The sequence below is a fragment of the Kogia breviceps genome, chromosome 2, assembly GCF_026419965.1.
Source record: "Kogia breviceps isolate mKogBre1 chromosome 2, mKogBre1 haplotype 1, whole genome shotgun sequence".
NCBI lineage: Eukaryota > Metazoa > Chordata > Mammalia > Artiodactyla > Physeteridae > Kogia > Kogia breviceps.
The window spans coordinates 68,135,914-68,208,002 of NC_081311.1; positions in this window are offsets into that span (position 1 = coordinate 68,135,914).

Here is a 72,089-nt window from a genome sequence, read left to right on the forward strand (position 1 = left end):
CTTATTCCATTAATATGGTATATTATGTGAATTGGTTTTTGATTGTTCAACTTATGTGTCATTTCTGAAATATATCCCACTTGGCCGTGGTTGTGTAATGGTTGTGTAATCCTTTTTTTTTTTTTCTGAATTGGACTTGCTAGTATTTTTTGAAGGATCATGCATCTATGTTCATGAGTTTGTAGGTCTGTAAGTTCACTGGCTTTGTTATCAGGGTAACACTGACCTCATAGCATAAGTTGGAAAGTATTCCCTGATCCTATAGATTCTGAAAGAGTTTGTGTAGGACTGGTATTGCTTGTTCTTTAAATATTTGATAGAGCTGACTAGTGACATCGTGTGGGGCTGTTTTTTCTTACATTAAAAATGTGTATGAATTCCAATTCAATGCATTTTGTTTTTATAAGTCTATTATGATTCTTTCATTAATGTTGTCATTCTTGCTAATTTGTATCTTTCCTGGACTTTATCCATTTCATTTCAGTTGTATCATTTGTTAGCGAAATGTTGTTCATATCATTATATCATAATCTCTAATATATGTAGAGTTGCTTGTGATGTGCTCTCTTCTACTTCTGATTTTTGTAAATTTGCATACCCTGTTTCTCTCTCTCTTTTGTTTTTCTTTTTCTTTTTGGTTAGTCTAGCTAAAGATTTATCAAAGTCTTTGTTCTTTTTAAAGAGCCAACCTTAGATTTTATTGATTTTTCTATATTTTTTTTGTTTCTTTTCTAGCCTATTGATTTCTGCTTTGATACTTATTATTCTCTTCTTTCCTTCTGCTTGCTTTGGGTTTCATTTGTTCTTCTTTTTCTAGTTTTATTAGCAAATGCTTACATTATATATTTTAAAATGTTCTTATTTTCCAATACATTTATTTTTCTAAAATATGTATTTTAAGCCAAATTTTCCCTCAGTGGTTGACTATAGCTGTATCCCATACATTTTGATATATTGTGTTTTCATTTCATTTCATTCAATTAAAATATTTTCTAATTTCCATTAGGATTTCTTCTTTGGAGGATGATATATTTAGAGATGAGTTATTTTAATCTTCAAATATCTGAAGTAGCAAGAATTTCTGCAAGCAGTTAAATTTTAATTTATATCCATTGGTATATATGAGACTGATTTCAGTCTTTTTTTTTTGAGTATTGTTATATAGCCTAGTATATGTTTTATCCTCATAAATATTCTAAGCATTCTTCTCTTGATAGATGGAATGTTCTATAAATATCAGTTTTGTCAAGTTGTTTGATAATATCATTCAAGTATTTCTGTACAAAATAAAATAAAAAATTAACATATGAATACATATGTTAAAAATGTGTACAGAAGGATTATAGTAACTTTGTTCATAACAGCCATAACTTGAACATAATTCAAATGTTCATCACCAAAAGAATGGACAAAATTGTTAGTATATTTATAAAATGGAATGCTGCTCAGCACTAAAAATAATGAATACTGTCTGACTCATTCAGCCACATGGATGAATCTTCAAAACATTATGCTGAACAAAGGAAGTCATACACAAGAGTGCACACTGTATTATAACATTTATATGGTAATTCTAGACCAGACAATCTAATCTATAGTGGTAGAAATCAGAGCAGTGCTTGATATGAAGGTCAGACTGACTGCAAGTGGCACACACAATTTTCTTTGGTCATGAAAAAGTAATATACAGTGTTTGGAGTATTGGTTAATGAGAAGTATATATTTGTCAAAGCTAATCAAATTGTATAAAGATACGTGCATCTCAACTAGAGTGTGTACTTTCATTACACACACATATATACGCATAATTGTACAGAATATTGCTTGCTTTTTGTTAGATAAAAATTTGTCACACTTTGCCCCAAACTCTACTGAACACCTATAATGATCTGAATATAAATTTCAATATGCTAACATAGTAAGTATAAGAATTTAAATTAGATGAAGAGATGCATAAAGGGAGGAGTAAAGAGAACAAACATGAAAAGAGAAATTAGGAGCCAAAATAGATTCACTTGCTTACTTCTCTAGGAATTTAGTTTTTTCAAAAAGCAATTCTTTTGAGGATATGAACATAGGCTATAGTAGGGTAGCTTCCATTTCTGACAAACAGCAGTCTCTCATACTGTATTCTATTCTACAGGCAATATTGATCAAAGAACTGCTTTATTTTATCCTAATATATTTACTTCTTCATTGCCCTACTTAAAATGATTAAAATAGAGGAAGTCTTCTGTGGAAAAAATGGAGATGAGTTTGAGTATAACACTTTCTTTTAGTGTGGTTGACAGACCTTTTAGCTTCCTGAACATTTATCAGTGCTTTGAATTTTGACTTCACACAGCATGTCAAGGTGAGATAACTAGCAGTTTGCTTGATTTTATCTAATAGAAAAAAATAAGACATATCAACATTTTTCAAATGCTCTACACTAAAATGTAATTCTGTAAGCAGCCCTAGGGTAACATTCGAGTGGAAAAAGTAAAGAATGCATTTTCAATTATTGAGGACCCCAACACATAAAATTTAAGGGGAAAAATCAAATTTCTCACAAAGTAGTAAGTCAATATATAAATAATATAACAATAAGATGTTTTCATTAAATCAACAAATATTTATTGGTTAACTACCCTTTTCCAGTTTCCATTCTGAGGATATAAGAAGTTAAAATAAAATGCACAAAGCATCTTCCTTGCACTTGGAGAGTTTATTCTTCGCAATGTCATAATATCCACTATGTGCGACTATAGGTTCTGTTACAAAAATATCTGCAATATGAGGCAGTATATAAAATGATGCATATATGAAGTAGCAAATGCTATGTTCTATGAGAAAGGAGAGGCAAAGCACTTCCTGCTTTTGTGATGAGAGTAGATTTTACAGAGCTGATAGAATGTGTTTCTTTGTCAAGTAGGGATGCTCTCCAGACGAAACATGCTCACAAAGCTCTATCCAATGTCAAAATATTCAGGTTACATTTGCCAAATAGTTGTTACCCCAATATCTCTTATTTCACCCTATACCTGACACCCAGCTGCCCTAGTTCTACCTTTGGAACTAAAAATTCCCAAGTTCTGTAAATGAAAATGTTAATGCATGGAAAGCAGGAACTTCTGTGACATGGCTCCAGTACTCTGGTCTTTGTCCATTTTTATTAGAGCATATCTTTCAACTACCACTTGTTAAATATTTTGAATGTAACTTCTGCATTATAATCCAAGTAGTTGAAATAATGGAATTAATTAATTAATCCAAGTAGTTGAAATAATGGAATTCACATTAATCCAAGTAGTTGAAATAATGGAATTCCAAGAAAAGTGATAATATGACTAAATGCCTGGGTGTCATTTCATATTGGAGAGACATAGTAAGGGAAATTATTCACAGATTTACCTGTTGTAAAAGTAAATTGGTGTCAGACTGCAGAGGGAAAAATACAAGGCCAAGGAATTTGGATAAACTAGCCCTCATACTGAAGGTAAATTTATTTTCTAGCTTTGAAGAAAGATGATAATAGTAATACTACAGGAAGATCAATTTCATGAAGGCAAAATAATTTATTGAAAAGTGTTCATTGCAACTTGATGTAATTCTCCTATCTATCTATCTAGGCTAAGAATTGCTTTGTTTTAAAGCTTCAGCAAAACATATTCAAGGATACACTCATGTAGGTGAATATATCTTTGTATATGTTGTAAAGGTGAAGAAATAGTGGATGAATACATATTTGTGTATGTAGGTGTATTTGAGTGAAATCACTGCCATTTTCTCAGAGAGCAGACTAACACTCGGTATGGGTGTTTTATGGTAGAAAGTATACATACATATATACATATACATATATACATATACATAATATGAAAGAAATTGTCAAACGAACTTACTAGATTTGTAGGTAGTAGTATTGGTGTTGCAAGTTTTAAATTTTATAAATTTCAACTTCTTCTTTTTCTTTTCTTTATAAATTTAGCCTATTGGCATTGTATATAAGGCTTGTAACCCAACAGAAGGTCACAAAGATTTTCTCCCAAGATTTTTTTTCCTAATTGTTTATTTTTAAATTATATATTGTATATCAAAGTCTACATCCATTTTAAGTTAAATTTTATATTAGTGTGAGATATAAATCGAGGTTCATGTTTTACCTATGGTGGTCAGTTATTTCAGCACCATATATTAAAGGACTATTCTTTGTCCATTCCTTTTTCTGTGCATATTTGTCAAAATTATTGGTCATACTCATGGAGATCTATTTCTTTTTTTTTCTTAATTAATTAATTTATTTATTTTTGGCTGCATTGGGTCTTCATTGCTGCGTGCGGGCTTTCTCTAGTTGCGGCAAGCAGGAGCTCTTCACTGCAGTGGCTTCTCTTGTTGTGGAGCACGGGCTCTAGGCATGTGGACTTCAGAAGTTGTGGCAGGTGGGCTCAGTAGTGGTGGCTCGCGGGCTCTAGAGCACAGGCTCAGTAGCTGTGGCGCATGGGCTTAGCTGTTCCACAGCATGTGGATCTTCCTGGACCAGAGTTCAAACCCGTGTCCCCTTCATTGGCAGGTGGATTCTGAGCCAATGCTCCACCAGGGAAGTCCCTTAGGTCTGTTTCTCGATGTTCTATTCTGTTCCATGGGTTTATATGGCTATCAGTACCAAACTATACCTTTTTATATAGTAATGTAATATATTGGTCACTCCCCAAAGCCTTCAAAATGATGTATTTTACATATTTTATCTACAATTTATCATTGCTATCAGGTAGGAGGGTTAGTCCAACCAAGCTAATCACTGACTACATGCCAAACCATCAATAGACTTAATTTTACTTAATGTTCAGTGAAAACTATTAAAGGATATTCAGTGATGACATGATATGTTATGGTGCCATTTAAAAGTTATTGAGATATGAGAAACATGTCCTTAAGCTTCCAAATGTATGCTTTAATGAAAGTTTAAATGGTATTTAGTAGTTAAATAGTATTCAGTAGTTAAGTAGTATTCAGTAGTAAGCCTTAAAGGCATGAATAAACCACTTTGCAAAAAAAAAAGTCCTTGATTTTATAAATTATTCAAGTTATAAGTACGTATAAATTAAAATGTGTTATCTTAGTAATTTCAACAAAGTGGAAATTTTAGCCCTTGTTGTTTTGGATTCTTGTGTTCTGTTTTGGATTTTGGAGATATACACTGTATTCTACTTAAAGAAGACTTTGCATCTGTTAGGTGTTCTATACTAATAGTGTTCTCACTTATGGGGATTTTCACATACATAAATCAACAGAAAGTACCCATTTTAGTTAAGTCTATAAAGAAGGAATAAAATATCTAACTGTGGCTCTAAAATTTCACACACAAAAGAGCCATTCATTTTAAATCAGTTTTTGTTGTTTCCACAGCATATTCTAATATGCATTTAGATGTTATTTTATTCTGAGATTTTTTTGGATTTGGTAGTTAAGGTAATCTACATTTTGAATAGTGTACTAGTTTGAAATATATAAAGTAAGCTTAACAATAGGATATAACATAAAAAATAAATGCATTTTGTTGTAGCAAAATTATCCCCAAATGTCTCTTTTCATTATCTGCAATCATAAAATCTTCCTTATTCAAAATATACTATATATTAGAAACCATTTCAAATGATAGTACTATAGTACTACCATTTCTTGTAATATCCATTTTAAACTCATTATAAATACATATAGATGAAAGGAGAGTCTTTTCAACAAATGATGCTGAAAAAACTGGATATCCATACACAGAAGAATAGAGATGGAATGGACCCTTACACCATATACAAGAATATATTTAACTCAAAAATAAATGAAATCAAAAACAGATTAAACCTAAGTGTAAGACCTAAAACTCTTTGATCTTGATAGGGGAAAAAAGCTTCATGACATTGGAATTGTCAATGATTTATTAAATGTGACATCAAAAACACAGACATCAGAAGGAAAAATAGGTATATTGGACTCTTTAAAATTTTTTTTAAAACCTTTTGTGCATCAAAGAATTCTATGAACCTAGTGAAGAGTCAACCCACAAAATGGAAGAAAATATTTGTGAATTATATACCTGAAAAGGGGTTAATATCCCAAATATATTAATATAAGGAATTCCTACAACTCAACAACATAAAAGCAAACAACTTGGCTAAAAAATGGGCAAAGGACTTGCATAGATATTTCTCCAAAGATATACAAATGGCCGATGAGCACATGAAAAGATATTCAACATCACTAATCATTAGGGAAATGAAAATCAAATCCCCAATGAGATACCACTTCACGTCCATTGGGATGGCTATTATAAAACAAACAACAAAAACAAAAAGCCAAAAATTATCAAGTGTTGGTAAGATGTGGAGAAATTGGAACCTTTGTGCTTTGCTTGTGGGAATGTAAAATAGTGCAACCACTATGAAAATGTTTGGCAGTTTCTGAAAATATTTAAAACAGAATTGCCATATGATCCAACAATTCCAGTTCTTGGTATATATCCAACAGTACCAAAAGGAGAAACGTAAAAAGTTACTTGTACACCTATCTTTATAGCAGCATAATTCACAATAGCCAAAGGTGGAAATAATCCATGTCCATTGATGTGTGAATAGATAAAGTGTGATATATACAAATAGTGGAGTATTATTCAACCTTAAAAAAGAAGAAAATTCTGACATATGTTACGACATTGTTGGACATTAAGAACATTATTCTAAGTGAAATAAGCCAGTCATAAAGGACAAATACTGTATGAATCCGTTTATATAAAGTACCCATAGTAGTCGGATTCATAGAGATAGAAGAATAGTTGGCAGGGGCTGGGAAGAGGAAGGAATAGGGAGTTATTGTTTAATGGATATGGAGTTTCAATTTGGGAAGATAAAGAAAGTTCTAGAGATGGATGTGGTGATGGTAACCCAATAATATAAATATACTCAATATTGATGAACTGTACACTTAAAAATAGTTAAAATAATATTTTTGTTATATGTTTTGCCACAATAAAATATACACATAGAAATACTAAACCAGCAAAATCCCAGATATCATTCAGCCCCCACCACTTTCTTGAACTCCTCTCACACAAATTTTTTTAAAAGACTTAAAATCAGTTTAAACCTATATTTCAATATAAAAATCAAGGATGACAATTGTGAGAGGATAAATATCCAGAAATTCTGACTCCGTCAGCCATTAAGTTTGAATTCTTTTCTGTTCTTATTACAAAAAGAAAAAAAGTCAAGTTCAAATTCTACCGAATTTTTACCTTAGGGAAACCGATCTTTAAGGTTTATCACTCCTACCCACTTTTTAATGTTTTTCTAGTAATCCCTAGTGGATTAACATACTTCTACAAATCCACCCTCAGCCAGCCTTATAGTTTTATTCTTTATTAAGTCAAGTTGACCTAGACCTTTTTATAGATGTCTTCCTTCAGGTTGTTGCCATTGTACTCAACAATAAATTACCACATGGGACAAAACTTACTTCTTAATACATTACACTAGTAGAGAAACCAAACTGTGAATGTACACAATGACATAAGATTTTACATGTAAAGCTGCGACTTTACACAAGATTTCACCAAATATTCAATGATGATGGACGAGAAGGAAAGGAGAGCAAAGATATTTTACTGCTCTGGCTAGATTTGGCCACTTACTGAACCTACAAGCCCAACTTATCCTGTGGTTATAGGCAAGGGCCAGATTACCTCATTTTGCTTTCTCACACAAACATATACACTTGGGTATTCTAATAATTTCCATGGCATGGGGTCCACCTCAAACTGCTAAAGGACTCTAGGGAAAGAATAAATATGTTGAGCAATTAGTTTTATATAGCACCATTCTTAGAAAACAAATAGCCTAGTTCCCAACAGCTATACCATTTCTCAAGGGGAAGGAAACAAGGCTCTCATGACTTAGTTCTTATATATATGTAACTGAGTTTACCCGAGACTGAAAGTTTGAAACTGGGCTTTCTTTAATTGACAATTTTAAGTTCCTTTCAAAAAGAGAGAATCTCAAGGGTACAATGAGGTCAGTTACAGGAATAAAGAAAAACTCCTTGGTGATCTGCATGTGTAAATTTAGTGACTGTATTTCAATACTATCAGAAAACAAATGTAAAAATAAATAAGGGTTCATTTTTAGGAAATCCCCCCCCCAAAAAAAGGTTTTGTGATATAAACAATTGCAGAAGAGATATAATTAAGGTAGCGTGGTCAAAGAGGTCCTCTCTGAGAATGAGCTTTCCCACCCTGAATGACGAGGTCTGATTGCTCTCTACAGTGTGTCCTAGTACAGAGAAGCTCATATTTTTATCTTGCACTTCTCACCATTTCTAATTAATGTATTCTGGACAATAAACACAGTACGAAGATAAAAGAAACACAGCATACATACTCAAAGAGAGGAAAATAGGGGACAAAATTACAAACCCTCTTCAAATAAGAATTATTAGTCAAGTATAATAATATATTTGATAAATCTAAGTCCAATTAGAAATGTGGCATTTCTCCTCAAAAAAGCCACAACATGTATGGAAGCCTAGTTCAAATAAACACAATCTAATTTTGCAAAATGATCCCATATTATGTCAGCTGTTACTCAAGTTATTTTGCTGCATATGAATCTACTCCAAGGATGTTTAAGCACTTGTTCTACATTAGTATGACTGAAAAAATATATATCAGCAGCACTTTTTCCCAGAATTAAATAGTATGTCCTCAAAGGTAAATTTAAACCTTCATTCTTTATAAAGAAAACATTGTTTGAAATGTTAAAATATAAATATTTCTAGTTTCTACTCAACAAAATTTTTCTAGAATCCTGAGGTTCCCTCAATCATCACCATGATGATTATTCATGGTGAAATTTTGTTATACATTTTATTCACTGACTGATGAATAGTGGGGCTTATTTAGGAATTTGTGGGGTTTTCTTTCATTAAAATTTTAATAAAAAGAAAACGTAATTTACATAAATACCTGAGTGAACAAACTGACATTTTCTATATTGAACCAGCAGGCCTATTATACAAACCAAGTGAACAATGCAGTAATTTGAACTGAATTTATTATTGCAGTTGGAAGAGGGAAAAAATATAGCTGGCAGTGAAAGATACTACTAATTTTATGCTTTTTAGAACCTGTGATATTTATGTCTAAAAGGTAGCTGCAGACATATCCAGCGGTGTTGCTGCAAATATGCAATAGTTTACTGGCCATTACAATTAAGGGACACTGGCCAAGTTGCCTAATAGAGTGCTCTGGATTTTATTTTGATTTTTCATCATCAAAATGCAAGTCCTAGGTGACCATGAACATATTATCATTATTACAGTTTTTGCTCTTTTCCTGATTGTTTGGGAGCTTTGGGTTGGTTCTACAAAGTAATTAAGTAGATCTTATTCTAGAAAAATGTATGATTTGATCTTTTACCATCACCCTGCCCCTTGCCACTATACTCAACAAAAAGATGCTCTGTAGCACACATTTTTAAAAATTAAATTAAAAAATCAAGCCTAGAAAATATTTCAGTTCACTTAAAAATTCTGTTGATTTCTGAGACTAGGATTTTGTACATACTTCTCAATTCCCATCAATTTTCATTTATTATTTTATTATCCATCCTCAGATAATTGTGCTTATATATATTTTGTTAGATTCATATCTAAGTATTCCATTTTTTAATTGCTATCATACATAGTATTTTGCTTTTAATTTCAAATTTCAGTTGTTCATTGTTGATATAAAAGGCAGTTGATTTTGTATTTTAAACTTTTATCCTGCAACCTTGGTATAGTCACTTATTAGTTCCAGGAGGGTTTTTTTTTTTAATGTTGTTAAACTTACATGTCACTTTACAGTTTACTCAGGTTTGTCACATATTTCATCATGGTAACTACACTCTGATGAAGGCAGAGTTGGTATTATTATATGCATTCTATAAACAGAATCTATTAAGGGTCTCATTAAAATGTCATAAAGCTAGTTTATTTCAGAATTTGGAAGAAAAATCACATATTATGACCTCTGAGCCTATGTTCTGTCTATTATCCTTAAGAAAATTATTTTAAATAATTAAGTTGGTCACTCGCTGAAATACCAGGACCTCTACCAACTACCAGAATTAGTGGTGCTCAATAGGGTTAAAGAAGACTGGGTTCAAGGATGAGATGTGGGTCATTGAGTGGATCACAGCTGGACTGAATTATAGGAATGATGTGAAGGAATATATAATGTTCAGAATCAAGGATGGACTGAGATTCAAGGATGAATTGGAGGTGTGAACTACTCAAAACTCAAGAATGGGATGGCCACAATAGTCAAAGATAATAAAGATATAATTGCACACATTAATATTTCTGGTGTCAGAATATTCCTGTGGCCAAGTCATAAAGTTTACTTGGTCATCCATTCAGCAAACACCATTGAATACAAATTATGTGTCAAAGCACATTGTAATATAAGTGTGAGCAAGACACAGTTGTGCCTTCATAGAAATTTTATGCTTGTAGAACCAGGCTAACTTATACAACAATATCTGACAACTAGACAGGTCTCTTTCTAAAATATATGGTAAAAAGGTAAATATTTCATCAGAAATTTAGACATAATTTAATATTTTTAATCTAGTGTGAATATGAAAGTATTAGTATAAACATATTTAAGATTTAAATAATAATATTTTTTAAATTTAATGCTTAAAATGATATATCGATTCAGTTCTGGTATATATCATATAATTTAGTTTTCTCACATAAGATTACCAAAGAATGGTGGTGATAGAGAAGGACTTACTTCTGGAAATGAATGCATAATCCAGATAAATATAGAATGATGGTGAGCTTAATGAATCTTTACAAATGTAAAGAATACTGAAGAGAAAATAAACTTGTGAGCTGTCTTTCTGCCACTGATAAACCCTGAATAATAAAGCAGACAAAAGTCTTAAAAATATCAATTATCTGTTTTTTCAAGCAAGGTATATGTAGAGACATCATTGGGTTTATCAGAGCCATATTTGTCTGATTTCTTAGATTTGCTTGTCCAGACCTTCCTTTACTCTCTAGTCAGAAAATAACCAATCAGAAAATGATTTATATGAGGCTACACTTGAAGCAGTAATGAAATTTCTCAACCATGACAATTATGACTGTCACTTTTCACTTATTAAAGAATTCATATTGAAAATAATTTTGGAAGGGACATTTTGTCCCCTTTCAACTAGGAAAACAAAATTGATAAGCTGATATTAGCTTACAAGTCTTAGATAATTAGTAAAAGTGCCTTATCCAATTGCTTTTTAATTTTCCTCTAAGCCAAACTCATAATGATCCCAGGAGTGAATGAATATATTTTAAATCAATAAGCTAAATAAACTAGAATATACAGCCCTGAGGAACTTCCTACTAGTGAAACTTAATCAGACCTGGATTAGTCCATACAATCAGTCATTCATTCCTCAATATATTTTTTTTAAGCATTGTGCTTGTGCTTGACATTGTGCTAGATCCTGAGGAAGATAAAATGAATCAGACTAGTTTCTTTTCTTTTTTTTTTTTTTTGTTTTTTAAATTTTTTCTCAAAAGGCTTATAGTTTAATGGCACACATAAGCACACAAAAAGCAAAAAGTGTCTGTGATACAGAATATTTAATACTATGTACATAATACAGAGTTTTTATTACTACGTAAATACAGAGTAGGACTTCCTACTCATACTAGAAGAAAATGATAATATTCAGCATAGAATGATATAACATTGCTCAGTTTTGCAATAAAAATAAGAATAAGCTAGGAGAGAGTACAGAGTATGCTGTGGATATTCTAGGCACAGGGGAAGCATGAAGATAAAAGAATTTACAGTTGTTTGTTTTCTTAAAATTATTCTGTGGCTGGTTCACAGAATTTATAAAACAAAACACTGGCTGGAGATGCAAACAAAGATGATGCCATGGAAGAACTTACACAGGCTGTAGAGCTAGGAGTTTGTCCTGGTCACTGATATAAGGAGTTTCAACGAAATTCACTGCCCCATGAAATACATGTTTTCACTAAGAAATTTTAAAAGTAGCAAGAGCATTTATTGCATATTTCTAGTGACCCTGTACAGGTTTCAACATGGCATTTGGGTTGCCTTCTCCACCTTTAGCTTTTCAATATTCTGATTAAATTTTTCTTAAAAAATAGTGAAATGGAAAAAATTATCTTGGTATTAGATAATAGGTAGAGAGGCTTGCAACTCTGGGGTTTATCCAAGGGATACAACAATTGTTCTTAATACAACAATCACTCAATGTAATTCACCATATCAACAGATTAAGAAGAAAAAACATATTATGTGAAAAATTGAATTCTTGCCCCCTAATGTCAGGAACAAGGCAAAAAAGTCACTTTCATGGATCCTATGAAACATGGCAATGACAACCTTAGTGAGTGCACTAATTAAAGGCAAAAAGCAGAAGGTGTTTCTAGAATCCCTGGTTGTCTACATTAAAAAATTGAAAAGAATTCACAAAAAATGCTACTGGAACTAATAAGTACATTTAGGATGTTTCAGTATACGAGGATAACATGCAAAACTATTTTTTCAATTAATAGATGGAAGCTGAAACTAAAAACAAAACAAAATAGCAATAAGAAAATAACAACAAAACAAGTACCATTTCCATAAGCAACAAAAAGCCTGAAAAACCAATATATAAACCTAACAAGGTATGTAGTTGGGTTTTATGCTTAAAATTATAAAATAGAAAAACATCAAAGAAGACCTAAATAAATACAAGGATATCCCATGTTCATGTATTAGAAGGATAATATTGTTAAGATGCTAATTCTCCCAAAATTAATCTATAGATTAAATAGAATCTCAATAAAAACATTTATAGGGTTTTAATTTTTTTTAGGAATCAACAAAATGACTCTAAAATTTAAATGGAAAGGCAAAATAATTAGAAAATAAAAAACCTAATTTTAAAAAATGTTTTTAAAAAAAGGTCTTACAGTAACTGATTTTTAAGACTTATACATTGTAGTAATCAGGGAACAGTAAAAAAATAAATTATGCAACAAAATAGAAAGTTCAGAAATAGACCCAAGGCATATGTGGTCAATTGATTTTCAATGAAAATACAGAGGCAATTCAACATACAAAGAATAGTATTTTTTAAACAAATGCTGAAACAGTCAAACATTTATATACAAAAAAATAAAAGGAAAGAATCTCAAGTCACACGGCATACCATGTACAACAATTAATTGAAATTATACTTTAGAGTGAGATATAAAATCTAAATCTATAAAATAGGGGAGAAAAAAAAAACAACACAGGAGGCAATCTTTGTGAACTTATGTTTGAGAAGATTTCTTAGCCATGACACCAAAATAGGATATGTAAAAGTAATAGTGCATAAATTGGACTTCATCTAACTTAAAAATTTTGCTTTTCCAAAGACAGAATTAAGATTAGGAAAAGAAGAAAGAAATGGAAAGAAAATATTTACATTGTGAATTCAGTATCTGAGATGTATGAAGAATCCTCAAGACTGAATAAGATGAAAACAGACAACCCCTTAAAAATATCAGAGTTGAGCAGACATTTTACCTAAGAAGACATATGGGTGATAAAAAAGCAAATGAAAAGTTGCTGAACATAATCAGTAATTAAGGAAATGCAAATACAAACAATAACAAAATGCCACTACACACCTATTAGAATGGTTAAATTAAAAAACAACACAAAACAAGTCATAACAGCTGACATTACCAAGCGCTGGTGAGGAGGTGGAGCTACTGGAACTCTTATACAATGCTGATGGGCATGCAAAATGGTACATCATTTTGGAAAGCCATTTGAAAGTTTATCATAAAAATAAACATATATTGTCCATATTACCCAGAAAAATCATGCTTCTAATTCTTTGCTCAGGAAACAAAAACTTGTAGCCACAAGGACCCACACTTGACTATTGAAAGCAACTTTATTCATAAGCACGAACAACTGGAACAAACCAAATGTCTTTCATTTGGTTGAATGGATCAACAAAGAATGGTAAATATGTATAATAGAATCTTACTCAGCAATACAAAGGAATGAATTAGTGACAGATGTAAAAACATGGATCAATCTTAAATTCATTATGTGAAGTGAATGAAACCTGACTCAAAGGGCTACATACTGTATGATTCTATTTATAGGACATTTTCAAAAAGCAAATCCATAGGAATTAATAGTTGCCAGGCCATGGTAATGGGGTGGGAAGGAGGGAAAGGATTCTGTACAAAATGGTATGGGACATCTTTGGTGGAAATAGAACTCTTGTATATCTTGATTTTGGTGATAGTTACATGACTGTATGTGTTTGTTAAAACTCAGAGAACTGTACAATAAAAAGCATAAAAATTACTGTAAAAAATTTATGGTTTTAATTGAAAAACATCACTAGTCAGGTGACGAACCAAGATCTCAAAATGAATGAAAAAAGATAATCAAAAGATGCCAACACGAAAGTAACAGAGATTATCTGGCAAAGGTTTTGAAGCAGCCATCATAAAAATGTCTCGGCAAGTAACAATGAACATGCTTGAATCAAATATATGAGTAGAAATCCTCAGCAAAAAAAAAAAAAAAAAGAAAAGAAAAAGATTAAAGAATAAAATGGAAGTTTTGAAACTAAAAAATATAATAACTGAAATAAAAGCTCAGTGGATTAGCTCAATAGAATAATGGAGGTGACAGAGAAAAATACCTGTGGATAGAACATAGAACAATAAAAATTCCTCAATCTGAACAACACAGAGAAAATAGATATACAAAAAAAATTAACATAGATACCTGTGGGACTATAATAAAATATCTAAATTTTTTAAACATCTTTATTGGAATATAATTGCTTTACAATGGTGTGTTAGTTTCTGCTTTACAACAAAGTGAATCAGTTATACATATATTCCCATATCTCTTCCCTCTTGGGTCTCCCTCCCTCCCACCCTCCCTATCCCACCCTTCTAGGTGGTCACAAACCACCTAGCTGATCTCCCTGTGCCATGCGGCTGCTTCCCACTAGCTATCCACCCTATGTTTGGTAGTGTATATATGTCCATGCCACTCTCTCACTTCGTCACAGCTTACCCTTCCCCCTCACCATATCCTCAAGGCCATGCTCTGGTTGGTCTGTGTTTTATTCCCGTCCTACCCCTAGGCTCTTCATGACATTTTTTTTTTTCTTAGCTTCTATATATATGTGTTAGCATACGGTATTTGTTTTTCTCCTTCTGACTTATTTCACTCTGTATGACAGACTCCAGGTCAATCCACCTCACTACAAATAACTCAGTTTTGTTTCTTTTTATGGCTGAGTGATATTCCATTGTATATATGTGCCACATCTTCTTTATCCATTCATCTGTTGATGGACACTAAATTTTAAGTCATCAGAGTTTTGGAAAGAGAGTAGAAAGCAAGCAAGTACTAAAAGAAATAATAGGTAAAATTTCCCAAATTTGGCAAGAGACATAAGCCTACAGTTTCAAGAAGATGAGCAGATCCTAAACAGGATAAACCCAATGAAATACATACCAAGATACATCATACATTACTAAATTTCTGAAAACTAAAGAAATGTGAAAGAAAAAAGAATCTTGGAAGCATCCAGAGAAAAGTGACACCTTACCTATACAGGAAAATCAATTCAAATAACAGTGAATTCTTATTAAAAATCATGTAGATCAGAAAGAAATGGCAGAATATCTTTTAAGTGCTGAATGAAAAAAGGATGGAACCCTTAAACTGGAAAGGCACACTGAATTTGAGGCAAAGAAGGAGGGAAAGAAGGAAGGAAGGGAGGGAGGGAGGGAGGGATAAGAAAGCCTAGTATATCTTACCAATTTTTTTTTTCATTAGAATCTAGTAAGCACATTGATTTTATTAGCCCATTTCTAATTTGGATAGGATCTCAACAGTCTAAGAGCTAGTTTGCCTAAGACTTAAGGCTTTTAGGTTGTTTTTAAATGCCTGACATTTTAGACATGTACTTAATCATTACTATTTAATTTAGTTTTTTTTTTTGTATTATTATAATCATATACAAAATTAACATTTAAAGCCACATAATTCTAAAATATATTGAAAAAGCAATTTTACATCCTATTCCCATCTATTGGCAACTGTTTAGTTTTTCAGAGGTAGTTTCAACTTTCTTCCCTGATTCTCTTTGTATTATTTTCAATGTGTAAGTAAACTGCTTACATTATTTACCTTATGATTTTTTTTAAGTTTTAGACTGTTGAGGATTTAGCTTTTTTCCCCATCTTCTTCCTTTTATATACACATGCACACTTCCAGTTTCCCTTGGTTAGATCAATATTAATTTTTTCCATTCTTACTACCATATAATCCCACTATTTAGAACTAAGCCAGGTTGTATACCATTATGGTTTGAATTGTATCCTCCCAAAGATATGTAGAAGTCCTAACTCCCAGTACCTTGGAATATAACCTTATTTGAAAATAGGGTCTTTGCAGATGTGGTCAAGTTAAGATGAGGTTATTAGGATAAATATGTGAGGATATGTTCATTAACTAGATGAGAAGAATCCTTTCACAATGTAGACATTTATCAAATCATCATGTTGTACATTTTAAATATATTACAATTTTATTTGTCAAGTGTGCCTAATATAGTTGAAAATAATATGCTGTGTTTGAGAGGGAATAAAAATTGTGATTTGTATGCATACATCATAGATAAATTGATTTTATAGTTATCTTTTATGGAATTTATTCTCAGGAAGTGATTATGGATATGCACAAAGATTTAGTTAAACTTGTTATTGTAGGATTGCTTATAGTGGAGAAAAATGAGGAAATAATCTAGTTGTTCAGGTGGAAATAAACTGTTATGTACACATAATGAATTTATGAAAATTTGACATGGAAATATATTTGGGATATATTTGGTAAATAAATCAGTTTAAAAAAACAGTAAAATGAGCTATCAGTTATAGAATAATATGCCAAAAATAATATCAAATATTATTTCTTAATCACATTAGCTCACTCATTCAGTTATTTTTCATTTAAAAATTCACTAATTGCCTCATGTGTAAAAGACCCTTTTCTAGGCACTGCAGGACACTGAAGTGGATTAAAAAGAATCTCTGCCCTTTTGCAGTTTAAATACTATTGGGTAAAAAAATTAAATTATTTTTGCAACATAAAAACTAAATATTTGATAAAAGTAAAAAGAATTTAATTTATGTTTACCTCTTACAAATATCATATAATCCAAAATATATAAGATACACTTTAATATTAGTTGGTGAATGGGTTAGACATGTTTCTTTTTTTAAATTCAATAGAATCAGATTTTTATTTCTAAATTTACTGAACTGTAGAAAAAGATGCTTTAAAAGCAATCTTAATATGTTGTTTAGGAAAGGATTGTTCTTATTTTTAATGAACTTTTACAGTGAAATCGCTCTAAAATTAACAAGGCATAGGGCATTATGACCTCTGAAGTAAATGACATGTTTCCTATATTGTACTAACTAGGCATTAGGGAAGAAGGTATACTTTTTTCTCTTTATTTTAAAATTCTCTGCTTCATAGAGTAAGTGAACAAAAATTACTGATAAGATTTCTCAGGTGAGCATTTTTATACAAGCAAAAATAAGAGTTAGTGCACCACGACTAGCTGGGAGGGAGTCTGGGAAAAGTCTGGAGCTGCGAAGAGACAAGAGACTTTTTCTCCCCTCTTTGTTTCCTGGTGCGCGAGGAGAGGGGATTAACAGTGCCACTTAAAGGAGCTCCAGAGACAGGCACGGAGCTGCTTAAGAGACAAGAGACTTTTCTTGCCTCTGTTTCCTGGTGCACGAGGAGAGGGAATTAAGTGCGCTGCTTAAAGGAGCTCCAGAAATGGGTGCGAGCCGCGGCTATCAGAGCGGACCCCAGAGATGGGCATGAGACGCTAAGGCCACTGCTGCAGCCGCCAAGAAGCCTGTGTGCGAGCACAGGTCACTATTCCCACCTCCCCTCCTGGGAGCCTGTGCAGCCCGCCACTGCCACGGTCCCAAAGTCCAGGGACAACTTACCCGGGAGAACACACGGCACGCCTCAGGCTGGTGCAATGTCACACTGGTCTCTGACGCTGAAGGCTCACCCCACATCCGTACCCCTCTCTGCCCCCGGCCTGAGTGAGCCAGAGCCCCCGAATCAGCTGCTCCTTTAACCCCGTCCTGTCTGAGCAAAGAGCAGATGCCCTCAGTCGACCCACACGCAGAGGCAGGGCCAAATCCATAGCTGAATCCCAGGAGCTGTGCAAACAAAGAAGAGGAATGGAAATCTCTCCCAGCAGCCTCAGAAGCAGCAGATTAAAACTCCACAATCAGTAGGAGGCGAGAAGATGGTGGAAGAGTAAGACGCGGGGATCACCTTCCTCTTCACAGATACATCAGAAATACATCTACACGTGGAACTTCTCCTGTAGAACACCCACCGAAGGCTGGCAGAAGATCTCAGACCTCCCAAAAGGCAAGAAACTCCCCAAGTACCTGGGTAGGGCAAAAGAAAAAAGAATAAACAGAGACAAAGAATAGGGACAGGGCCTGCACCAGTGGGGGGGAGCCGTGAAGGAGGAAAGGTTCCCACACACGAGAAGCCCCTTCTCAGGCAGAGACTGCGGGTGGCGGAGGGTGGAAGCTTTGGAGCCGTGGAGGAGAGCGCAGCAACAGGGTGCGGAGGGCAAAGCGGAGAGATCCTGCAGAGGATCGGTGCCGACCAGCACTCACCAGCCCGAGAGGCTTGTCTGCTCACCCGCCGGGGCGGGCGGGGCTGGGAGCTGAGCCTCGGGCCTCAGTCAGATCCCAGGGAAAGGTCTGGCGTTGACAGAGTGAAAACAGCCTGAAGGGGTTAGTGCACCAAGCCTAGCCGGGAGGGAGTACGGGAGAAGTCTGGAGCTGCCGAAGAGGCTTAAGCGCGCCGCTTAAAGGAGCTCCAGAAACAGGCGCGGAGCTACCGAAGAGACAAGAGACTTTTTCTTGCCTCTTTGCTTCCTGGGGCGCGAGGAGAGGGGATTAAGGGCACCGGGTAAAGAAGCTTCAGAAATGGGCGCGAGCCGCAGCTGTCAGCACAGACAACAGAGACAGGTTTGGGACACTAGGGCTGCTGCTGCCGCCACCAAGAGCGACCTGTGCTTGCACACAGGCCGCTCTCCACACCTCCCCTCCCGGGAGCCCGTGCAGCCCGCCACTGCCAGGGCCCCGTGATCCAGAGACAGCTTACCCGGGAGAAGGCGCGGCGTGCCTCGGGCCGGTGCAGCGTCATGCCGGCCTCTGACGTCGCAGGCTTGCCCCGCATCCGTGCCCCTCCCTCCCCCCCGGCCTGTGCCAGAGTGCCTGAATCAGCTGCTCCTTTAACCCCGTCCTGTCTGAGCGAAGGGCAGATGCCCTCGGACGACCTACACGCAGAGGCGGGGCCAAGTCTAAAGCTGAACCCCAGGAGCTGTGCGAACAAAGAGGAGAGGGGGAGATCTCTCCCAGCAGCCTCAAAAGCAGCGGATTAAAGCTCCACAGTCAACTTGAACTGCCCTGCATCTGTGGAAAACATGAATAGACAGTGAAATATCCCAAGTTGAGGAGGTGGACTTTGGGAGCAAGATATACTATTATTTTCCCCCTTTTTCCTTTTGTGAGTGTGTATGTGTGTGCTGCTGTGTGAGATTTTGTCTGTATAGCTTTGTTTTCACCATTTGTCCTAGGGTTAGACCGACCCGTTTTTTTTTTAATAGAAATTTTTCTTCTTAATAATTATTTTTTATTTTAATAACTATATTTTATCCTACTTTATTTTGTCTTTTCCCTTTCTTTCTTCCTTTCTTCCCTACTTCCCTCCTTCCTTCCTTCCTTCGTTTCTTCCTTCTTCCCTTCCTTTCTTCCTCCGTCCCTTCCTTTCTTCCTTCCTTCCTTCGCTCCCTCCCTCCTTCCTTCCTTCCTTTCTTTCGTTTCTATTTTTTCTCCCTTTTATTTTGAGCTGTGTGGATTAAAGGCTCTTGGCACTGCAGCCAGGTGTCAAGGCTGTGTCTCTGAGGTGGGAGAACCAACCTCAGGACACTGGTCCACAAAAGGCCTCCCAGCTACACGCACTATCAAATGGCGAAAATCTCCCAGAGATCTCCATCTCAACACCAAGACCCAGCTTCACTCAACGACCAGCAAGCTACAGTGCTGAACACCCTATGCCCAAAAAAGCAAGACAGGTCTACAGCCCCATCCATTAGCAGAGATGCTGCCTAAAATCATAATAAGGCTACCAACATCCCCAAACACACCACCAGACGTGGACCTGCCCACCAGAAAGACAAGATCCAGCCTCATCCACCAGAACAGAGGCACTAGTCCCCCCAACCAGGAAACCTACTCAACCCACTGAACCAACCTCAGCCACTGGAGACAGCCACCAAAAACAGCGGGAATTACGAACCTGCAGCCTGCAAAAAGGAGACCCCAAACACAGTAAGATAAGCAAAATGAGAAGACAGGAAAGCACACAGCAGATGAAGGAGCAAGATAAAAACACACCAGACCTAACAAATGAAGAGGTAATAGCCAGTCTACCTGCAAAAGAATTCAGAATAATGATAGTAAAGATGATTCAAAATCTTGGAAATAGAATAGAAAAATTGCAAGAAACAGTTAACAAGGACCTAGAAGAACTAAAGAGGAAGCAAGCAACGATGAGCAACACAATAAATGAAATGAAAAATACTCTAGATGGGATCAATAGCAGAATAACTGAGGCAGAAGGACGGATAAGTGACCTGGAAGATAAAATAGTGGAAATAACTATGGCAGAGCAGAATAAAGAAAAAAGAATGAAAAGAACTGAGGACAGTCTCAGAGACCTCTTGGACAACATTAAACGCACCAACATTCGAATTCTAGGGGTCCCAGAAAAAGAAGAGAAAAAGAAAAGGACTGAGAAAATATTTGGAGAGATGATAGTTGAAAACTTCCCTAATATAGGAAAGGAAATAGTCAATCAAGTCCAGGAAACACAGAGAGTCCCATACAGGATAAACCCAAGGATAAACACGCCAAGACACATAATAATCAAACTGTCAAAAATTAAATACAAAGAAAACATATTAAAAGCAGCAAGGGAAAAACAACAAATAACACACAAGGGAATCCCCATAAGGTTAACATCTGATCTTTCAGCAGAAACTCTACAAGCCAGAAGGGAGTGGCAGGACATATTTAAAGTGATGAAGGAAAAATCTACAACCAAGATCACTCTACCCAGCAAGGATCTCATTCAGATTTGATGGAGAAATTAAAACCTTTACAGACAAGCAAAAGCTGAGAGAGTTCAGCACCACCAAACCCGCTTTACAACAAATGCTAAAGGAACTTCTGTAGGCAAGAATCACAAGAGAAAGAAAAGACCTACAAGAACAACTGGAAACAATTAAGTAAATGGTAGTAGGAACATACATATCGATAATTACCTTAAATGTAAATGGATTAAATGCTCCCACCAAAAGACACAGACTGGCTGAATGGATACAAAAACAAGACCCATATATATGCTGTCTACAAGAGACCCACTTCAGACCTAGGGACACTTACAGGCTGAAAGTGAGGGGATGGAAAAAGATATTCCATGCAAATGGAAATCAGAAGAAAGCTGGAGTAGCAATTCTTATATCAGACAAAATAGACTTTAAAATAAAAACTATTACAAGAGACAAAGAAGGACACTACATAATGATCAAGGGATCGATCCATGAAGAAGATATAACAATTGTAAATATTTATGCACCCAACATAGGAGCACCTCAATACATAAGGCAAATACTAACAGCCATAAAAGGGGAAATTGACAGTAACACAATCATAGTAGGGGACTTTAACACCCCACTTTCACCAATGGACAGATCATCCAAAATGAAAATAAATAAGGAAACACAAGCTTTAAATGATACATTACACAAGATGGACTTACTTGATATTTATAGGACAGTCCATCCAAAAACAACAGAATACACATTTTTCTCAACTGCTCATGGAACATTCTCCAGGATAGATCATATCTTGGGTCACAAATCTAGCCTTGGTAAATATAAGAAAATTAAAATCGTATCAAGTATCCTTTCTGACCACAACGCTATGAGACTAGATATCAATTACAGGAAAAGATCTATAAAAAGTACAAACACATGGAGGCTAAACAATACACTACTTATTAACGAAGTAATCACTGAAGAAATCAAAGAGGAAATTAAAAAATACCTAGAAAGAAATGATAATGGAGACACGATGACACAAGACCTATGGGATGCAACAAAAGCAGTTCTAAGAGGGAAGTAAATAGCAATACAATCCTACCTTAAGAAACAGGAAACATTTCAAATAAAGAGCTAACCTTACACCTCAAGCAATTAGAGAAAGAAGAACAAAACCCCCCAAATTTAGCAAAAGAAAATAAATCATAAAGCTCAGATAAGAAATAAATGAAAAAGAAATGAAGGAAACAGTAGCAAAGATCAATAAAACTAAAACCTGGTTCTTTAAGAAGATAAACAAAATTGGTAAACCATTAGCCAAACTCATCAAGAAAAAAAGGGAGAAGACTCAAATCAATAGAATTTGGAATGAAAAAGGAGACGTAACAACTGACACTGCAGAAATACAAGAGTATGAGAGATTATTAGAAGCAACTCTATGCCAATAAAATGGACAATGTAGAAGTTATGGACAAATTCTTAGAAATGCACAACCTGCCAAGACTGAACCAGGAAGAAATAGAAGATATGAACAGACCAGTCACAAGCACTGAAATTGAGACTGTGATTAAAAATCTTCCAACAAATAAAAGCCCAGGACCAGATGGCTTCACAGGCGAATTCTATCAAACATTTAGAGAAGAGCTAACACCTATCCTTCTCAAACTCTTCCAAAAGATAGCAGAGGAAGGAACACTCCCAAACTCATTCTATGAGGCCACCATCACCCTGATACCAAAACCAGACAAAGACGTCACAAAGAAAGAAAACTACAGGCCAATATCACTGATGAACATAGATGCAAAACTCCTCAACAAAATAGTAGCAAACAGAATCCAACAGCACATTAAAAGGATCATACACCATGATCAAGTGGGGTTTATTCCAGGAATACAAGGATTCTTCAATATACAAATCAATCAATGTTATACACTATATCAACAGACTGAAGGAGAAAAACCATATGATCATCTCAATAGATGCAGAGAAAGCTTTTGACAAAATTCAACACCCATTTATGATAAAAACCCTGCAGAAAGTAGGCATAGAGGGAACTTTCCTCAACATAATAAAGCCCATATATGACAAACCCACAGCTAACATTGTCCTCAATGGTGAAAAACTGAAATCATTTCCACTAAGATCAGGAACAAGACAAGGTTGCACACTATCACTACTCTTATTCAACGTAGTTTTGGAAGTTCTAGCCACAGCAGTCAGAGAAGAAAAAGAAATAAAAAGAATCCAAATCAGAAAAGAAGTAAAGCTGTCACTGTTTGCAGATGACATGATACTATACATAGAGAATCCTAAAGATGCTACCAGAAAACTACAGCTAATCAATGAATTTGGTAAAGTAGCAGGATACAAAATTAATGCACAGAAATTTCTGGCATTCTTATACACTAATGATGAAAAATCTGAGAGTGAAATTAAGAAAACACTCCCATTTACCATTGCAACAAAAAGAATAAAATATCTAGGAATAAACCTACCTAAGGAGACAAAAGACCTGTATGCAGAAAATTATAAGACAGTGATGAAAGAAATTAAAGATGATACAAATAGATGGAGAGATATACCATGTTCTCAGATTGGAAAAATCAACATTGTGAAAATGACTCTACTGCCTAAAGCAATCTACAGATTCAAGGCAATCCCTATCAAACTATCACTGGCATTTTTTACAGAACTAGAACAAAAAGTTTTACAATTTGCATGGAAACACAAAAGACCCCGAATAGCCAAAGCAATCTTGAGAACGAAAAATGGAGCTGGAGGAATCAGGCTCCCTGACTTCACACTATACTACAAAGCTACAACAATCAAGACAGTATGGTACTGGCACAAAAACAGACATATAGATCAATGGAACAGGCTAGAAAGCCCAGAGATAAACCCATGCACATATGGTCACCTTATCTTTGATAAAGGAGGCAAGAATATACAGTGGAGAAAAGACAGCCTGTTCATAAGTGGTGCTGGGAAAACTGGACAGTTACATGTAAAAGTATGAAATTAGAACACTCCCTAACACCATACACAAAAATAAACTCAAAGTGGCTTAAAGACCTACATGTAAGGCCAGACACTATCAAACTCTTAGAGGAAAACATAGGCAGAACACTCTGTGGCATAAATCACAGGAAGATCCTTTTTGACCCACCTCCTAGAGAAATGGAAATAAAAACAAAAATAAACAAATGGGACCTAATTAAACTTAAAAGCTTTTGCACAGTAAATGAAATCATAAACAAGACCAAAAGACAACCCTCAGAATGGGAGAAAATATTTGCAAATGAAGCAATTGACAAAGGATTAATCTCCAAAATTTACAAGCAGCTCATGCAGCTGATATTAAAAAAACAAACAACTCAATAAAAAAATGGGCAGAAGACCTAAATAGACAACATTTCACCAAAGAAGATATACAGATTGCCAGCAAAGACATGAAAGAATGCTCAACATTATTAATCACTAGAGAAATGCAAATCAAACTACAATGAGTTATCATCTCACACCGGTCATAATGGCCATCATCAAAAAATCCAGAAACAATAAATGCTGGAGAGGGTGTGGAGAAAAGGGTACACTCTTTCACTGTTGGTGGGAATGTAAATTGATACAGCCACTATGGAGAACAGTATGGAGGTTCCTTAAAAAACTACACATAGAACTACCATACGACCCAGCAATCCCACTACTGGGCGTATACCCTGAGAAAACCACAATTCAAAATGAGTCATGTACCAAAATGTTCATTGCAGCTCTATTTACATTCACCAGGACATGGAAGCAACCTAAGTGTCCATCAACAGATGAATGAATAAAGAAGATGTGGTACATATATACAATAGAATATTACTCAGCCATAAAAAGAAACGAAATTGAGTTATTTATAGTGATGTGGATGGACCTGGAGTCTGTCATACAGAGTGAAGTAAGTCAGAAGGAGAAAAACAAATATCGTATGCTAACACATATATATGGAATCTAAGAAGAAAAAAATGTCATGAAGTGCCTAGCAGTAGGATGGGAATAAAACACAGACCTACTAGAGCATGGACTTGAGGATATGGGGAGGGGGAAGGGTAACCTGTGACAAAGTGAGAGAGTGGCATGGATATATATACACTACCAAATGTAGCGTGGATAGCTAGTGGGAACCAGCTGCATGGCACGGGGAGATCAGCTTGGAGACTTGTGACCACCTAGAGGGGTGGGATAGAGAGGGTGGGAGGGAGGTAGACGCAAGAAGGAAGATACATGGGAACATATGTATATGTATAACTGATTCATTTTGTTGTAAAGCAGAAACTTACACACCATTGTAAATCAGTTATACTCCAATAAAGATGTTAAAAAAAGATATGAAGTTCAACACAATCACTGTTTATAAATGTGTATTTTACATCATGTGTTAATAAAGGAAAGTTTTCTCTAATACCAAAATAATAAAATTAAATTAAAAAAATAAGTCTATGGAATGAAATATATTCATTGCTACTTTGCTCTATGCAATTATTTTAAATATTATGGTTGTTGGAAACCATATGTTAAAACCTTGCATGTATTATGTAATAACCATGAGAAGAAATTCAAGGTTAGTGACCAAAAAGGTATATGAAATAAATAGTGCAGGAAGCTCTAACCTACAGTAAGAGATCAATAATGTGGATGGAGAGATTAAAAGAAGACATGAGAAGATTTCTCTTGAATCTTTGTGTGACAACAACACTGTGTCTGTTTATATCACTCAGTTTATGAGTTGCAGGGGGATTGCAGGTAGAGATGAGGGAAAATGTTAAACTTACTTTCAGCTGTTATCTCCCACACCAGGCAACAATTTGCCATATATAAAAGCACTTATGTATGACCTACTGTAGAGCATTTCCAGCCCCTCCTGGTTATTGTCATTATGGTCACCAAGCAGGACTGAAAATACAAAGATAAATCCTTTCTTTCCACCAGTTCCGTGTTTATTATATGTCTTGCAACTGTAGACAAATGTTTAGGTTTCTTTTTTTTTTACTTTATTTATTTTTATTTTTTAATGGTATGAACCAACTGTGCATGGAACAATCAAAACCTGCTTGCTTTCTAGAAGAGATATTTGCATTTGCATGTTCATTGGAGCATTAGTTACAACAGCCAAGATATGGAAGCCACCCAAATGTCAATTGACAGATGAATGGTAAAGAAAATGTGGTATATACACACACTGGAGTATTATGAAGCCTTTATTTTTTTCCTGGCTTCTCTTTTTATCATTTTTAATGACATTTACTTTGTTCTTTCTAATTTTACAAGCAATACATGTTCACTGCAGACAACTAAAAATCCATGAAAGCATAAAGTAAAAATTAACAATCATCCATAATCCCACCACCCCCGAGATAATCATCATTTGCATTTTGATCCATTTCCTCCTAGTGTCTACATATTGTTTTTTAATTGAAGTATAATTGACCTATAACACTGTGTTAGCACTGGGTGTAAAATTTTGTGATTTGATATTTCTATACATTACAAAATGATCACCATGATATCATCCAGTTACTATCTGTCACCATACAAAGATATTACAATATAATTAAGTATATTCCTCATGCTGTACATTTCATCCCTGTGACTCATTTATTTTGTAACAGGAAGCATGTACCTCTTAATCTCCTTTATGTACTTTACTCAAGGTCTCTCTCCTCCCCTCTGACAAACACTGGTCTGTTTTCTCTCCTTCCTTGCCAAAATTTGTCATTTGTTGTCTTTTGGTTGATAGCCATTCTGACAGTTGTGAGGTGATATCTCATCATGGTTTTGATTTGCATTTCTTTGGTTGTTAGTGATATTGAGCATTTTTTCATGTGTCTGTCTGCTGTCTGTAGGTCTTCTTTGGAAAAATGTCTATTCAGATCCTCTGCCCATTTTAAAAATCAGATTGTTTGTTTTGTTGTTGTTGAGTTGTCTGAGTTCTTTGTGTATTTTGGATGTTAACCTCTTATCAGATGTATTGCTCACAAATAGGCTTCTCCCATTCAGTAAGCTGCCTTTTTGCTATGCTGATAGTTTCCTTTGCTGTGCAAAAGTTTTTTAGTTTCATGTAGTCCCATTTGTTTATTTTTGTTTTTGTTGCCTTTCCCTGAGGAGACATATCTAAAGAGATATTGCTAAGACCAACATCAAAGAGCATAGCTTTGATGTGGCCTTATGTAGGAGACATCTTTCAGGGTCCAGAAGCTCACTTCACTCTTTTCACTAGAGCTATATGCTCTACGGGTACTCTGCATATGGGCTGCATTGTCCTTTCTGTTGTAACAGGGCTTACTACCGTGGTCATGCTTGTAGGCAGGACTGGCCCCAGCCCAGCTGGCTGCAAGGCACTGCCTAGTGCAGAGGCTGCCGGCCACTGGTAGGTGAGGCCTGATTCTTTTGTGGCTGTCTGGGCGACTCGGGGTTGGGGGTAGCTATGGCTGGTGCTGGCCTCTTGGTGGGTGAAATTTGGTCCCTGAATGGATGGATGCTTGGCCTTGTTGGTTCTGGCACTGGTGCCAACCAGCCGTCCCAGGGCTAATAGGTTAGAAGTAGGACTCCAGATTGGCACTTACCAGAGCTACCAATATCCTCCTGGTAGAATGAGTTCCCAAAATACCTGCCATCAACATCTTTGTCCCCAGGGGGCTCTTCCAGTTGCCTCATGCCTCTCCAGGAGGCTCTCCAATATCAGCAAATAAGTCTGACCCAGGTTACTTTCAAATCACTGCTTTTGAGCTGGGTCTTGGAGCATGTGAGATTTTTCCTTGCATCCTGTAAGTGTAGAGTCTCTTTCCTACAGCCCTCCGGCTCTCTTAAATGCCAGCCCCACCTGCTTTTAAAGCCAGATGTTCTGCTGGCTCATCTTCCTGGTGCAAGACCCCCAGGCTTACTTATACTCCTTGGGGGGAATTGCTGCAATTGTGATTATCCTCCTGTTTGTGGGTTGCCTATCTGGGAATGTGGGTCTTAATTATACCACATCTCCGCCCCTCCTACCTGTCTTTGTGGTTTCTCCCTTGTATCTTTAGTTATAGAAGATGTTTCTTGCTATTATTCAGGTTGTTCTCATTGCTAGTTGCTCTGTAAATAGTTGTAATTTTGGTCTGCCCATGGGATGAGGCAAAATCAGGCCTTCCTACTCTGCCATCTGGGCCACTCTTCTGCAGACTTAAAAATGGAGGAATTCCTGCAACATGGATTAACCACGAGGACATGCTAAGCAAATTAAGCCAGTCACAGAAGGACAAATACTGTATGACTTCACTCATAAGAAGTATCTAAAGTCAACATCACAGAAACAGAAAGCAGAAAGATAGGTGCCAAGTATTGGGAGAGGGGAAAATGGGAATTTGCTGTTAAATGGTATACAGTTTCAGTTTTGCAGGATGAAGAGACCTGTTGCCCAACAAAGTGAATATACTTAGCATTACTCAACTGTATACTTAAAAATGGTTAGGATGGTAAATTTAATGTTATTTTTACCACAATAAAAAAATGCTTACTTTCTGTAACAGTAATTATGCTATTAATTTAATTACTTTGACATGAATTAACTTAGGTTTTTCAGATTTATTATACTGTTCAATGACAACCAAGTTGGGAGCCTGATTCCTCATACATCCAGTTTATCTTGCTGTCAGTCCCAGTTTTGGTTTATATATACTATAAGAATGAGAAGAGGGGGGTTTACATTTCTGAATCTTCATTTCTGGCTCCTAACCCAACTTACAAAATTAATATTATTACTTTGTGCCTGCATTATGACAAATCCAGGAATACTGAGTTAATGCATTTCATTAAAAGTGAAATAAATGCTCTGTAAATGATAGGTGCTGCTTTAGCATACATGTAAAACAAACTATATCCGAATGGAAATTTTAAAAATTGTTTAATGAAATCATGAGAAATAATAACATTAATGTGGTAATGAAGAACTTAGCCTGTGAACATATAAAGTTACTCGCCCAAATATATGCATTGTCATTTAGAAAGCAGCATAAAAAAGTTTAGGAAAATGAGCCAAATGCTCTTTATTCCCTGACAGTAGTGTCAACATACTAGAGGCAGTATCTGACTTTGAAGGAGAAAATTTCTGGAACACATTGATAGTTATATTTTAAAGAGTAATGTTTATATTTCCTGTCAGTAAGGGGTTGATAAGGAAAATCTTAAATGTGCATTGATAGATTAGTCATTGATTTTCAGGATATTGGTAAAAGAAAATGTTAAATAGTATTTTGCATACAATTTCGTTCTTCTACATTAAATGAAAATATTTTTCTCATTCAGAAATATGAAACATTTTTCTAGTACATAACATGCAGGCCCTATAATACATAATTCTTATGCTCTTAAAAAAAAGAAAAAAGCTTGAAATGTGCATCCCTGAACTCTGCATCTATAAGTGACAAAAACCCAACCAAATTTATTAGGCCAGAATAAAACAAGAAGAGAATGTTCTGCTTTAAATGGATGGGCAAGTTGCATCTGGCTTCAGGCATAAATGGAATAAGGAGCTCAAATGATGTTATTTATTTATTTATATTTTCCCCAGCTTTATTGAAGTACTATTGACAGATAAAAATTGTGTATAGTTAGCTTGCAAAATGTGATTTTTAAAGGTGTACAATGTAATGATTTAATATATGTGTACATTGTGAAATAATTACCACAGTCAAGTTAATTAACACACCCATCATCTCACATAATTACCATTTTGTGTGTGTGTGTGTGTGAAGAACACTTAAGATCTGCTTTCTTGGCGAATTTCAATTATATAATTCAATTTGTTTTTGAATTTTTGAATTTTATTTTATTTATTTTTTTATACAGCAGGTTCTTATTAGTCATCCATTTTATACACATCAGCGTATACATGTCAAACCCAATCTCCCAATTCATCACACCACCACCCCCACCCACCACTGCTTTCCCCCCTTGGTGTCCATACGTTTGTTCTCTACATCTGTGTCTCAATTTCTGCCCTGAAACCGGTTCATCTGTACCATTTTTCTAGGTTCCATATATATGCGTTAATATGTGATATTTGTTTTTCTCTATCTGACTTACTTCACTCTGTATGACAGTCTCTAGATTCATCCCTGTCTCTACAAATGACCCAATTTCTTTCCTTTTTATGGCTGAGTAATATTCCATTGTATATATGTACCACAACTTCTTTATCCATTTGTCTGTCAGTGGGCATTTAGGTTGCTTCCATGACCTGGCTATTGAAAATAGTGCTACAGTGAACGTTGGGGTGCATGTGTCTTTTTGAATTATGGTGTTCTCTGTGTATATGACCAATAGTGGGATTGCTGGGTCATATGGTAATTCTATTTTTAGTTTTTTAAGGAACCTCCATACTGTTCTCCATAATGGCTGTATCAATTTACATTCTCACCAACAGTGCAAGAGGGTTCCCTTTTCTCCACACCCTCTCCAGCATTTGTTGTTTGTACATTTTCTGATGATGCCCATTCTAACTGGTGTGAGGTGATACCTCATTGTAGTTTTGATTTGCATTTCTGTGATAATTAGTGATGTTGAGCAGCTTTTCATGTGCTTCTTGGCCATCTGTATGGCTTCTTTGGAGAAATGTCTATTTAGGTCTTATGCCCATTTTTTGATTGGATTTTTTAGAAATATTGAGCTGCATGAGCTGTTTATATATTTTGGAGATTAATCCTTTGTCCATTCATTCGTTTGCAAATATTTTCTCCCACTCTGAGGGTTGTCTTTTCGTCTTGTTTATAGTTTCCTTTGTTGTGAAAAAGCTTTCAAGTTTAATATAATTCAATATTATTAATTATAATTGCTATGCTATACTCTAGTATTTATTCATTTTATTACTGAAAGTTTGTACCCTTTAACCAAAATCTCCCCATTATCCAAGCCCCAAGGCCCTGGTTGAAAATATATCTGTATCTGCACTCCTGTGTTCATTGCAATATTATTTCCAATAGCCAAGATATGGAAACAACCTAAGTGTCTGCCAGTACAGAAAATGATATAAAAATATATATTAGAATATTATTCAACCATAAAAAAAAGGAAATCCAGCCATTTATAACAACAATTGATGTTATTTAAATGGTCTTTCTTTCTGTTCCAAAGCTCTGCTTTCTGCACTCTTTGCTTAATTGGGGTAGTTATTGCTATGACCCTGGTAACTCCAGGTTTAACATCCATTATCTCAGCAGAAGGAAACTAACTAATGCTTAGCACTAGATGGGTCATAGGTCATCCTCCACTAGATCAGTTTCTCTGTCCAGAGATGCTGAATACTCTGACTGACTTGAATCTATCCATTCTTAAAATTCAAAGGGTTAGAGAAGATTATTGTGTAAGGAAAAAAAGGAGTTCTATTTCCAGAAGAAGGTTGGAATATTGGATGAAGGAGAGAAATAGAGGACAAAAGAATGGTAAAATGTGGCATAAATATATATAAGTACAAAACAATACAACATGCTATGTGATTTTAAGGGAAGCACAGGCATAAGCCTATAGTTGTCAGATATGGAGAAAACATTTCGGAGTGAGAAGATAAGGGAAGAAATTAAGAGGCTTGTGTCATTTCTGGTGTATCTTAGACAAATAAGATTTTGGTAGCTGAGTATAGAAAAATATTTTAGAATGAAGAGGAAAACATTAGAAAACATAGATTTGAGGGAAAGTGTTAGGTGTCATTTGCTGATTTTTTAGTAAGAAATAAAATTGGGACAACATATTAATTCTACGTAATTTTCAGCCAAATACATTTGCTGATTTCTGCTTTTACCCATGAGGGAGTAAGACACTTTGAAATTACTCTTTACCATTATATGTAAAAATGGGACTTAACCCAGGAACTCAAGGTTGATCTAACATTAAAAAAATCAAAACATGTAATACATCATATTAATGGACTAAACATCATAAAAAACAGACACATAATTTCAAACAGGTGCAGAAATAAGAATGAACACAATTCCACAATTATTCATGGTAAAAACTCAATAAACTAGTAACAGAAGGGAACTTACCATCATAATAACCATCTACAAAAATTGCTAGAGCTAAAATCATGCATAATGGTGGAACACTAAATATGTTTTCTCTAAATCAGGAACAAAACAAAAATGTTCACCTTTTCTACTTCTCTTCAGCATCATACTGGAGGCTCTAGAATGTAAAATGCAAGAAAAAATAATTTTAAACAATAGAAAAATGTAAAACTCGCTTTATTCGCTGACAACATAATTGTGCATCTGTGACATCCTAAGGAAACTGCTTAAAAGCTACATGAACTAATGAGTTTAGATACATTTCTGACTACAAGTTCATCAAACTGACATAAGTCACATACCTCTATATGAGAAATAAAATTTGGAAATTGAAATTAAAAAACAACTAAAATAGAAACAAAAAAATGGAATAAACTACAAATGTGCACAAGATTTGTTCACTGAAAACTACAAAATATTCCTGATAGAAATTAAGAAAGACCTGAAATGTCAGCAAATTGGCTAAATAATATATTCTCTGAACAACAATAATTTTGCACCTATCCATGGACATGGACAAAAATGCCTTTGTGGAAGCTTTGGGATCCTGGTACAGCCCAAGATTGAGGAGAACCATTTTTGAGAACACCAGCTGACACCCAGGTGGCTGACTTACTGACCATGGTCCCAGCTACAAACCTAGAAATAGCTTGATATCCTGAGGAATCAGCTACAGACCCATTTGGCTTGATCTTGTCAGCAACATCATACCAAGGGGCCTGGGAGGAGTCATGCCCACCCATGCATTGGGTAATAGGCATACATATTTCATTTCAGGCTATGGACCTTGAAGTGATCTGTGAACCAGCTCCAGCTTCTTTTGGCCTCTGTCCAGGAGCCACTAAGTAAGCCCACCAAACTTGGTCAGACTGTATGTTTGAAAGGGCCTACAACTGGGCTCCAGCCCTTACCAGTCATAGTTACTGAGGAGTTGTGCTTGAATAGGGACTCAGCAGGAAACACTCTCATCTGGACCCCTGGAGATCCTGAAAGGGCCTTATACTAAGTCACTCAAAGCCATGGTCTGCCAGCAGTCTCATGTGTCTACGGACCCAGAGGGAGAGAGTCTCATGTGTCTCAGAGATTCTGAAAGTGTCCTCTACTTAGATCCAGCCCCTCTAGCCACTCAGAGAACAGTCCAGACCCAGGGACCTGGTGGGATACATGCCCATTTATGTGTCCAAATCTGCATCTGCAAATCTCAATCTTGGCTGTGGAACCTGAAACAGCCCTTAGACTTGGTTCCAGCACCTCTTAGCCATGGTTCATGGCCAGTCCTGCCCACCCAGGGTCCCACCTAGTGACCAGGCAGGAGTCCTTCCAGGGACCGGGCAGGAACCAAACCCAGTCATGCAGCTGACTAATAGGCCCAGTGGCTTAGAACACAACTGTTACTCTGAAGCAGACACTTGTCCCAAAGTCACTCTACTGAACAAAGTACTGGAGGTGGTACCATCCATCCAGGGACCTGATAGGATCCATGCTTGCCTGGGCCCCTGGTAACAAGCATGCCAACCAGAAACTGCACTGAAGACCCAGTGATAGCCTAAAAATTGGCTCCAACTGAGTATGACTGTGATTAAAGAGGTAAGTAGGATTTATCCCTAGGATACAAAGATGGTTCAACATACACAAATCAGTAAATGATACACTACATGAATAGAATGAAGGATAAAAATTATATGATTATATAAATAGATGCACAAAAGCATTTGACAAAATTCAACATCCTTTCATGATAAAAGTTCTCAAAAAATAGGGTATAAAAGGAACACACTGCAACATAGTAAAAGACTATACATGACAAACCCACTGCTAAGATCATGCTCAATGATGAAAAGCTAAAAGCTTTTCCTCTAAAATCTGGAAGAAGACAAGGTACCCACTCTCATCACTCCCATTTGGTATAATACTGGAAGTCCTAGCTAGAGCAATCAGGCAAGAAAAAAAATAAAAGACATCCAAATAAGTAAGGAAGAGGTAAAATTGTCTCTGCAAATGACATATTATATGTGAAAAATCCTAAAGACACCACCAAGACACTGTTAGAACTAATATATGAATACAATAAAGTTTCATATACAAAAATCAACCTAGAAAACTAAGTCATATTTTTATACACTAACAATTAATGGTAAAGGGGCACAATAACACTTTTGGGATATTGGGATAATAAAAATGTATATCTTGAGAGTGGTGGTAATGTGACTGTATAATTTGTTAAAAGTCATAAAATTGTACACTAAAAGTGGTTAAACTTTATTGTAAATAAGTTTTACCTTAGTAAAACTTACTTTAAAAATTGAATTAGCCCTATTTAAACTCAGATGTATTCACTTCATCACCTGTAATTTCTTTCAGAAATATCTTCTGATTTCCCAACCTATATGAATAGATACAAATCAACACCTCAATATTCAGATGTTATTCTTATCACTTTATTGACCACATCTTCTTTGTTATCCCAGGAAAAGTTAGGCATCCTATTATAAACACTCCTTTTTCTTAGAAGGTATAAAACTTGTAATTAAATAACAATGTTATAATGATTTATTTCTTACATTTCTTCATAGCTTTATTATAAATTTAATGTTAGTAAGACATTTGTTAGTCTTTTTCACCCCTTTTCTAGAGCAGCTACAGCATAACCTGGAACAGAGACAGTCAACCAATAGTGAATGAGTAAATGCACACAGGAATTAATTACCTTCTGTACTTTTAAAAATCTATCATATATCTATTTATCTGTCTACCTATCTACACGAGTGTATTTGTGTGTACCATAAATTTATTTTAGTAGATCAGCTCCTCATAGTATCTATGAAAAAAGGCACATATTTTTTTCATTGCCAATTATTTACCCACAGAATCTCAGGATCTCAAATTATTTAAAACTGTTGATGGTCATGTGGAGAAATAAGTAAAATGTGATAGCATATGTTAAAACTAATACTAACATAGTTCTAAATCTGTGTAGGGTGACCTAACTTACACTTATTGTCCTGGCATTATTATTAAAATAAAATAGCATATCATTGAGTATAACATATATAGAACCAAAATGCATGATAAGAATAACTTAGAGGACAAAAGGGGAGTAAATTGAAGTTTTGCAAAATTCTTCATTAATATGAATTGACATTATATTATTGAAAGATAGATAGCAGTATGCTAATAATGCACTTTGCATTTGCTAGAGCACTGCTACAAGTATAAAACAAAATATAAAACAAAGATATGGGTCAAAAGCAAGACCCAACTATATGTTGATTACAAGTGGTACACTTGAAATATAAACATACAGTTAGATTAAAAGTAAAGTAATTAAAGATATTCAGTATATGAGAAGTAGGCATAAGAAAGTTATGGGGGTTTTATTAATATCAAATAAAATAGGCTTCAAGACAGGACTATTACTAGAGATTAAGGGGGACATGTTATAATTTTATAAAGGTCAGTCCATCAAGAAGATATTACACTTTTAAATGTATGCATCAATCAACAGACCCAAAATACATGAAGCAAAAAAATGGACAAAACTAATTGAATAAAAGAATAAATAGACAATTATAGAGGAGAATTTTCACATCTTTAAGTAATTGCAAAAGTAGATAAAATGTCAGAGAGAATGTGGAAGATATGAACAACATTCTCAACCAAATTAATTGATTTTTCTATGATAAAAAGAAAATACAAACAAAATGTACATTTGTCTCCAAAGCACATGGATAGTCAATAAAATATGTCTTATAGTGGGCCATAAAATAGGTAGTTTCAATATTTAAGAAATAAAATGTTATTATATCAAAATGGAATTAAGTATATTTGAGATGCTAGACATCTACATTAAAAGTTATAAGACATGGCTGACTAAGAATAATAATAACCTAAAAATTGGAAAAAGAACAAGATTTTGCATTGGGATAGATTTAATATAAATCAAATCTCAGGTGGAGTCAAGATGGCAGACCAGGATGACACAGAATTTGTGTCTCCACACAACTAGTGCACCTACCAGGCACTGGTGGGGGACCATGGACACCTAAGGAGATGGGAGGAACCCCCAGCGACCGGGTAGGATGATAGGGCATGGGGCGGAGTGAGGGGAAAGGAGAAGTGGAGGCAGGACAGGACTGGCACCCCTCAGGGGAGACTGGGGAAGGGGAAGGGATCCCATGCCCGAAGGGGGAAATTGAGGGACCATTTGGAGGGCAGAGGATCAACAGGGAGCGTGGCCAGGTTTCCCCTGCCCACTTGGGCCCCCAGGACCCTGCTGAGATCCTGGGCCTCATCCTCTGCCCACCAAGGCCCCATCCAGCCGTGCAGGTCCTGAGGGAGTAGGAGGGAGGGAAGGGGGAGCAAAAGTAAAGGCCGGACCTCTGGGACCAGCACCCCTGAGGGGTGGCTGGGGGAGGGGAAGAGTTCCTACACCCAGCAGGACCCACCCATGGTTAGGGGTCCAGCAGGAACAGGGGAGACCCTGGGAGAGACCATGGGGGGTGGCATGGAGGAACTGAAAGGAGCACGGCCAGCACTTTCCCTGTCCACTTAGGCACCAGGGAGCCTCTTGGGCTCTTGGGCCTAATCCTCTGCCCTCGAGCCTCCCTCCTGCCATGCAAAGCCAAAGCCCCACCCCTACACCCCACCCAGGGCCCTACCTGTACACTTGGAGACCCCCTCCAACACGCTGGGCCTAAACCCCACCCACACACCCTCACCCAGGGCCCTACCTCCAAACTCCGGAACTCCACACTCCAGAGCCCTCCTTTGGAGGTGCTGCCTCTCCCCTTCCGAATGCAGGTCCTAAGCAGAGGCCCTGCCCCACGGCTGAATGTCACCACACATAGGCCCTGCCCCCAAGGCCTTTTCCGGCTACATGGGTCCTGAGCCTAACCCCTAACCCTGCCCCCTGCCTAAGATCCAACCCTGCCTAAACTCCATCCCCCCATAGACAAGGCTTTTTTTTTTTTTTTACCTGTTGCACTTGTTTCAATTATGTTTTTGTTTTTCCTAATATATTTTTTATCTTTCTAATTTTATTTTGTTTTTTATTCTTTGTTATCATATTGCTGCTTCTTTTTTTTTTTTTTTGGCATGCCACATGGCTTGTGGGATCTTGGTTCCCAGGCTGGAGGTTGGGCCCAAGCTCCTGTGGTGGGAGCTCTGAGTCCAAACTGCTGGACTAACAGACAACCTCAGACCGCAGAGAATACTAATCAGAGTGAGGCCTCCTGGAGGTCTTCATCTCAGCACCAAGACCTGGCTCTATCCAACTGCCTGCAAACTCCAGTGCTGGAAGCCTCTGGCCAAACAACCACTAAGACAGGAATATAGCCCCACCCATTAACAACAACAAAAAAGAACAACAAAATACTATGTTACAGATGAAGGAGCAAGGTAAAACCCTACAAGAACAAATAAGTGAAGATGAAATAGGCAACCTACCTGAAAATGAATTCAGAGTAATGATAGTAAAGGTGATCCAAAATCTCAGAAACAGAGTGGAGAAAATACAAGAAACATTCAACAAGGATCTAGAAGAACTAAAGAGCAAACAAGCAGTGATGAAATTAGAAATACTCTACGGGCTTCCGTTGTGGCACAGTGGTTGAGAGTCCGCCTGCCGATGCAGGGGACACGGGTTCATGCCCCAGTCCAGGAAGATCCCACATGCTATGGAGCAGCTAGGCCCGTGAGCCATGGCCACTGAGCCTGCGCGTCCGGAGCCTGTGCTACTCAACAGGAGAGGCCACAACAGTGAGAGGCCCATGTAACGCAAAAAAAAAAAAAACTCTAGAAGGAATCAGTAGCAGAATAACTGAGGCAGAAGAACGGATAAGTGAGCTGGAAGATAAAATGGTGGAAATAACTGCCAGCTTTACAACAAATGCTAAAGGAACTTCTCTAAGCGGGAAACACAGGAGAAGAAAAAGACCCAGAAAAACAACCCAAATCAATTAAGAAAATGGTAATAGGAGCATACATACTGATAATTATGTTAAATATAAATGGATTAAATCCTCCAACCAAAAGACATAGAGTAGCTGAATGGATACAAAAACATGACCCATATATATATATATATATATATATATATATATATATATATATATATATATATACTGTCTACAAGAGACCCACTTCAGACCTAGGAACACATACAGACTGAAAGTGAGGGGAATGAAAAAGCTATTCCATGCAAATGGAAATCAAAAGAAAGCTGGAGTAGCAATTCTCATATCAGACAAAATAGACTTTAAAATAGAGACTATTACAAGAGACAAAGAAGGACACTACATAATGATCAATGGATCAATCCAAGAAGAAGATATAACAATGGTAAATATTTATGTACCCAACATAGGACCTAGACATTTCTCCAAAGAAGACATAAAGGTGGCCAACAAATGCATGAAAAGATGCCCAACATCAGGAATCATTAGAGAAATACAAATCAGAACTACAATGAGGTATCACCTCACACTGGTCAGAATGGCTATCATCAAAAAATCTACAAACAATAAATGCTGGAGAGGGTGTGGAGAAAAGGAAACCCTCCTGCACTGTTGGTGAGAATATAAATTGATACAGCCACTATGGAGAGCAATACGGAGGTTCCTTAACCCGAGAATATAACTACCATATGACCCAGCAATCCCACTACTGGGCATATACCCCGAGAAAACCATAATTCAGAAAGAGACATGTACCACAATGTTCATTGCAGCATTATTTACAATAGCCAGGACATGGAAGCAACCTAAATGTCCATCAACAGATAATTAGATAAAGAAGGAGTGGCACATATATACAATGGAATATTACTCAGCCATAAAAAGAGACAAAACTGAGTTATTTGTAGTGAGGTGGATGGACCTAGAATCTGTCATACAGAGTTAAGTAAGTCAGAAAGAAAAAATGAAATACTGTATGCTAACGCATATATATGGAATTTAAAAATCAGTACTGATGAACCTAGTGGCAAGGCAGGAATAAAGATGCAGACCTAGAGAGCAGACTTGAGGGCACAGATGGGGAAGGGGAAGCTGGGACGAAGTGAGAGAATATAGCATTGACATATATACACTACCAAATGTAAAATGGATGGCTAGTGGGAAGCTGCTACATAGCACAGGGAGATCAGCTTGGTGCTTTGTGTCGACGTAGAGGCATGGGATATGGAAGGTGGGAGGGAGGCTCCAGAGGGAGGGGATATGGGGATATATGTATACATATAGCTGGTTCACTTTGTTGTACAGCAGAAACTAACACAACATTGCAAAGCCTTTAGACTCCAATAAAGATGTGAAAAAAAATAGATTTAAATAAATAAATAAAATCTCTGCATTCCTTTTTGGGGTATTAATTGACAAGTTGTTTATACTATTTACATGGATATGTAAAATACTTTAAAAAGTCAAAATAACTTTATAAACCAAACAAAACCACAGTACTTAATCCTATTTGATTTCAAAAGTTAAAGGGGATGTTGGTGTAAGAATAGACAAATTGATCTCTGGAACAGAATAGGGCCCAGAAATAAATTGGACATCTATATGAAAACTATAAACAAACTTTGATTCCTACCTCACACTATGCACAAAAAATAATTTGAGATGAATCATGACCCTATATGTAAAAGGTAAAAATATGAGACCTCTAGCATTAAACTAAGGGAAGTATTTTTGTGACCTTAGGGTAGCCAAATAGATTTCAGGACACAAAATTATTGAAAGTCAGAGTAGGAAAGTCAAAGGGTAGGAAACTATGTATTTGGTAAAGGATTTAGCCATACTGTATAAAAATCTCCCACAACAATAATGGGCAGACAATGCAATAAAAATGGGCAAAACATTTGCACAAATATTTCGTTACAGACAATATATGAAGAGCAAATGAGCACATGAAAACATGTTCAACATAATCATCAGGATATACAAAACACAATTAGATACCGCTATGCATCCAACAGAATGACTAAAATTTAAGTCTGACAATATCAAATAATGGTTATGCTGTGGATAAACTAGAGCTCTCAGGCATTTGCTGGTGGTGGTGTAAAACAATAGACACACTTTGGAATACTGTTTTTCATTTCCTTCTAAAATTAAACGTACATTCATCATATGACCCATAAATTCCCCTTCTAGATACTTAAACCAAAGAAATAAAAATGTATGTTCACAAAAAACCTTTTATAAGAAAGATCACAGCAGCATTATTCCTCACAGATCCAAACTGAAAACAATCCAATTGTTCTTCGACAGGAGAATGGGTAAAGAAGTCATGGCATATTTTTAGAATGGAAAACTATTTAGCATTAAAAAAAAAGAACAAATTGATGAGGCTTGAAGTATGGATATGGATAAATCTCCAAAACATTATGTGGGGTGAAAAGCCAGACATAAAAAATAATACCAAATGATTCAATTTATGTGATGTTCCAGAAGACAGCACTAAACTAATTTGATAGAAATTAGAACAGTGGTCCCTGGGGCCAGGGTTGGTAATAGTGGTGCTGGGGAAGTTGGGTAGAGGAGAGAAACTTGACTACAAAAGGGCACAAGGAAACTTTGTGGGGTAATGGAAATATCCCGTGTCTTGATTATGATGATGGTTACAAAAATGTATATATGTGTCAAAATGCATTGAACATTTTCACTTGTAATCTGTGCATTTCACTGTATGTAAATAACATCTTAATTTTTTAAAGTCGAATAGAGATTTAACATCTTTGAATACAGCATGCATTCCATATATCTATAATGTCTGCCCTTGAAATTTTCTATGGATAAAAACTGTTGTGTAAACTGTAGTCAATTAACAATTGTATATTACAGTAATATCTTTTTAAGAAAATCTTACCTTCTCTTCCCTGTTGATGAATTTAAATAGCCATTATGTAAGAGAGTGATTATTTATAATCAGTGACATCCTTTTCATCTCTAAACCTATGAGATTTGCACTGATTAATGTTCAAAGATATTTGGATGACTTTGGACCAACCCTAGCCTATCCATGGTGATATCCAGTGATCAGCATGATTTTTCAGCCTATAATCCATCACCTTGAAATACATAGTACATGATGCAGAGCTGATTTACTTCATAGCCATTTCAGCACTTCTTACCACCACCTCAGTGAAGCTTTGTGAAGACTGATAAAATTAAAAAGGTCAAAGCATACACAAAGTCTTAATCTCACAAAAATAATTATTTTTAAAAGGAGAAGTTAACTAAGTTTTCCAGTTTTAAAATGAATATGCCTAACTTTTCTTAGTAATCATTTCAGTTTGTTTGTACATTACTCACTGACATTACTCTTTTTTTTTCTCTTCTGCCTCTATGTATTCATGAAAAAAAAATGTAAATGGATATCTATACTGTCCTGAGTATAAACCAATAAAAATGTTTAAATGCTTTCTTCCACAAAATGTACACGCCAGGGCAGTATAATATAGTGGTTAAGGGCACAGAATTTAGTGTGGGATTGCTCAGCTGCGTCACTTTACGATGTGTGATATGAATGAATTTACCTAACTTTCGTAACTTAATTTCCATCACATGTAAGGGTGATAAGAGCCTACCCCACAGGGTTTTTTTGAGGAATAAATGAGAAAATGCATGCATGCATGCCAAGTCCAGTGTTTTGTACCTTTTGAGCACATAATAAATGTTAATGTTTATTATTTTCTGTAGCTTGTGTTTGCTTGCTTTCAGATTTTCAAGAAGCTTCTCTGGTTTATAAGAACACCAGTCAGATTCACAGACTTACTGAGAATGTTGATGTTAAATTAGATTCTTCACACATAGGTGGATTAATGATATTTTTGCTAAGGCAGGCAAAGGCTTAAATACAATTCAGCAGAATGAGTAGTTGCCATAAATTGCCTCGGCCACAACAACTACTTTTGCTTTGTTTGCTGATGATTCTCGGGTATCATTGTAGAACAATGACTGTAATATAGTAGATCTCAATGCCGATAGATCGCAGTAAATATTTTTGAATAAGTAGACTGATTGAGATTTGGGGGCTCTGGAATGTGTCTTCACCAGTCAATGCTAACATATTTTACTACAAACGTTTTCAAGTATTTTTAACATGATGAAATAATCTAAATGAAAATACTGGAAAAGTACATTAAAATACATGCTTAATTTCTAAACTTTGAAAAGCTTGGTTCTTTTTTTTTAAAATAAATTTATTTATTTTATTTTATTTATTTTTGGCTGTGTTGCGTCTTTGTTGCTGTGCCCGGGCTTTCTCCAGTTGTGGCGAGTGGGGCCACTTCCTATTGTGGTGCGTGGGCCTCTCACTGTGGCGGCCCCTCCCGTTGCGGAGCACGGGCTCCAGGCACGCAAGCTTCAGCAGTTGAGGCACATGGGCTCAGCAGTTGTGGCTCACGGGCCCAGCTGCTCCGCGGCATGTGGGATCCTCCCGGACCAGGGCTCGAACCTGTGTCCCCTGCATTGGCAGGCGGACTCCCAACCACTGCGCCAACAAGGAAGCCCCGAAAAGTTTGGTTGTTGATTAAAAGTTGTGTAATAACTTTTAACCTGTTTACTATAAAAACAATGTTAGACTAAAATCATTCAAAAAATTTTTTTATTGGAGTAAAGTTGATTTACAATGTTGTGTTAGTTTCAGGTACATAGCAAAGTGAATCGGTTATACATATACATATATCCACTCTTTTTTAGATTCTTTCCCCATATAGGCTATTACAGAGTATTGTGTAGAGTTCCCTGTGCTATACAGTAGGTCTTTATTAGTTATCTATTTTATATATAGTAGTGTGTTTTAGAAGAAACATTAGTCATGTCGATCAGAAGAACACTATCAAAAATTCATAAGGCATTTTACAGACCGTCCTTTTTTTTTTTTTTCCATGCCATTTGGAATCTTAGTTCCCCGACCAGGGATCAAATCCATGCTCCCTGCAGTGGAAGTGCGGAATCCTAACCACTGGACCACCAGGGAATTCCTCTACAGAGACCCTCTCAAAAGCACTAAATTTTAGTGCCCAAAGCAAAAGGATTTCCTGAGTTCCATACCTATATTACTGGTCCACAGTTTTATCTTCTTTCTCAGACTGCCTCTCCACGTGTGTGCGTACGCGAAAAGCATATAAAATCCAATATGATAAAGATGGAATTATTTTCTGTTGGGGGATGCCATCAAGAGGACATGACCACCGAATGACCCTCAAGCTGGACCCAGGCAATAGGAGACACCTTACCCCATCCCCTGTCCTTGGAATATATTTCCTGCTTCTTATTCCTATACTAGCAGCTGTTTCAAGGTTGTAGCTTTTAGAGAGCAATGTGTTGCTGAGATCATCTGGACTGAACCCAGTTGAGGCCTCTACATAAGCTTTGAAGATTCTAGAGGCGGGGTGAGGAGATCTACTCATCTTGTGGTCACCCAGGACAAGCCTCGTATGTAATTTCTCTTGTATTAAACTGCCACCTACCAATCTGGAGTGGTCTTTCTTCAGTCTCTCCTTATCCTCTCTGTGTGGGGGACAGCTGGAGAACCAACATTTTCCTCGACGAAACTTCTGCTTTTCTCTTGTTTGGTTAACTATCTATCCAGTTACCCGAATGGAAAACTTGGTATCTATCCTGTTCAAGGATAACTGGACTACTTCTAGTTGTTAGTGAGCATGAACAAAGCTGTATAAACATCCACATGAGTCTTTTTAAACAGATATATTGAGATGTAATTCACATATTAAAACTTCACTCATTTAAAGTGACAATTTAATAGTTTTTAGTATATTCAGAGCTGTGCCACAGTCACCACAATCAATCTTAGGACATTTCTTTCATGACAAGAGGAAGCACAGTGCCCATTAATAGTCACTCCTCCTTCACTCTCAATGCTCTTGCCCTCGGCAACCATTAATCTACTCTGTCTCTAAAGATTTGTCAATTCTCGAAGTTTCATGTAATATATGGTCTTTTAACTGGCTTCTTTCACTTAGTGTAATATTGTCAAGGATCATCCATGTTGCAGCCATTTATCTGTATGCTATTTCTTTTTATTGCTAAATATCAATACTATTCCGTTTTATGGTTATATAACATTGTATTTATCTATTTTGTTGTTTCCATTTTTTGGCTATTATGAATAATGCTGTTTAAATCATTCATATACCAGTTTTTGTATGAACATATGACTTTATTTCTTTTGAGTATAGGCCCAGGAGTTGGATTGCTGTGTCGGGTCATATGATAACTCTATGTTTAATATTTTGAGGAACTGCTAAACTCTTTCCAGTGCAGCTGCACAATTTTACATTCCCATCAGCAGTGTATGAGTTATATTGGAAGATTCAGTATTGTTAATGTATCAATTATCCTAATTTAATGTGTTAGTTCAATACAATCCCAACCAAAATTGCAGCAAGATTTTTGTAGATATTGACAGTCTGATTATAAGATTTATATGGAAAGATAGATAAATTAGAACAGTTACAACAATGTTGAAAAGAAGAATAAAGTTAGAGGATTCACAATACATGATTTCAAGACTTACTCTGAAGCTCTAAAGATCAAGAATGTGTGGCACTGACAAAAGGATGGGCACATAGATAAGTGGAACAGAATAGAGAGCCAAGATACAGACTACGTAAATACAGACAACTGATTTTTGACAAGTGTGTACAAAAATTCAATGGAGAAAGAATTGTCTTTTCGACAAGTGGTGATGAAAAATTTTGTCCCTATGCAAAATAAATAAATTTTTAAAAAGTAAAATCAACCCATATCTCACACTTTACACAAAATTAATCCAAAATAGGTAGTAGCTCTAAAAGCAATGTGTAAAATTATAAAACTTCTACAGAAAGGAAAGTTAAAAACCTGTGGGACTTCATGGTTATCAGAGTTTTCAGACACAATAAACTAAAGTATAAACCTGAAAAGAAAATATTGATACCTTGAATTTTATAAAAATCTTTTTAAAAGTTTTGACCTGTGAAAGACACAATTATAGTTTAAAGGCAAACTACATACAGGGGAAAACATTAGCAAATATTTTGCAGAAATGCACTGATTTTTTTCAGAACAATTTTATTGAGGTACAATTTAAATTCCATAGAATTCATCTAATGTAAAAATAAAACTCAATGAATTTTTTCATACATTTATAGGTCTGTGCAACCATGACATTGACCCATTTTCAGGATGTATCTGTAACCCACCAAATCCTTTTGAGCCCTGATCCTATCCTTGGTCCCAGGCAACCACTGATCTGTACTCTCTCTGTATATATTCACTGCTTCCATGCATTTTGCTCATATAAATGGAAAAATACAATACATAATCTTTTGTGTCTGGCTTCTATCAACTGCCATAATATTTTGGAAGACCATCTATCTTGTAAGTTGTATCCTTATAAATATTCCAGTTATTTTTATTGCTAAATGATATTCCATTGTATCGATATAGTACATTATGTTTAACCATTCACCACTACTACTAGCTTTCAGTATACAAACCTTGCATTTCATTTGTTAAATTTATTCCTAGTATTTGATACTTCTGCAAACAAAAGTGTTTTTTAATTTTATTGAAGTATAGTTGATTTACAATGTTGTGTTAATTTCTGCTGTACAGCAAAGTGACTAAGTTTTATATATATATATATATATACATTCTTTTTCACATTCTTTTCCATTTTGGTTTATCACAGGATATTAAATGTAGTTCCCTGTGCTGTACAGCAGGATCTTGTTATTTATCCTTCCTATATATCCTGTATATACTAGTTTGAATTTGCTAGCCCCAAGCTCCAAATCCTTCCTTCCTCCACCCTGCTCCCCCTTGGGAACCACAAGTCTGTTCTCTATGTCTGTGAGTCTGTTTCTGTTTCATAGATAGGTTCATTTGTTTTGTATTTTAGGTTTCACATAAAGTTATATCATATGGTATTTGTGTTTCTCTTTCAGACTTACTTTGCTTAGTATGATAGTCTCTGGGTTCATCCATGTTGCTACAAATGGCATTATTTCATTCTTTTTTTATGGCTGAGTAATATTCCATTGTATATGTGTATACCACATCTTCTTTATCCATTCATCTGTCAATGGACAAATGTTTCCATGTCTTGACTATTATAAGTAGTGCTTCTATGAACATAGGGGTTCACGTATCTTTTCAAATTATAGTTTTGTCTGGATATGTTCCCAGGAGTGGGATTGCTGGATCACATGGCAACTCTGTTTTTAATTTTTTGAGGAACCTCAGTGCTGATTTCCATAATGGCTGCACCAACTTACATTCCCACCAGCAGTGTAAGAGGGTTCCCTTTTCTCCACACCCTCTCTAACATTTCTTATTTGTAGAATACAAAAGTGTTTTCTTAATTTCACTTCCAGGTTGTTAGTTGATAATATATAGAAATCTAATTGATTTTTTAATGTTCCATAATTAATGTTTAAATATATACCTTATATCCTATGACCTGCTAAACTTGTTTATTTTATTTTTTTTAACATCTTTATTGGAGTATAATTGTTTTACAATAGTGTGTTAGTTTTTCCTTTACAACAAACTGAATCAGTTATACATATACATATGTTCCCATATCTCTTCCCTCTTGCATCACCCTCTCTCCCACCCTCCCTATCCCACCCCTCTAGGTGGTCACAAAGCACAGAGGTGATCTCCCTGTGCTATGCAGCAGCTTCCCACTAGCTATCTAATTTACATTTGATAGTGTGTATATGTCCCTGCCACTCTCTCACTTCGTCTCAGCCCACCCTTCCCCCTCCCCATATCCTCAAGTCCATGCTCGAGTAAGTCTGTGTTTTATTCCCGTCCTACTACTAATCTCTTCATGACATTTTTTTTCCCTTAGAGTCCATATATATGTGTTAGCATACGGTATTTGTTTTTCTCCTTCTGACTTACTTCACTCTGTATGACAGACTCCAGGTCCATCCACCTCATTATAAATAACTCAGTTTCATTTCTTTTTATGGCTGAGTAATATTCCATTGTATATATGTGCCACATCTTCTTTATCCATTCATCTGTTGATGGACACTTAGGTTGCTTCCATGTCCTGGCTATTGTAAATAGAGCTGCAATGAACATTTTGGTACATGAGTCTTTCTGAATTATGGTTTTCTCAGGGTATATGCCCAGTAGTGGGATTGCTGGGTCGTATGGTAGTTCTATTTGTAGTTTTTTAAGGAACCTCCATACTGTTCTCCATAGCGGCTGTATCAATTTACATTCCCACCAGCAGTGCAAGAGGGTTCCCTTTTCTCCACACCCTCTCCAGCATTTATTGTTTCTAGAGTTTTTGATGATGGCCAATCTGACCGGTGTGAGATGATATCTCATTGTAGTTTTGATTTGCATTTCTCTAATGATTAATGAGGTTGAGCATTCTTTCATGTGTTTGTTAGCAATCTGTATATCTTCTTTGGAGAAATGTCTATTTAGGTCTTCTGCCCATTTTTGGATTGGGTTGTTAGTTTTTTTGTTATTGAGCTGCATGAGTTGCTTATAAAATTTTGGAAATTAATCCTTTGTCAGTTGCTTCATTTGCAAATATTTTCTCCCATTCTGAGGGTTGTCTTTTGGTCTTATTTATGGTATCCTTTGCTGTGCAAAAGCTTTTAAGTTTCATTAGGTCCCATTTGTTTATTTGTGTTTTTATTTCCATTTCTCTAGGAGATGGGTCAAAAAGGATCTTGCTGTGATTTATGTAGTATAGTGTTCTGTCTATGTTTTCCTCTAAGAGTTTGATAGTGTCTGGCCTTACATTTAGGTCTTTAACCCATTTTGAGTTTATTTTTGTGTGTGGTGTTAGGGAGTGTTCTAATTTCATACTTTTACATGTAGCTGTCCAGTTTTCCCAGCACCACTTATTGAAGAGGCTGTCTTTTCTCCACTGTATATCCTTCCCTCCTTTATCAAAGATAAGGTGACCATATGTGTGTGGGTTTATCTCTGGGCTCTCTATCCTGTTCCATTGATCTATATTTCTGTTTTTGTGCCAGTACCATATTGTCTTGATTACTGTAGCCTTGTAGTAGAGTCTGAAGTCAGGGAGCCTAATTCCTCCAGCTCCATTTCTCGTTCTCAAGATTGCTTTGGCTATTCGGGGTCTTTTGTGTTTCCATACAAATTGTGAAATTTTTTGTTCTAGTTCTGTAAAAAATGCCAGTGGTAATTTGATAGGGATTGCATTGTATCTGTAGATTGCTTTGGGTAGTATAGTCATTTTCACAATGTTGATTCTTCCAATCCAAGAACATGGTATATTTCTCCACCTATTTGTATCATCTTTAATTTCTTTCATAAGTGTCTTACAGTTTTCTGCATACAAGTCTTTTGTCTCCTTAGGTAGGTTTATTCCTAGATATTTTATTCTTTTTGTTGCAATGGTAAATGGGAGTGTTTTCTTAATTTCACTCTCAGATTCTTCATCATTAGTGTATAAGAATGCCAGAGATTTCTGTGCATTAATTTTGTATCCTGCAACTTTACCAAATTCATTGATTAGCTCTAGTAGTTTTCTGGTAGCATCCTTAGGATTCTCTATGTATAGTATCATGTCATCTGCAAACAGTGACAGCTTTACCTCTTCTTTTCCTATTTGGATTCCTTTTATTTCTTTTTCTTCTCTGATTGCTGTGGCTAGAACTTCCAAAACTATGTTGAATAAGAGTGGTGAGAGTGGGCAACCTTGTCTTGTTCCTGATCTTAGTGGAAATGGTTGCAGTTTTTCACCATTGAGAACGATGCTAGCTGTGGGTTTGTCATATATGGCCTTTATTATGTTGAGGAAAGTTCCCTGTATGCCTAGTTTCTGCAAGGTTTTTATCATAAATGAGTGTTGAATTTTGTCAAAAGCTTTCTCTGCATCTATTGAGATGATCATATGGTTTTTCTCCTTCAGTTTGTTGATATGGTGTATCACGTTGATTGATTTGCGTATATTGAAGAATCCTTGCATTCCTGGGATAAACCCCACTTGATCATGGTGTATGATCCTTTTAATGTGCTGTTGGATTCTGTTTGCTAATATTTTGTTGAGGATTTTTGCATCTATGTTCATCAGTGATATTGGCCTGTAGTTTTCTTTCTTTGTGACGTCTTTGTCTGGTTTTGGTATCAGGGTGATGTTGGCCTCATAGAATGAGTTTGGGAGTGTTCCTCCCTCTGCTATCTGTTGGAAGAGTTTGAGAAGGATAGGTGTTAGCTCTTCTCTAAATGTTTGATAGAATTCGCCTGTGAAGCCATCTGGTCCTGGGCTTTTGTTTGCTGGAAGATTTTTAATCACAGTTTCAATTTCAGTGCTTGTGATTGGTCTGTTCAAATTTTCTATTTCTTCCTGGTTCAGTCTCGGCAGGTTGTGCATTTCTAAGAATTTGTCCATTTCTTCCAGGTTGTCCATTTTATTGGCATAGAGTTGCTTGTAGTAATCTCTAATAATCTTTTGTATTTCTGCAGTGTCAGTTGTTACATCTTTTTCATTTCTAATTCTATTGATTTGAGTCTTCTCCCTTTTATTCTTGATGAGTCTGGCTAATGGTTTATCAATTTTATTTATCTTCTCAAAGAACCAGCTTTTAGTTTTATTCCTTCACTTCTTTTTCATTTATTTCTGATCTGATCTTTATGATTTCTTAACTTCTGCTAAATTTGGGGTTTTTTTGTTCTTCTTTCTCTAATTGCTTTAAGTGCAAAGTTAGGTTGTTTATTCGAGATGTTTCCTGTTTCTTAAGGTATGATTGTATTGCTATAAACTTGCCTCTTAGAACTGCTTTTGCTGTATCCCATAGGTTTTGGGTCGTTGTGTCTCCATTGTCATTTGTTTCTAAGTATTTTTTGATTTCCTCTTTGATTTCTTCAGTGATCACTTCGTTATTAAGTAGTGTATTGTTTAGCCTCCATGTGTTTGTATTTTTTACAGATCTTTTCCTATAATTGATATCTAGTCTCATAGCATTGTGGTCGGAAAAGATACTTGATACGATTTCAATTTTCTTAAATTTGCCAAGGCTAGATTTGTGACCCAATATATGATCAATCCTGGAGAATGTTCCATGAGCACTTGAGAAAAATGTGTATTCTGTTGTTTTTGGATGGAATGTCCTATAAATATCAATTAAGTCCATCTTGTGTAATGTATCATTTAAAGCTTGTGTTTCCTTATTTATTTTCATTTTGGATGATCTGTCCATTGGTGAAAGTGGGGTGTTAAAGTCCCCCATTATAATTGTGTTACTGTCGATTTCCCCTTTTAAGGCTGTTAGTATTTGCCTTATGTATTGAGGTGCTCCTATGTTGGGTGCATAAATATTTACAATTGTTATATCTTCTTCATGGATCGATCCCTTGATCATTATGTAGTGTCCTTCTTTGTCTCTTGTAATAGTCTTTATTTTAAAGTCTATTTTGTCTGATATGAGAATTGCTACTCCAGCTTTCTTCTGATTTCCATTGGCATGGAATATCTTTTTCCATCCCCTTACTTTCAGTCTGTATGTGTCCCTAGGTCTGAAGTGGGTCTCTTGTAGACAGCATATATATGGGTCTTGTTTTTGTATCCATTCAGCCAGTCTGTGTCTTTTGGTGGGAGCATTTAATCCATTTACATTTAAGGTAATTATCGATATGTATGTTCCTATTACCATTTACTTAATTGTTTCCGGTTGTTCTTGTAGGTCTTTTCCTTCTCTTGTGTTTCTTGCCTAGAGAAGTTCCTTTAGGATTTGTTGTAGAGCTGGTTTGGTGGTGCTGAACTCTCTTAGCTTTTGCTTGTCTCTAAAGGTTTCTCCATCAAATCTGAATGAGATCCTTGCTGGGTAGAGTCATCTTGGTTGTAGGTTTTTTTCCTTCATCACATTAAATATGTCCTGCCACTCCCTTCTGGCTTGTAGAGTTTCTGCTGAAAGATCAGATGTTAATCTTATGGGGATTCCCTTGTGTGTTATTTGTTGTTTTTCCCTTGCTGCTTTTAATATGTTTTCTTTGTATTTAATTTTTGACAGTTTGATTATTATGTGTCTTGGCGTGTTTCTCTTTGGGTTTATCCTGTATGGAACTCTCTGTGCTTCCTGGACTTGATTGATTATTTCCTTTCCTATATTAGGGAAGTTTTCAACTATAATCTCTTCAAATATTTTCTCAGTCCCTTTCTTTTTCTCTTCTTCTTCTGGGACCCCTATAATTCGAATGTTGGTACGTTTAATGTTGTCCCAGAGGTCTCTGAGACTGTCCTCAGTTCTTTTCATTCTTTTTTCTTTCTTCTGCTCTGCAGTAGTTATTTCCACTATTTTATCTTCCAGGTCACTTATCCGTCCTTCTGCCTCAGTTATTCTGCTATTGATCCCATCTAGAGTATTTTTCATTTCATTTATTGTGTTGCTCATCTTTTCTTGCTTCCTCTTTATTTCTTCTAGGTCCCTGTTAACTGTTTCTTGCAAATTGTCTATTCTATTTCCAAGATTTTGCATCATCTTCACCATCATTATTCTAAATTCTCTTTCAGGTAGATTGCCTATTACCTCTTCATCTGTTAGGTCTGGTGTGTTTTTATCTTGCTCCTTCATCTGTTGTGTGTTTTTCTGTCTTCTCATTTCGCTTATCTTACTGTGTTTGGGGTCTCCTTTTTGCAGGCTGCAGGTTCGTAGTTCCTGTTGTTTTTGGTGGCTGTCCCCAGTGGCTAAGGTTGGTTCAGTGGGTTGAGTAGATTCCCTGGTTGGGGGAACTAGTGCCTCTGTTCTGGTGGATGAGGCTGGATCTTGTCTTTCTGATGGTCAGGTCCTCGTCTGGTGGTGTGTTTGGGGATGTTGGTTACCTTATTATGATTTTAGGCAGCCTCTCTGCTAATGGATGTGGCTGTAGACCTGTCTTGCTCTTTGTTGGGGATAGGGTGTCCAGCACTGTTCTTTGCTGGTCCTTGATTGAAGCTGGGTCTTGGTGTTGAGATGGAGATCTCTGGGAGATTTTCGCCGTCTGATATTACGTGGAGCTGGGAGGTCTCTTGTGGACTAGTGTCTTGAGGTTGGTTCTCCCACCTCAGGGACACCGCCCTGGTGCCTGGCTGGGGCGCCAAGAACCTTTAATCCACACGGCTCAAAATAAAAGGTAGAATAAATAGAAAGGAAAGAAAAGGAAGGAAGGAGGGAGGGAGGGAAGGAAGGAAGAAAGGAAGGAAGAAATGAAGGAAGGAAGCAAGAAAGGAAGGAAGGAAGGTGCAGAGGAAGAAAGGGAGGAAGGAAGAGAGGAAGGGGGGAAGGAAGGAAGAAAGGAGGGAAGGAGGGAAGAAAGGAAGGAAGAAAGGAAGAAAGAAAGGGAGAAGACAGAGTAGTATAAAGTATAGTTATTAAAATAAAAAATAATTATTAAGAAGAAAAATTTCCTTTTAAAAAAAAAAAAAAAACAGAAAAATGGGTCGCTCTAACCCTCGGACAAATGGTGAAAGCAAAGCTATACAGACAAAATCTCACACAGCAGCACACACATACACACTCACAAAAAGAAAAAAAAAGGGAAAATAATAGTATATCTTGCTCCCAAAGTCCACCTCCTCAACTTGGGATGATTCGTTGTCTATTCAGGTTTTCAACAGCTGCAGGGCACTTAAAGTTGATTGTGGAGCTTTAGTCCGCCGCTTCTGATGCTGCTGGGAGAGACCTCCCCCTCTCCTCTCTGTTCGCACAGCTCCTGGGGTTCAGCTTTGGACTTGGCCCCGCCTCTGCGTGTAGGTTGTCCGAGTGCGACTGCCCTTCGCTCAGACAGGACGATGTTAAAGGAGCAGTTGATTCGGGGGCTCCAGCTCACTCAGGCTGGGGGGAGGGAGTGGCACGGGGGCGGGGTGAGTCCGCGGCGGCAGAGGCCGGCGTGACGCTGCACAGGCCCAAGGCGCGCCGTGCGTTCTCCCAGGGAAGCTGTCCCTGGATCCCGGGACCCCGGCAGTGCCGGGCCGCACGGGCTCCCGGGAGGGCCGGTGTGGAGAGTGACCTGCGCTCGCACACAGGCCTCTTGGTGGTGGCAGCAGCAACCTTAGCGTCCGACACCCGTCTCTACTGTCCGTGCCGACAGACGCGGCTCGCGCCCGTTTCTGGAGTTCCTCTACGCGGTGCTCTTAATCCCCTCACCTCACACCCGAGGAAGCAAAGAGGCAAGAAAAAGTCTCTTGTCTCTTCGGCAGCTCCGAGCCCACCCCTGGGGCTCCTTCAAGCGGTGCACTTAATCCCCTCTCCTCGCGCTCAGGCAGCAAAGAGGGAGGAAAAGGTCTCTTGCCTCTTCGGCAGCTCCAGACTTCTCCCGAACTCCCTCCCGGCCAGCCGTGGCGCACTAGCCCCCTTCAAGCTATCTTCACTCTGCCAACTCCAGACCTTTCCCTGGGATCCGACCGAAGCCCGAGGCTCAGCTCCCGGCCCCGCCCGCCCCGGCAGGCGAGCAGACAAGCCTCTCGGGCTGGTGAGTGCCGGTCGGCACCGATCCTCTGCGGGAATCTCTCCGCTTTGCCCTCCGCACCCCTGTGGCTGAGCTGTCCTCCGCGGCTCCGGAGCTTCCCCCTCCGGCGCCCGCAGTCTCCGCCCGCGAAGGGGCCTCTAGTGTGTGGGAGTCTTTCCTCCTTCATGGCTCCCTCCCACTGGCGTAGGTCCCGTCCCTATTCTTTTGTCCCTGTTTATTCTTTTTTCTTTTGCCCTACTCAGATATGTGGGGAGTTTCTTGCCTTTTTGGAGGTCTGAGGTCTTCTGCCAGCGTTCGGTGGGTGTTCTATAGGAGAAGTTCCACGTGTAGATGTATTTCTGATGTCTCTGTGAGGAGGAAGGAGATCTCCGCGTCTTACTCTTCCGCCATCTTTAAGCCCGCCTAAACTTGTTTATTAATTATAATAGTTTTATATTGGATTCTTTAGAATTTCCACATGGAAGAATTATGTCACCTGTAAATAAAATAAGTTTTGCTACTTCATTTTAACTTTGGATGCCAGTAATTTTTTTTTTAACTTATTGCTTTTGCTGGAATCTTTGGTGCCTTGTTGAATAGAAGTGGTGAAAGCAGATATCTTTAATTTGTCCCACATATTGGCAGTAAAACATTCAGTGTTTCACATTTAATTGTGATGCTACTGGTAGGTTTTCATAGATGTCCTTTATCAAGCTGTGGAATTTCCCTTTTATTTCTAGGATATTGAGAACTTATATCATGAACAAATATTTTATTTTGTCAAAAAATTTTTTGAATTTATTGAAATTACCATGTGTTTTTCTTTCTTTTATTCTATTAACATGGTGTGTAATATGAATTAATTTTGAGGTGTTAAATCAATCTTACATTTCTGAGGTAATCACCACTTACATTGTATCATTCTTTTTATATGTGGATGATTCATTTTGCTAATATTTTTTTAAGGATTTCTGTGCTTATGTTCTTAAGGAATATTGATCTCTTTTTTTTAACTTGTGGTTTATTTGTCTGTCTTTTGTATTAGTGTAATGTTGACATCATAGAATGAGTAAGGATTATCTCATCTATTTTCTGAAGAAGTTCATGCAGATGATATTGTTTTTTAAACATTTGGTAAAATACATCAGTGAAGTCTTCAGGGTACGGAGTATCCTTTGCAGAAAATTTTATTATAAATACAATGTCTTAATGTAGATATACTCAGATTTATTATTGCTTTTTGAGTCAGTATAGGTAATTTTTTGTGATTCTAGGAATTTGTCCATTCATCTGGGTTCTCTAATATGTTGGACATGAATTTGTTCTCAACATTCCTTTAACGTTCTCTTAGTTACTACAGGGTAAGTAGCAGTGTTCTCTCATTCATTTCTAATTTTGGAGTTTTGGGCCTTCTATTTTCTTTGTTAGTCTGTCTAATGGTTTGTCAATTTTGTTGATTTATTGTAAGAACTATCTTTTGGTTTCATTGATTTTTCTATTGCTTTTCTGTTTTCTTTTTTTTTCTGATTTACACTATAATTTTTTTATTATCTCACATCTTGATTTAGATTTAGTTTTTCTTTTTCTGTTTTCTTAATGTGAAAGTTTTGATAATTGATTTGAGATCTTTCCTCCTTTCCGATATAGTAGTCCTTAAAGCTACATATCTCCACCAAGCACTGTTTTACCTACATCCAATTACCTTTGATATGATGATTTTGTTTACCTTTAATTCAAACTATTTTCGAATTCCCCCCTTTTTTCCTTTCACCTATAGGTCATTTGAAATAGTGTGTTTAATTTCCAAATATGTGGCACTTTCTAAGATTTCTTTCTATGGTTAATATGTAATTTTATTTTTCTACGATAACATAATTTGTATTACTTCAATCTTTTAAAATATATTAAGACTAGTTTTATGGCCCAGCATATAGTATATCTTGGAGAATGTTTTATACATGCTTGAAAAATACGTGTATTCTACAGTCATTGGGTAAAGTGTTCTTTCAATGTCAGTTAGGTCAAGTTCTTTGATATTGCTCAAGTCTTTTATATCTTTGCTGATTTTCTGTCCAGTTGTTCTAGCAATTATTGAGAGTGGTGTATTAAAATCCCCAAATATTATTGTTGAATTGTCTATTTAAGCATCATTTTGAAGGCATCTAAAATACATATATCATTTATTCTTTGCTTATCAACTGAATTACTACAATCTGCTAATTTTTTAATTTTATTTTTATTGAGTATAGTTGAGTTACAAGGTTATATTAGTTTCACATGTACAGCATATAGTTCCCTGCGCTATGCAGTAGGTCCTTGTTGGTAATCTATTTTTTATGGCTGAGTAATATTCAATTGTGTGTGTGTGTGTGTGTGTGTGTGTGTGTGTGTGTGTGTGTATCACATCTTCTTTATCCGTTCATCTGTCAGTGGACATTTAGGGTGTTTCCATGTCTTGGCTATTGTAAATAGTGCTGCATTGAACATTGGGGTGCATGTATCTTTTTGAATTACAGCTTTCTCCAGGTATGTGCCCAGGAATGGGATTAAAGGATTATTTTTAAAGTTTCTAAAGTTTCTAAATATTCTCATGTAATTTTATGTTTGTTCTTTTTTATTTTAAAATAATCACAAAATTAAAAAATAAGTGGAGTTATAGTACAAAGAAAGAGGTTTGATTTCTTTTTTTATATGAACCATATTAGACTGAATTGCCACCTTGATGTCTCATCATCCCCAAATAGTGTTAGGGTTAGGGTTAGGATGTATTTCCTTTAAACAGAGACATTGTCTTAATATAATCTTCAAAATCAGAAAGCTTATCGTCAGGCACCATTCAAGTTATGCCAGTTTCCCCAATAATGTGTTTTATAGCAGTCTCCAGTTCAGAGTCATGCTTTGCATAGAGCTCTCAATGCCTCATTCCCATTCCGTCTTGAAAATTTTCTTTCTTTGACTTTCATGAGAGTGACATCTCTGAAAATTACAGGCCAATTATTTTGTAAATCATCCATCATTTCATGTATATTTGATGTTTCTTCAGGATATGTTTCCTTGGCAGGAATATCACAGAATGAAAGATTTTCTTCACAATATTTTTTAATGAATTATAGCATATTTTGTTAAATCATTTGTACTTGGACAAAAAGATTTCCCAGCATGCTGCAAGCTATTATGAAACCTTAATTATAATCATCATTTATTTCTCTTTTGTAGTCATTAATTAGGCTTCCATTTTCTTATCAATAAAAATAGAGACATCTGAGTCAACTATTAATTAGATATTTTCTTAAACTTTTTTGTTTCATATCATGGATGTACTTATATATTAATCAATATTGGACTGTTACAGAATCAGTTAAAATTTTTATATTTTAAATACTATTTAAGTGAAGTCAATCATATAATATATGCAGTTATTTTTATTGTCATAGAAAATGTTTCAATTATTTCTTGTTGTTACATTACCTCATAAAATACCCTTATTTCTGGAAGTGCATCATCTCCTGGTGTTATCTGTGCTGGAGTTGATTTAATGAAGTGTCAAACATACATCTGAACTTTTTGGTAGATTCATCTTAGAAAGTGTGGGAATTCTGAGCAACAATTCAGCAAAGAATTTCTGAGAGGCTGATGATCTCTAACCTACAGTAGGAATACTCCCAGACATGAAACATGCACAAAAGAAACCCACTGGCATTGTTTACACTTAAAAAGTCACTTTACTTGGCATATTTTCTGCACGATTTTATGTAATAAATATTTATCTTACTAAAAAATGACACCATGTAAACAAAGCTTTAGTGAGTTCATTTTATCCGTGTAAAAGTGAAATTTCGATAATTTTTCTAAACTATAAATTTACAAATCAAAATTCATAAAGTAATTAGGAATAACCTCTGGTCTTAGAAGTTAGATAATCCTAATTAATTTAGAAAACAAAATCTCCTACAAGTTCAAAATTGTTTTGTTTCTACAAAATTATGTATTAGCATATATAATATATATATATATAGCACATATATACTTATTCACTCAGTAGAGTAAAGATGGAAATTTAAGGCAATAATTTATACACTCCCAGTGGCTGTGTCTGTGTGTGCACACACACACGTGCTTAGCCACATGTATGTGCAATTGAATGATGAGTTTGGAAAATATAATTATTTAGATCAATGTTTTACATTTACTGAATTAATGTAGTAAGTTTTAAGCTAACATAATTTTTCCTCTAAAACCACAGGCAGAGTTGTGCCTGTGACATGTTAAATATCCATGGAAACAAAATTAAGGCAGTAATTTTGATAAACTGTTCTTTCTACACAACATTCAGATAAATATTTCATTAAGAGATAGCCAGATTGTATGCTATTAGAGATATTTTAAAATAATGTTAATCTTTGTTTCCTCCAAAGTAAAAACTTAGTCTTTTTTATTTTCATTTGTTAAATGGGGAGATACAGTACCTATAAAAAATAATGTATTCACATTTAGCATATTCATTTTTATAAGAAAAATTGTGCCGCCTTTGTTGGGTGTTTGGTTTTCTCTGTCTGGTGGTTTAAGCTTTTTCAGATTACTGCCTAAGTATTTTACTTATAGATCACCTAAAGGCATGTTAGTTACTTCACATTGCTGAGAAATACCTTGCTTACTGAACAGGATTTAGCTAACACATTTGAATTCATCTCCTGTCACATCTGTAATCCTTTGTTACTTATCCATTATGTTACCATTTTAGTAGTCAGCAATCTTAGACCACTTATTACTTTTAGAAACATTTTTGCTTTCTCCAGTGATAGTGTAATATCCTTGAGGGCAGAGTGAGAATCTGTCAACCTTTTATATCCAGAAGGCTCAACCAGGTTAAAGATATGTGATATTGTGGTGTCCCTCCCTCAGGGGTAGCTACTATCTCCCATTTGTTAAAAAAAAAAAAAAAAAAAAAAAAGTGCATTCACAGCATAAGTATACTATGAGTGATTTAACCTCAAAAGCTTTACTTCTTATATTGATTATTTAATATGAGAATCCTCAGATTTTTCTCAGCTTTATCTGTCTCCCAGTCACGTTGACTGCTTAGCCCACCTCAGCCACTGCTATGGATCCCCTGTGTCCAGCACTGTTTCTCCAGAGGCCAACATCAGGGAACCCAGGTTCTCTCCTGCTACTGCCACTTTTATGGAATGGTATCTGCTCAGACACCACCAAAGGGGCCAGGTGAGACAACCTGCAAGTTGAGGAAATAGCCGGATGGCAGATTTTGACTAATAGGAAGTAGAAACAGAGAACAGGGTTACTGGCAGATAAATCATTTCTCCATTCTTCCATAGTCACCTTGCAGCTTGTCTTGAAGTAGTGGCTACAGCTACAATGAGTCACCATCTTTGGCTTCAATATTTTCCTATTCTCACTGTCCTAAAAATGTGTACCCCCCAGTAAAACATTAGCACTTACACCTTTTTTAAGACCCTGTTTTTTAGGGAAAGTGGACTAAGATATCTTTTAAAGTAAGTTGCAAGGGCTTTCCATAGTCTTATATTTGCATATGCTTTTTTAAAAATTGTATTATCAGCCCAGGCTCTGTCTGCAGACACAAATGATCTACCATTTTGACTAGCTATTGAATTATTAAGGTACCTAAATATTTTAAAACACTAATTTTCATTCAATATATTCATTCAAACAAGCAAATAATAATTGACCCATTATTCAAAAACCATTTGTCCCTGACTGAAAATATAACCCTATTATAAAGAAACAAATATTCATTCCTGATTTATCAGGGGCACATAGATATGTGTTCTGCAAGCAACAGGAAGCCTTGGTTCTTGATTCAGAAAGAAATAATGGTTGCCATAGAAAAAAAAAATCGTTATATATTTTTTTGATTCCCAGTGGGTTTTGAGAGAGAGTTTCTGCTTTACGACTACAGGTGTCTTACTTCTGTATTTGAGATGTGAGCCATGGTAGTAGTATTTAAATTTTAGCAGTTAATTTTTCTTGTAATCTTAGGAGGTAACCACAATAAAATAATGAAAAGAGTCAAAATAACAAATAAAAGGCTCCAATTTAGTTGTCATTTTAAGACCTTTGTTGGTCCTACACATTTTTTAAATTTTCATCTTATATCATAGAAATTACACTAAAATATACCTCATAAATATATTTTTGTGAAGAAGGCAAAATTATTTTTACCATTCAGTCTTTTACAATATCTTAATTTGTATTGGACTAATTTTTTCAATTCCTTATGAAGAACATCTTGATAAGCAAAGAAAATCTAACAAACTTTTTAGCAACTATGGTAACACATTTTTGAATACTAATAATTAATGAAGTTGACATAATATTAAAATTATTGAAATTAATTCATTTTGATTGTTAAGTGGTTTTTCAGTATTCTGGACTAAATATATCTTTTAATGTCAGTTAGTTACTTAAGGCCCTGAAAAGTTCACTGGCTTTAGGCAGTATTCTTATAGTGTCAAATAGATATAAATCATTGCCTGATCTTTATCATGGATAAAAGTTACTGAACAGAGAGTAAGCAGAATTTAATGTTTGGATTACAGTTTGAAGCATTTGCTCAGTGTTTTGTCTTTGTTCTCTTTGAGGATTCTCATGAGTGATGAGAAAGTTCAAGTTCATACACTCTCCGGGATTACAAGGAGCTTAATTCTAAATACCATCATCTTTGTAAAGTAAAAATAAAATATCGTGCATATTAAATGAAACCAAAGGAAAATGTATCGAATTTCACTGCTTAATTGTTTTCCTGCTAAATCCATGACTTTATTAGTAGTTAATTCTGTATTAAACTGCTTAGCATGAAAGGTAAATAGAACACATTTTCATTTACTTTCATAGAATATTATAAGTTGACATGTTCTTAGAATGGGTTCCTGAAAATAAGACTGGGTGATAAAGCTTAACTATTACAGATGATTCCTATGACATCTGAATGCATAAAGGCTAATAGCACTTGAAAATCTATAATGATTTACTGCAAGGGTTTGTTTTTTGTTTTTATTTTTGTTTTTTGGTAGAAAATCTTTATAAATCTCATCAGCTTTTGAAAAGCAGTTAAATCTATTCTATATATAAAAGCTTACATCTGCTCACCCCAAACTCCCACTCCATCCCTCCCCCAACCCCCTACCCTTTGGCAACCCCAAGTCTGTTCTCTATGTCTGTGAGTCTGTTTCTGTTCTATAGAGAGTTTCACACCCTTGATTTCTTATACTTAGCGTTTCAGCTTTCCACTGAGACTCAAATTGCCTAATAATCCTGTGGCTGTGGTCCTGAAAAGGGATCTGTTGGATCAGTTAAGGCTATGAGTTCTAGACTCCAAGAGACCAGAAGTCTATTCTGGCAACTCAATTTACTATTTTATGACTGCTAGGGACTGAATTGTGCCCCCACAATTCAGGTATGAAGACCTAGTCCCCAATATGACTGTATTTGGGGAAAGAGTCTTTAGGAGGCAACTAAGTATAAATGAGATTATAAGGGTATAGCCTTAATCCAATAGGATAAGTATCCTTATCAGAAGAGGAATAGTGGGACTTCCCTGGCAGTCCAGTGGTTAAGACTCCACACATCCTCTGCAGGGGGCATGAGTTCAAACCCTGGTCAGGGACTAATAAGATCCCACATGCCCTGCAGCGCAGCCAAAAAGAACAAAAAGAAGAGGAATAGAGACATCACTCAAGCAGTCTCTCTCTCTCACTGGCGTTTGAGGACAGAAAGAGAAAGCATCCGTCCACAAGCCAGGAAGAGAGCTCTCAGCAGATATCAACCATGTTGGCACCTTGATTTCAGACTTCTAGCCTCCAAACCTGGGAGAAAATAATGCTGTGTTGTTTAAGCCACCAAATCTCTGTTATTTTATGATGGGAGCCCAACTTACTAAGAGAATAACTTTGGGAAAATTACTTATCTCTCTGATTTCAGAGTCCTCACCAGTTAAAAGGAGGAAAACAATAATATCTTCCTCATGGGATTATTATAGTGATTAAATGAGATGATACAGATAAGGGGCATAGCACAGTTTCAGCACAGTTTGCACAGAAGAAATATTGTCTTGGTCCCCTCTCACACTCAGAATTGTACTTTAAATTTATCAGTGACAAGCGTATTTCAGGGTCTAGTTTATGCGTATATTTTTAATATATTTTTTTCCTTTCAGTGTCAGGGTGACTGGATCTTGATCCACATAGCCCACAGACACTGGTTGAAATCATTTCTTTAAAGGGGGTGACTATCCAGAACTAAGATGATGTCAAAGGCATTTCATTTCAAGGATTTCCTACTGTACTTATTTCTATTGTTGTTAACTCACCCATTAGATTAGACAGTCTCACAAAGCAGCTTCTCCTTGAACCACAGTCAAGTTTGTTAAATAAATGTACACTGTGCCATGGATAAGCTGCCCTCATGGGTAAGCCAACGACAGCTTCTTCTTCTGCAAACCAGTTCCTTCTCCTTCCAGTGGACTCACCCACATGACTGAGGCCCCAGAATGTCTTGTGCAAGTACTTAATTGGTATGTCAAGGTTTGAAGTGTAATGCACAAGACTGTGTATGTTTAATTGTTTTTGACCATCAATAACAGTGTACTGCCAGTACTCTTCTCAGATTCATAATAATGTTTTTAAATGCATAAAGCAATATACAGATTGGAAGGAAAGTGAATTTAGTTATTAAATTTTCATAAATATACTTGCTTCTTCATTAAATAACAAGATCTAATTGAGTGTCTAATTACTACTGTAATGACCTAGTAATATTTCAAGATGCTTGCAACATGATTTTAAAATATCTGTGATTTCGACTGGTAAAAATCAACAGATACTGATAACACTGCAGTGATTTGTTGCCCACTTTCATAATTGAAGTTTATTTACCTAGTGAAAAATAAACTGTTTTTTAAATACAAATTCACCCAGAACTTCAAATTAGTTGTGAATTCTGTCCATGGATTCTTTGGGCCCAAGGGTATGATCCATCGCATTAAGACAACCCGGCATGGTTTCATACAGCAATTAGGTGTCAGGCATATGCTCCAAATGGAGAGTCAGCTCTCTAGTCCCAGATGCCCTAGAAGCAGAACTGTACTCTAATATTTCAGTCAGGCTTATTCAGTCTTCACAGTTTAGACACAACTTTCATTTATTCCCATTTCAACTCTCAAATAGTTAAATAAATCTAATGTAGATGGGGCTGTTCGGCTTCAGAGCCACTAGTTCTCTATTTTGCTGAACACACCCGATAAGAACACTTTTCTGTCTCTGAGGAGCGAGTCTATTTTCACGAGTTGATTGATATCTTTATAGACAGACTCCCTTTGAAGTGCTGCCTGCCCTATAGCCAGTACTTAAAAGCCGGAAATGAAGTCCAGCAGGAGCTATCCCAGTTTGTTTCTAGTAAAACTGTGCTAAGAGATAGAGCATCAAAAGTGGAAATGGGAACAAAGGACAAGGGAGAAGATGGTAGTCTGCTCTCTTTTATCTATTGATGGGAATGGCCATTGTGTATTGGCGGTCTGACTCTAAATGTTTGAAAATGTAACATTGAATACTTTCCAAATTCAGTACTTAAAGTCCTACCTTTTACCTTTAGAACTATATTCTTATTAGTCTTCCCTCCACTTGGAAGTAAATTAGTAGAGTTCCCAGAATCTGAACTAAAACTTAACTTGGTCTTTGTTTTTCCATTAAAAATGCGTGACTGAAAAATTTGCTTAGCATTTCTGGGCTTCTGTTGTTCACGCAAAACATGAAGGATGGAGATGGGAGAGCATCAGATTCCTAGCTAGCTCTGAGGCTCCAGATGTATTACCAACTGACTTGACTGCCTCCTAAGAAGAGAAGGAAGACATAAGACTCTTGAACAATGGAAAGCACTGAGGATGTTATGGACTGTATAAGGAGAAAGGTCTGAAATGATAGATGACAAATGTGAAAATGAGGTAGACTAAATATGTTTTGAAAGTTGTAATTGTTAGGCTTGAGTGAAAACCTGTAGTCTTTAGACAGAGAGGAAATACTTGCATGTCAGTCAGGTCAGGACTATGGTTGGTTTTCCTTCTTATAAGCAATTCCCATGTTCTCCTTATCATTATACCCACCCTTAGGTTTCCCTGTCCTAGCTCCTTGAGGAAAGTAACTACGTCTTATTCATTTTTGCTTCCCTAACCTTACACATCATCTGGCATATTGTAGGAATTCAGATAAATATTTGTTGAATTAAACTGGTGAACTGTACTTTGATCTCTTAATATGTAAATGCAATGTACTAGGTGCTACAAATTATTAATTCCAATTCTTAAAAATGCTTACTATTCCTTCTGTTTCATTTTGACATTCCTTTTAAAAATGTGCATGATTTAATAATAAGTATAAAACACCACTAGGTAATAAAAATGTACTAAAAAAGTAATGGAAAATAATAGAAGATATATTAACCCTATGTTCCCTGTATAATGTAGACATAATATTCATGGCTTAGCATATGGTTTGTAAGTTTTGGAATGCCCATAATACAAACAATTAACATAGAAGTGTCTTCAAAACTAGTCAACTTATTAGTTGTTCCAAGAGTCATAATTCAAAATTCATGTCTGTTTTCAAGGACATCAATTTTACTTAGAGAGAGAGCACAGAAGTACTGAGTCCAAGACAGAAAGCTGATTTATCGCTGTGGCTTCACTCTGTAGATTTTCTTCTCTCCTGTATGACAGTGCGAGCATTAAATTCAAAATGAATACCTTAATCGATAGGGATCATCATTAAGAGCGTCAATCTAGGTAGGTAGAGCACAATTGCCCAGTGTAATCTCAGAAGCACTATACTGGAGGAATACCTGCTCACTTTTACTCTGACCTTTGGCCCTGAATTTCTTTGAGGTGGAAAGCGTTCATGCGCTGTCTTTCTCACGTCTCCAGCTCTTACTTATTGTGCGTGTAATCTGCTGTTTTGGTAAATATGTGAACCTTATTGGGATATTGGGATATACTTTTAGGAAGGCAAAATCTACTTAATTCAATGAGCCTTTTAAGTTCCTATATCCCAACCTTACCATATAGTACACTCTGTATTAAAATAATAAATTATACTTTTTCTTCTGGTTTATAGTAAACATTACAATTTAACATTTATTAAAGTTTACAGTACTTTTCATCAGTCTCCGATACTTCTCCTTGCCAGGCATTCTTATTCTTCATTCCCCCACAGATGGCCCCATTGACACTACTTGACACCAGTTCTTTAAATTAAGGGATTGCTCTATTGTAGCTTCTGCAAACGAGGAATTCCAACTGTGGCTCCTGGTCCCTCGGTTCAGCCCTATTTAGTTGCTGACACTGTATAATCAGGAGGGTCTTCCTGCCAGCCACGTGCATAGTGCTGGATTTTAGCATGACTCAGGGCAGTAATTTTCATCTAAACAGGGCTCTGTGTAGCTTATTTTGGAGCAGTGAACCTGCTCCGTTCCTCAGCATGTTAGCTTCCGCTCCAGTGAAGGGACAGATACATTTGGAGATTTAAATTCCCTGTATATAATAAATTTTAAAAGAAGACTGGTAAATAAAATACATTATATATCTACACAGTATACATTTACATATATATTTTTTACATTTATATATATTTACATTTATATCTATATTTACATTTATATGTGTACATATTCTTGTTAATTTATTTTGAATTTGTGAAGAGACTACTTTTTTTCTTAAGTTGTCATGAATAGCAGGAACACATAAATTAAGTTTACAGATATAATCAAACAGAGAACCTTTGTATGTTTTAAATATTTAAGTATATTTTTATTCTATGAGAGCTTCCATTGAAATGGAGTTTAGTGGATATTAATGAGGAAAATAATTCTACTGGTAGAATGAATTACAGATATAGGAGATCTATTGATATGAAAGGGAAAGCTAATTAAGATGAAGTTTGCATATGTCAAAATAATATTAAGATTATGTGATTAAATTTACCTGCACACATGTACATATACACACATTACATAATGTGTATGTAATGTGTATAATTGTACTAAACTCTCTGAAAGTATTTGTACCCACTTGTCATCTATGGAAATTGTAATTATAAAGGATTTTCACTGTCTACTATGCAGTCCTTCATTTTTAAATGTTTGGTAAAGAACATGCACAATTTTTAAAAATTAAGAGCAAAAGCTATAAATCTACCTATTTCACTAAGTAATCTTGGAACATTTATATCAAAGATTTAGAATGTGTTTTAAAACATCAAAGAACTATCTCCTAGAAAATCAATTTAATTTGGCTTGTGATGACTAAAATATTCCTTAAAACTATACATTCAAACACACTATTCTTTCCTAGTCTTCATTCAATAGGTTGTCTAAACTGGACAGATGGAACTGAGGTCTATGAACATTTACTGTGAAGATAGGGATCAAATATCAGTTTTATAATCTAATAAATGTAAATCAACCTTAGACCTTAGAACTGTAATCCCCAAAGAGCTTCTTCTATCATAGCCCTTGAACTGGAGATAGTTGTTGGTACCTCCCTGACTCACCCACTGAATCCCAAATTGAGAATATGCAGGAATATTCAAGAGACTAAAAGAGAAAAAAATAATACAACCTGTTTTGCATTTGAAACATTCAGTAGTTACATGGTCCAACTGGATTAGCCACTTTCACTTCAGTGGGAAATATTGGCTTAAAAAATATATATTTCTAGTATTTAGGTCCAAAAATATCTTGAAGATGCATAATATATATTTGCATATCCTAGGCTATGAAAAATTTTGCAGAGATAAACCAACCAAAAGGAAGTAGAACTCTATTCAAGTGTTCCCCTCACTTGTTTGCTTACAGAATTCCTATTGTTTTGTATCTTTCATTAACTTTTGTACTGTAGAGATATTTAGTAAAATTAAGTTTAAAAAATATTTAAAACATCTTTAATGAATCCCCTACTCTGCAAAAAAAAGAGTATTTTTTATGAGGTGTATGATATCCATGGGGTTGAATATAAATTTTAGGGAGTCAATGTTATTGAAAAGAGTAAAAACATTTTAACTGTTTTCAAAATAAACTCCAAGAATTCCCTGTATTTTGGGGAAAGGGCTACTCTTTTTTTGCTCACCTATGAATGTCTCTTTAATTCCTTACACATTAAATTCTCATTCCCCACAAATAAAAAAAAAGGAGAGGAACAACATCTTTGTTAAGGAGCTCTAGAGCCAAGGTGTGGACATATATATGCAGGCACACAAATACAATCCCTTCTGCCAACTGTGAATCTAAATAGCTACAGAATGTACTTAAGACTTTTGTCAAGAGAAGCTTGAGTCAGACCTCCTACATGTGAATTATTTACTTAGAAAATAAAAATAACAAAACATGCTAAGTGCTGCTCTGTTTCCTCTATGGCTACGGTAATAATTTTAAAATAACAAAATTAATAATTTAATGTGCTATTTCCATAAGCAAACAATAGCTACATTGTTTAACAGTGAACCCTTGAACTTCTTCAGATTTTGTTTTGGTTAAAGTACCAGACAGAAACTATCCTATGCTTAGTAGAAACTGGTGATTTAAAAATACACTCCGAGGTCCCCTAAGTTCCCTCCCTGGCCTGCTATTATTTTCCTGTGTTTTGTTTGAGGCATTATCTCTAGAAAGCTGCTATTAAAATGTATAACCTCTAGTTGAGGTTATGCATTATATGTAATTAGGGTTTTTGTAAGTATGGAGACATCTATACCTGTGGTTCTTGATCCTTACTGTACATTTGAATCGTCCACGGAACTTAAAAAAATGCTGCATCCCGTGCAGGACCAACTGAATCTGAATCTTTGGGTTTGGATTTAGACATTCCTTAAAAAAATATCTTCTCGTGATTTTGATTCATATTGAAGGTTGCGAGCCACTGAAATAAACAAATTCCATATGTTTCTATAATATCAATATTACTCTTTATTCAGAGCCAGCTACATAATTTGTGGTACCTACTGCAGAATAAAACCATAGGGCCCCTATGCCATTAAAGATACAAAAATATATTGCTTTTTATTCTGTCTTTTGACTTGTCATATTGTTTTGTATTTGCTATTTAATGCTGTTCTAAGTAAAAATAAAAATTAATTATTGGTATGAACTTTGCCATTCATCTTCCTATTTTGCAATGTCTCTTTTAAATGTAAATATAAGAGCATACAGAATCACCAAAATTGCACAATTTATATTTTGTATCTCATACATGCGTATGTTATTCTGTCTTACCAGACCTGTAGAATCAATATACAAAACTAGCTCAAATAATTTTATTTCACTTCTTGATATGCTTACACTATACCAGTACAGTCTACCTTCATCTTCCCAGGGAGTAAGGGAGGAGTTTTCTTTCCTTCTAGTCCTTACCTTCAGTGTAAGTGGTTAGCTAATATAGAGAAGTAGCATAAGTAAGAAAAAATATGATAGGTTTTCTTGGTCATTCATGGTTCTTAGAGAGCCAATCATTTGCCTTCTCTTTGTGTTCAAAACAAATTTTGGTTTGAACAGCAAGCATGGCATCTCGGGATTGTCTGTACCCCTGCATGTTCAGTCACAGATGTAACACTATTCGCTTTGAGTCTTGCCGTACTACAATTTATCGTGGGTCCACTACGCTCACAAGGCAGCATGAGTGCTATATGCAAATGTGTCAGCAAGAAATGGTAGTAGGTACATATGCTGTGCATGTCATTTCTGCCTGTGCATGTGCCACTGTCCTATCAGACTTTACCTCCAAACCAAGGATTCAAAGATAAAACTATAAAGTAATACAAGATGACAACAGCAGAGCATTAAACCAAGGATGGGACCCTTTTGATCATGGGTCTCTGTATAACTGCACATGTCTAACATCCGTGAAACTAACCCTGCCCTTACTGTCTGAAGTGGATTTCCTACAGATCAAAGGTCTGCTGTAGTAGAAGGTTTGAAGTAGACTTGAGTTGCTGCTCGAACATTAACAAGTTTGTTTAAGTAACAAATTCCCTGAGCCTTGGTTTTTAACAAAAGATGATAATATCATTCCATGAATGGGTGGAGAGGAATAAATCAATTTTGCTTTTTTTTTTTTTTTTTTTTTTTTTGCTTACTTGCTCTTCCTAACTACCTGGGCTATCGAGACTGGCAGTCCCTTTGTTTAGACTGAATTTAAAGGCCCTAATAGCCTCAAGTTTTTGACCAAATGTCTTCTTCTGCCTTGATCCGTAGTGCCTGGATGTATGTCATTTCTCTCATCTCATACTACTAAGGGACAAAGTGAAGCTTCTGAACAAAGGGCCACCCTGAAGACTCTATGCAAGGCTTTCTTTTCATTTAGAAACTTCCCCCATTATCAATACAAAGAATACACACACACACACACACACACACACACACACACACACACACACACACATATATATGCACACATACAAATGCATATATATTCATTTATACTGACCATGTGCTTGCTTTCAGAATCATTTTTCACCCTTCCCCTGGTCTGTTCTAAATCACAGGGGCTGACTTTTGCCAATTCTGTTCCCTAGGCTTCCTTGCTAGGTTCAGCCAATGGGAGAAGGCAGGATATTTTCCATGCTGTTTTTCTGCCTTGAGTAGTGTCATCAGCAGTAGTTGCACCTCCTCTGTGGTCAGTTTCCACTCCCACCAGGCAGGCCCATGGAGCTTTCTGCTCCTGCCTGCTGGCCTCGGCTTCTAGGTTCCAATAACTCTGCTCGTGTCTTTTGTCCCTCTAGCTGTGAGGGCAGAGATGGCTGACTAACACCGATGTTGCCTCACTTTCTCCTTTCTTTTTTTTCAGTTATTCCGAATACATTTGTAACTAAGCCCCCAGAAAAAATGTCCTCAATTGAATTATCTAGTGTAGGTTGTGTTTTCCTGGCCAAAATAGGATATTTGTACACACACATATATATAACATACATTATATATAACATACATATATGTAGACACAGACACATACGTGTGTGTGTGTGTGAAATTATAGTGAACGAGCTATTTTGTATCCCCCAAATTACTGTGGCAAGTAAGCTCAGCAATTAAAATAGATTTAGGAATATGAGTGTGTTACTCAGAGTTCTCCAGAAGAACAGAATCAATAAAATCTATCTATCTAGAGAAATTTATTATAATGAATTATAATAAATTTATAGCTTATAAATTTAAATGTATACACGATGATGGAGACCAAAGAGTTCCAAGTTTCACCTCCTGAAGGCCTGAGAAACAGGAGAGCCAGTGGTATAAGTTCCAGTCAGAGTCTGAAAGGCAGAAAAGGACCGATGACCCAACTCGAAGACCCTCAGGCAGAGAGTGAAGTGTCTTTTGCTCAGCCTTTTCTTTCTATTCAGGCCTTCAAGGAATCGAATGAGTCCCTCTCACACGGCTCAAGTCAATCTGCTTTGCTCTGTCTACCCATTCAACTGTTAATCTCTTCCAGAAACATGTTCACAGACACACCCAGAATAATGTTTAACCAAATATACCTGTGCACCTGTAGCCCAGTCAAGTCGACTCATTAAATTAACCATCACAACTAGCACTGAGTTCAAGCACCCTCTGTCTCACCTAGTGGAAACCAAAGGTGAAAAATGCCAAGAGAGGAACTGATCTGGCTGCCAAAAACAATCGTTGTTTGTAGTTCGTTATGAAAACATGAAACTTAGAATTCAATAGCAATCCTTTGTCACATCTGCAACAGCAACAAAGTGCAGCACCTTAAATAAAACATTCGTCTGTTCTTCTAGACAGATTTTGAATTGTTTCAGTCTCTCATTTCTTCCCCTACCATACCCTCCCTGACCCCAGCCAATCTAAATTTGGCTTCAGTGTTCCTTGCTTTGCTTATTAGCAAGTTTAAGAGAGAGAACAATATTGGGATAGTTTTCATGCTCAAAACAATGCCAGGTATTTCAGCATCTTACTGAGACAAGTTGACCACTGAGATTGGTTTTCTCTTATTCTCATAAATTGCTAATGGCAAACGTATATCCTGCTGTCACTGCTTGTTCTTTGATTTTAGAAGCAGGGAATGATTCTAATTTTAATTCTTTGCTCTGTCCTTTGTACCATGTAGATTTAGGTGTCTCCAAATAAAACTAGTCTCATACTAGAAATATATATAATAACTAGATTGGATTTAATCAAATTTAGCCATTCAGTCTTATTAAGATTCTCAAATTTGAGGGCACTGTAAGAAATATGATTGTCTGATAATAACTTGAGACTCCCATTCATTTAAAATAAAATTTGCAAATTATCAGATTTAGAACATACTATCATTGTAAACATACCTAATGAATTGTTATATAAAACTATAAAATAACACTATAGTAATATCAACTTCTTAAGCCACCAAACCCTTTCCACACACACATACACACAAACTGACAGAGAAGTCATGGCCTTAGAGAGTATCACATTTTCCCCAACTTCATAATTTTTTTAACATTATGTCTACTCATTTTAGAAATCAACTATACAGTATCATAAATCAATCAATAAAGTCATTTGCTTTGACCCCAGTACATTACTTAGTGTCTATGTTCTTTTCTTATTAATCATAACAAGTTTAACTACAAAGTCCCAAACGACACTGTGCATATATGTAAGTTAAGGGAATGAAACACATGGTAGTATCTGATTTTAACGTGTTCAACAGAAAATCCAGATTAACTCATATTACTTGGTAGGTCATCGCCTTAATACAAATCCAAAATTCCCTTTATGGTGTATTTCTAGTGTGGGTTTACTTTGACCTGCGGGGTATCCATTAATTTTCTACGACAACCTAGCTGCCGTACTCTTTGGAAAAACTTACGTTCTACCCGTATTATTACCAGGAGCTTTTGCATCCTCTCCCTGGTGGCACATTATTGACCAGTTACAAATAGGACTTCCTGGTTCTGGCTGTCTTAGGATCCTGAGCAGGCCCATACTCAGTTTTCTGAGGAAGGAGATATGCATTGTTGTTATAGAAACCCGAAAGAAAACCTTTGTTTTTTTGCTCTACATCTAAAACAGAGTATTTGTCTCCTGAAAAGAAATAACAGAATAACATGAAAGACCAAGCAACTGAGCACTCTTTTCTGAAACATTCTGCTTCCTGGGATGAAGAATCAATTGGTTTCCCTACTGAAACTTCCCTGGCCACAGTTTCAAGGCAGAGACAAGACATTTTACATCAAAGGCATTAAGTGCCCCTAGTGGTGAACTGCAGCAATAGAGACCTAAAG